Source organism: Lutra lutra, chromosome 8 (genome assembly GCF_902655055.1).
Source record: "Lutra lutra chromosome 8, mLutLut1.2, whole genome shotgun sequence".
Lineage (NCBI taxonomy): Eukaryota > Metazoa > Chordata > Mammalia > Carnivora > Mustelidae > Lutra > Lutra lutra.
In genome coordinates, this window is record NC_062285.1 from 53,161,056 (window position 1) to 53,233,144 (window position 72,089).

Sequence of the window (72,089 nt, forward strand, 5' to 3'; positions counted from 1 at the left end):
CATTTAACATTAGAAAATATATTGATATAACCCTTAACATGCATACACAAATGTATCCAACAGTATGAGAAAAAAATAATAGCATTGAAAAGAGAAATAGATGAATCCTTATCATATTAGAAACTTCAGCAACTCTATCCAAAATGGGCAGAAGTCACAGCCATATAATTGGTAAGGACATAGTTGAACTCAACATCCAGAATCAACTGTATATAATTTGACATCTGTAGACTATTTCAACCAACAACAGCTATATACCTTTTCTTCCCAAGCCCACCAAGACAGATCACATTCTGGGCCATAAAACACATTTTAAAAATTTTGAGGATTAGAATTGATACTGTATTGGGTCTCAAACCACATGATATTAAAGTAAAATCAGTGAAAAGGATGAATGAGAAAATTTAAATTATGTGTAGATTAAATAACACTTCTAAAAACACATGTGTCCAAAAAGAAATCTCAAGAGACATTTAAAACTTCTTTATTTATTATTTATTTATTTATTTAGTTTTTTTTATTATGTTCAATTAGCCAACATATAGTACATCATTAGTTTTTGACATAGTGTTTAATGATTCATTAGCTATGGAATAGCATGGAAGACCATTTAAAAAAGGGAGGGAAAACTGAATGGAAAGAAATTTAAACATTTTTTAATAAGTGAAAATGAAACAACATTTATTAAAGTTTGTGGAATGCAGTGAAAGCAATGCTTAGAGGGAAATTTATAGCATCAAATGTATCTACTACAAAACAAGAAAAATCTATAATCAGTTACCTGTTTCCACTGTAGGATATGGCAATTAAAAGGATAAAAATAAGGGAAACCTGTGAACAATTCTAATATTTGGTAACCTAAATGAAAGTGACCATTCTTTGAAAGAAACAATTTGCAAAAACTCACATAAGAATAATCCAAAAAAGGATTATATCTATTAAAAATTCACTTAATAATTAATTACCTTCTAAAACAGCATCAAGCATTCCATGTTCATAGTTTCTTTTTTTTTAAGATTTTATTTATTTATTTGACAGACAGAGATCACAAGTAGGCAGAGAGGCAGGCAGAGAGAGAGGGGGATAAGCAGGCTCCCTGCCCAGCAGAGTGCCCAATGCGGGGCTCGATCCCAGGACCCTGAGATGATCATGACCTGAGCCGAAGGCAGAGGCTTTAACCCACTGAGATACCCAGGAGCCCCATGTTCATAGTTTCTTAGAATACTATTAAGATACCACCAAAACAATTTATAGATTTAGTTCAATCTCCATCAAATCCTAATAGTATTACTTTTTTTTTTTTCAAAAATGGAAAACAACCACAAAAAAAAATGGAACAGTTGATTCTCAGATTCAAATAGAACTGCAAGGACACCTGAATATCCAAACCCATCCTGAAAAAGAAGAAAAAAGTGAGAAGACTGAAATATCCCAGTATCAAAGCACACTACAAATCCACAGTACTCAAAAGAATTGTGATATTGGCAAAAGGACAGATAGAAACATGGAATAAAATGAAGAGTCCAGAAATAAGCTTATACATCTATCACCAATTTTCCTCTAGGGTACCAAGATGAGTCAGTGGAGAAAGAATAGCCTTTTCAACAAACAGTGCTGGCATAACTAGATAATCACATGTAAAAGAATAAAATTAGACTATACAAAAATCACCTCAAATACAGTATATCTGTGTACTTAGATGTAAAAGCAGACAATCCAGGTCATTTAAAAAGGTTGGATATATGACCTTGGATTTGGATTTGGCAATGGATTTTTAGATATGGTATGAGCAACGAAGGATTAATTTGTACTGCATCAAAATTTAATCCTTTTGTTCATCTAAGGACATTGTCAAGAAGTGAAAATAAAATCTACAGAAAGAGAGAAAATATTTTCAAATTGTGTATCTTAAAAAGCTCTAGTATCCAGAATATATGAAAAAGTATTACAAATCAGCAACAGCTTCATAAAAAAAATAACCCAATTAAAAATGTGCAAGGATTTGGGGGTTTCTGGGTGGCTCAGCAGTTGAAGTGTCCGACTCTTGGTTTCAGATCAGGTCATGCTCTTATGGGTCCTGAGATCAGCCCTATGTCAGGCTCCACACTCAGTGGGGAATCTGCTTGAAGATTCCTTCCCTTTGACCCTTTCCCAACTCACACATCTGTGTGTGCAAGTGCACACATGCTCTCTCTCTCAAATAAATTAATGAGTCTTTTAAAAATGTGCAAGGAGGGGCACCTGGGTGGCTCAGTGGGTTGAGCCTCTGCCTTCGGCGCAGGTCATGGTCTCAGGGTCCTGGGATTGAGCCCCACATCAGGCTCTCTGCTCAGCAGGGAGTCTGCTTCCCCCTCTCTCTCTGCCTGCCTCTTTGCCTACTTCTGCTCTCTGTGTGTCAAATAAATAAATAATTTTTTTAAATGTGCAAGGATTTGAATTCAAATTTCTCGAATTGTCCAAGAAGCACATGCAATGATGCTCAGTATTATTAGTCATTATGGAAATGCAAATCAACACCAAGATACAACACTTCAAACCCATTAGGATGACTCTAATTTTTTAAATGTGGATGTGTAGTAATTGGAATGCTTTTGTATTATTAGTGGGAATGTAAAATTGTGTAGTCACTATGGAAAAGTTTGGCACTGTATGTGGGCTAGAGATATTTCGGTCAAGTTTGTGTTATGTTAAAAGGCAGAGTCCACTGAAATCTGACTTACAGAATAGCAAAGGCCATCATAAATAGTAATAGAGAAATATAGACTTTTTATAAGATTTTATTTATTCATTCATTCATTCATTCATTTAACAGAGAGAACAAGAGAGCACAAGGAAGGGGAGAAGTCAAGGGAGAGAGAAAAGCAGGCTCCCCTCTGAGCAGTCCCAAATATGGGACTCAATCCCAGGACCCTGGGATCATGACTTAAGCCTAAGGTAGCTATTTAGCCATCTGAGCCACCAGGCACCCCCAATATAGGCTTTTTTAGTTTCTTTCTTTGCTTTTATTTTTATATGGCTCTTTTTAAAAATATATTTATTTATTTGACAGCAGGAGGGATTACAATTAGGAAGAGAGGCAGACAGAGAGAGAGGGAAAGCAGGCTCTCCTCTGGGCAGGAAGCCCGACATGGGGCTCGATCCCAGGACCCTGAGATCATGACCTGAGCTGAAAGCAGAGGCTTAATCCACTGAGCCACCCAGGTGCCCTTTATATGGCTCTATTAATGCAATGTGTTATCCTTTTGTGAAGCTTGGATGAAAAGAAAAAAATTCAGAGAGTTTGATAGAGTTAGTGAATTTTTGAATGAAAATTTTATGAGTGAAGTTTCAGAGGATGTTACTGCTGACTAACAGAATATTAAAGGAGGTTGGGTGTCCACAGCAATGTGTTTATGAGGATATTAAGAGAGTAGGTATCTCTGTAAACTTTCCTCTTTAATTCCCATTTTTTCCCCTCTTCTCCTCCCATTTATCCCCCTTCTTCATAGAAATCAGCTGTGAGAAACCACACAGCAGTGACCCCTTTTATTCTTCTTGGACTGACCAATGATCTGCAATTACAGGTGGTCATTTTTCTCCTCTTTATTTTTGTCTTTACCTACTTGCTGAGTGTCACTGGGAATCCATCCATAATCACCCTCCCCCGATGAACTCTGATCCAAAAACACCCATATATTTTTTCTCCAAAATTTCTCATTTTTAGAAATCTCATTCACAACCAACTGCATCCCCAAATTTCTTGTCAGTATGGCAACAGGTGATAAGGAAGTAGGAAAGCTAAAGGGACTCCATTTCAGAAAGACTCCATCTCTGCTGTTTTCTGCTAAGCCCCATTTACTCATGTTCCATACATAGCCTCTGAACAAGCCAAAGAAGCTACGTTCCCACCTCAAGGGAGAAGAAAATTCAACATTCTCTGGGTTTTGTCCTAGCCCCCAAACACCTGGTAACATCCAAGAAGAGCCAGATTCCAGACACATTCCAGGACATTAGCTTCAAACAAATTTTGCTGACACCAGCATCAATACCCTTACCTTTAGTAATATACAGAATAATCCCTGTTGTTCACCTGATACTCACTTTTCCCTGGATTCCTGGAGAAATACGCACCCTAGACCATTTTCTACTATAAACCCCTAGCCCCAAAACACAACAGAAAGACTCATTTTCCTTTCCTTTCCAAGTCTCCCAGACACTCTACTATTCTGTCACTTACATTAATCAATAAACTCTGTTTCTGCTTTCTCTGGCTCACATTTGAATTCTATCCTGTGGGAAGTCAAGGACCTCTTGGCTGGTCCTGTGGGACCCTCTCCTGTCCTCGGACCCAGTCTGAATGCATCAATAAAGCCATTTCTTACAACAGTTGTACAGCACAGTTGTTTTACACTGGCGTGGATGCAGACAAACTTTTTCTTCTGGTTCCTTAAGCCAATGTTTGTCTTTGGACTAGTACTTCACGGACTTTGAGCAGACTTCTTTAAAGATCTCTGTAGTTATACTTAAGCTATTTGAATAATGAGACCTTTATTGGTGAATAAAAGGGTTCAAATAAGTTTACTCTTTTAATGATCTAAACAATAATCTTTTTTTCAGAGGGATTGAAATTCTTAATTATGAAGGTTTCAGAAGAAATGGAAAATAGAATTATAACAGTAGAGCATTAGAAAAAAAGTATCTTTAATAGTCTCAGAAGATTCTCAGAATCATTGAATGAAAATAAAAGTAATCATACTTTCAGTAATAAATTTCAGAAATAGCTTGCAAATTTGTAAGTCAAATGAGAATTCCCTGTTGCCCATGAATTGCTATAAAAAGGCCAAATACAAAATTTTTTTGTAGGTCAGATTCTAAAAAAAAATAACCAACAATTGTAGTCAGATGCATTTATATAGGGTTTATAAACAGATGAAAGTATTAACCTAATTACCCTGAAGAAAAGGAGTGAGAGAGATGAAAGATATGCTTCTATCACTTCCCTAAACCAAAAGTAAGGGTGGAATACCTACACAAAGGAAATGTATCTTATCTAGATGGAAGTTTGCTGGATCTTTGAATATGGAGATGTACACTATTGTTGCCAAAGGAATAGAGTCTGTGCATTTTTTCTTCAGGTCAGAATTAACATAATTTTGCCAAGTAGAAAACAAGCTGGAATTGAGAGATTTTGGCAAACAAACTTTATATCAGGTAATAATTTGACACTACATTGCTATGAAAAGCACTGAATTTATTTCACAACAATTTTAGAAAATAGACGGGTAACATAGGATATGCCGGTTGTATTCCAGGCATAGGAATGAAAGGGCAGGACTTTTAACTGTAAATTACGTATAAAAGGCTACCAAGGTGATTCTTCACACAACATTTCAACATTACTTAAATACCAGGTGTAAGTCCAAAATACTTGCTACCTCTACCTGTATAATACCATATTAAGTACTAGTTGAACCACATGCTTGAATTGTTCAAAATAAACAATATCTTTTACTGGGTGCTAAACAGGCGCCTAGGTGGCTTTGTCAGTTAAGCATCCATCTTGGTTTTGGCTCAGATCATGATCTCAGGGTCCTGATATCAAGGTCCACATCAGCTCTGGGCTCAGCGGGGAGTCTACTTCCCTTTCTCTCTGCCTCTCCCCCTGCTCTTGTACACACACACTTTCTCTCTAAAATCAATGAAATAAAATCTTTTAAAACATTATCCTACTTTATATATGGAAATTCTGAGACACAAAAATTTTACGTATTCTGTGAAGTATTCGACATTATAGTTGTAAGGAAACTTTACTGAAACCAGGCTGAATATCTCAAAAATCTTGTTTTAAACATTAGATATACTAATTCCTCAAATGCATGTGGTTATTTAATACCTCTGTGTTATTTGCATATATTTAGACTTAAGTCTTCTTTCCTTATGTATATTTTTAGTCTCACTATTACTTTCTCCTAAATGCCTCCCAGAACTCCAGAATAACTTAGAAACTATACAGAATGCCCCATAATATTTTAATATCCTTTTATTACAACACTAATTATACACTATATACTAATATTAGAGTTATGTGTTTGTCTCCTTTAAGTAAGACAAACTTCTTAAATATAAGGATGGAGCACTTTGCAATGTCTGATATAAGGGGGATACATAACAGATGTTTAATTAACAATTTAAGTATAGCAAATTATACTTATAAAAGGCGTATATTTTAAAAGTTGTGGTTTCTAGAAGCTAATATACAATAAAGAAATGTTATTTAAAGCTTGTGGTACAGATTTGAGAGGTGTTTTCATTAGGAATAATAAAATGTAGCGGTGGAACTTAGCTGCAAGATTCTCCAAGACAATGTCCATAGCAGATAAGTAATGAGGCAGAAAAACACAATCAGAAGAAATGCATGAGGGTGCCTAGGAGTTCAGTCAGTTGAGCATCTGCTTTTGCCTCAGGTCATGATTCCGGGTCCTGGGATCAAGCCCTTCATCAGGCTCCCTGGAAACCCGCTTCTCCCTCTCCCTTCAGCCTCCACTCTGCTTATACTATCTCTGTCTCAAATAAATAAACAAAATCTTAAAAAAAATAAATGAATGAATTTTTTTGTTTGTTTTTATAGCAAGGCTGTGATTTGTGACATTCATTACAATTGCTTTTTTGAAAAACACATCTTTTGTAACATATCCCAGAAGATTTCTTTCTGCTGGTTACTTAGGGTATAAATGAAGGGGTTTAGTAAAGGGGCAACTGAGGTATACAGCAAAGCTACGCCTTTGGATACAGGATCCCTTTCTTTGGCAGATGGTTTAATATACATAAAGATGCAGCTCCCATAAGTCATGGAGACAACAATCATATGGGAAGTACAAGTGGAAAAAGCTTTGGTCCTTTGCTGTGCCAAAGGGAATTTCATAATGGTCTTCATGATGCAAGTGTAGGAGAGAATCACTAACACCAATGTGACCACAAGAGTCAACACAGCAAAGATAAAAGACATCAATTCTAGGACACGTGTATCTGTGCAGGATATCTGCAGGATAGGAGAAGTTTCACACATAAAGTGATCAATTATTTTGGAAGCACAGAAATTGAGTTTGAGTCCCATAAGCATTGGAGGAAAGATGATTAGGAATCCGGTTAGCCAAGAGAAAAGTACAAGCCAATAGCACACTCTGCTCTTCATAATGATTGGGTAATGCAAGGGTTTACAGATGGCAACATAGCGGTCATAGGACATAGCAGCCAGAAAGTAAAACTCTATAACTCCCAGTAAAAGAATAAAAACCAATTGAGCTGCACAATTATTATATGAGATGGTTTTTTCTCTAGTCACAATGGTTATCAAGTATCTGGGAATACATAACTGTTGTGAATATGATTTCTAAAAATGAGAAATTACGGAGAAAGAAGTACATTGGTATCTTGAGGCGAGGATCTAGCAGGGTGAGGAGGATAATGATTAAGTTCCCCATCAGGCTCAATGTGTAATTAAGAAAGAGAAACATGAAAATCACAATTTGCAATTGTGGGTCATCTGTCAGTCCCAGGAGAATGAACTCTATTTCCATTGATTGGTTTTTCATTTCACTTAATATGAACCTTAACAAATATACATAAGAAAAAAGGACAAAAAATTAAACATACACATGAATATAATATATTGTAGTGTAATATAAATTTTCATATATATAAAACACACATTAACCTATGTAGAAATATATATAAACCTAAATACATATAAATATGTATAATGTATGTATAAATATGTATAAATATGTATATGTATGTATATGTATAAATATGTAAAATATGTATAAATGTGTATAAATAAATACATATAAATGTATATAAATTAATTTAATTATATAGAAATTAACCTAAATATATACAAACTAAATAAATATATATATATATACTAATTACACATCTTAACTAAACAACTTAACCTAAATATTTATATACTTACCTAATGCAAGAAAAAGGTATATATTCTCAAATTTATCTATTTGGAAAGCATTTCTCCAGTCTGAAATTTGTGATGACACATAATTACATGCTATGACAATACTAAATTGTTTTTCATCCATTAGTTCTCCTTATTATAATATTTCTCACAATTTTTTCTCTGGAAATTGAATATTTTCTTTGGCTAATAGGCATTTTTTAACCCATTCCTCCCTAATGGACTCAACTCTGCATGAATAATTTAAACAAAAGAATATGAGTTATTTTAAATGTATTTTTCTATCTTTTTTATTCCACCTGTGCAAATACACTATGTTGTTCTGTGTTTTATAACGTGTACCAGGGTGATTTGCAAAATCAGGATTTAAATTTATATTACAAATCCTGTGATAGTCAATGACTAAACAGGACTGATTTCCATTAATTCAGTAAAGTGAAATTTTTTCTGCACCCAGAGCACACAATTATTATTACAAATTTTCTTCACTGACTTTGCTATATTCAAATGGACAGTTTTTCAATATATATAAAAAATGCAACAAAGCAAAACATGACAAAAACAAACAACATATTTTAATAAAAATATTCTGTATTTTTTAAATTAACCTTTTTGAGGTTCCTACATGTGTCTACATAATTTGGGTCACTGCTTTTTATTTTACTTTCCCCATATTCTTTGCAGAATTGTTGAATACTAATAGAAATTATTGTAGGGAAGTGAAATCTGCCACCCCAAAATGTGTCTCTTTGGCATGATCATCAATTTAAGCTGATCATTTTTGAGAAAAGGAAGACTCAGAATGTTTTTCCTTTTACCTCCTTTTTTTTCCCTTTTACGACCTTTTACCTCCTCCTCAAATGACTAAAAGAATTTAGATAATGCTCCAAATTTAGATAATGCTCCCTGTTCCAAAAGAGAACCACCACCATAAACAACTACAATGTAATATGAAGTAGGTGTGATAGGGAGGAACTTAGCCAAGTCTGTTAAAATTCTTCTGTATATCCCATTGTTTCCATGTGGCCCAGCAAACATTTGTTCCTCAAACACTGACTCTTTTTTGTTTTCCTTTGAATTGTCTTCCCATTGAAGTCCCAGACCTCCACATACTTCTTTGACCAGAATGACATATAAGACTCAATTGCCTGACTGCCTATTATTCCCATATTCTCATGGAGCCACCCATATATTTGCAATTAATTTCATTTTCTCCTATTAATCTGTCTCATGTCACTTTAATTCTTAAACCAGCCAAAAGAATCTTGAATATTAGGGTAATATTTTCCCTCCCTAACATTATATTAACCCATTCTTTTTAAGTATAAGAATTCTACTTATTTCCATGACAAAATTATTAAAAGGAAATAATCAGAGTTTAAGAACAAAGTAAATGAAATTTTAAAAAACTGCATGGAATAAGCAACAGACTAGAGGAAGTCAACCAACACTGGTGACCTGAAGGACAGAGTAATGGAAAGTAATCAAGCTGAGCAGATGAAACACACACACATACACACACACAAACACACACACACACACACACACAATAAGAATAGACTAAGGGAACTCAGCGACTCCATCAAGTGTAATCACATTCACATTATAGGGATCTCAGAAGGAGAAGAGAGAAAAGGGAGAAGAAAATTCATTTGAAGAAATAGTAACTGAAAACTTCCTGAATCTGGGGTAGGAAACAGAAATCCACACTTAGGAGGCACAGAGATAACCCCAAAAAACCAACCCAAGGAGGTCCACACAAAGATACATACTAATTAAGATTGCAAAAAGTAGTGATTAAGAAAGAATTTTAAAGCAAACAAGAGAAAGGAAGACAGTAATATATGAAAGAACCCCTAAGTGGCTATGAGCTGATGATTCAGCAGAAATTTTGCAGGCCAGAAGAAAGTGGCATGATATATTCACAGGGCTAAAAGAAAACAAAAACAAAAACAAGACAAACAAACAAACAAACAGAAAAACCTACAGCTAAGAATATTCTATCCATCAAGGCTAACATTCAGAATAGAAGAGGAGATAGAGTTTCCCAGACAAAAGTTAAAGGAGTTTATGACAACTAAACCACCTGTCCAAGAAATGTTAAAGGGTACTCTTTGAGTGGAAAACAAAGACCTTAAGTAAGAGGAAAATAGTAAAAAGGGCAAAAGCAGTAGAAATAAATGTATCTGTAAAAATCAGTCAGGAACTCACAAATGAAAGAATGTAATGAAAGACACCACATTCCTAAAACATGAGAGGGAGTTAAGAATGCATTGAAACATAAGTGACTATCACTTAATATAGACTGCTATATGCAAAAGATGTTACACACAAAGCTGATGGTAAGCACAAACCAAAAACCAGTAATAGATGAGCGAGAAATAACGAGGAAGGAATCCAAGTAGGTAACTAAAGAGGGCCATCAGAACAGGAGAGAAGATAAGAAAGGAATAGAGAAGAACTACAAAAACAATCACAAAACAAGAAACAAAATGGCAAAAAGTGCACATCTATAGATAATTACAATAAATGTAAATGGATTCAACTCTCCAATCAAATACACAGGGTGATGGAATGGATTAAAAAGCAAGCCCCATCTATATGCTGCCCTTAAGAGACTCATTTCAGGCAAAAAGACACATGCACATTTAAAGTGAGAGTTTGGAGAAATTGTTTATCATGCAAATGGTTGTGAAAAGAAATCTGGGGTAGCAATACTCATACCAGAAAAAATAGACTTTAAAACAAAGACTGTAACAGGACACAAAAGACACTAGATAATTCTAAAAGGAACAATCCAACTAGAAGATATAATGATTGTAGATATTTATGCACCCAACATGGGAGCAACCAAAACAGAAAGCAGTGAGTAGGAAACATACAGGAACTAATCAAGAGTACTACAATAACAGTAGGGGACTTTCACACCCTATTTACATTATTGGATAGATCATAGTGACAGAAAGTCAACAAGAAACAGTGGCTTTGATGACACATTGGACTAGATGATTGTAACAGGTATATTCATAATATTCCATCCTAAAACAGCAGGATATACATTCTTTTCAAGTGCACATTGACTATTCTCCAGAATAGATCACAAACTTGGTGAGAAAAATAGTATCAACATATTCAAAAAGATCGAAGTCATACCATGCATCTTTTTTGTTGTAATGCTATGAAACTAGAAATCAACCACAAAAAAGTCCTGGAAAGAACATAAATAAATGAAGGTTAAATAACTTGCTACTAAACAATAAAAGGGGCAAACAAGATAGCACACAGGAAATCAAAAATTTTGGAGACAATGAGAATGAAATATAATGGTTCAAACCTCTGAGATACAGCAAAAGTGGTTTTAAAAAGGAAGTTTATACCAGCACAAGCCAACATAAAGAAGCAAGAAAAATCTCAAACAACTTGCCATTACTTCTAAAGAAACCAGAAAAAAAGAATAAGTAAAACATAAGTGCAGTGGAAGGAAGGAAATAAAGTTTAGAGCAGAAACAAACAAAACAGAAACTAAAAGAAAAAAAAATTAGAAACCAGTAGCTAGTTCTTGGAAATAATCAATTAAATTGACAAGCCCTTAGTCACACTCATCAATTAAAAAAAAAAAAAAAAAACCTGACACTACAGAAATACAAAGAATTTTAAAAGAATATTATGGAAAATTATATGCCAAGAAATTGAGCAACCTAAATGAAATGAATAAATTTCTAGAAACATACACACTATGAAAACTGAAACAGGAAGAAATAGAAAATTGGAACAGACCAATTATGAGCAATAAAATTGAATCAATAATTTAAAAAATCCCAGCAAACAAAAGCTCAGGACCAAAGGCTTCACAGGTGAATTCTACCAATTCCATATTAAATGTTTGTTTCCAAACATTTAATGAAAAGTGAAGACCTATTCTTCTCAAACTTTTCCAAGAACAGGAAGGAAAGCTTCCAAATTCGTTCTATGAGACCAGTATTCTTCCAATACCAACATCAGATATGGACACTACAAAAAAGAATATTAGAGGCCAATATCTCTGATGAACATAGATGCAAAAATCCGCAACACCATATTACCAAATCAAATCCAAAAATACATTTAAAAAGTTATTCACCATGGTCAAGTGGAATTTATTCCTGAAATGGAAGCATGTTTCAATTTTTGCAAAGCAATCAATGTCATACATCACATCAACAAGGAAAAAGATAAAAATCAAAGTCATTTCAATAGATACAGAAAAAGCACTTGACAGAGTACAATACTCATTCACAATAAAACCATCAACAAAATAGATGTAGAAGGAACATACCTCAACAAAATAAAGGCCCTATGCAAAAACCCAATACGAACATCACACTCAATGGGAAAAAACTAAGAGCTTTTCCCCAAAGGTCAAAAACATGACAAGGATATCCACTCTCACCACATTTATTCTACATAGTACTAGATGTCCTAACCACAACAATCAGACAAGAAAAAGGAATAAACGTCACATAAATTGGTGAAGAACTAAAACTCACTCTTTGTAAATGACATGACACTGTATAGAGAAATCCCCCAAAACTCCAAAACTACTAGAACTGATAAATGAATTCACTAAGATCACAGGATACGAAATCAATGTACTGAAATCTGTCATATTTCTATATACCAATATTGAAGCAACAGAAAGAGAAATTAAGAAAACAACCTCATTTACAACTACCATAAAAATAAGATACTAAGGAACAAACTTAATCAAAGAGGTAAAAGACCTGTACTCAGAAAACTATTAAAGCCTGATGAAAGAAATTGAAGTGGACACAAACAAATGGCAAGATACTCCATCCTGATGAGTTGGAAGACTAAATATTTTTAAAACCTCTATGCTACCCAAAGATTTTATTTATCTATTTGACAGACGGAGATCACAAGTAGGCAGAGAGGCAGGCAGAGAGAGAGGGGGAAACAGGCTCCCCACTAAGCAGAGAGTCCGATGTAGGGCTCGATCCCAGGACCTGAGATCTTGACCTGAGCCAAAGGCAGAGGCTTTAACCCACTGAGCCACCCAGGCGCCCCCTGGATGACTTTCTTACACCAAACAAAAATAATGGATTTTCTTACAAAGAAAAAAAAAAGAAAGAAAGAAAAGAAAAAGAAAAGAAAAGGAAAAAAGAAAAAAGTTTAGACCTAAATGTGACACCTGAAACCATAAAAAAAAAATCCTAGAAGAGAGCACAGGAAGTAATTTCTCTGACATTGGCTATAGCAACATTTTTCCTTATATGTTTCTTGAGGCAAGGAAACAAAAGCAAAAACAAAACAAACAAAACAAAACTATTGGGACTTCATCAAAATAAAAAGTTTCTGTACAGCAAAGGAAATAATCAACAAAACTAAAGACAAACTACCAAAAGGGAAAAGATATTTGCAAATGACATATCTGATAAAGGGTTAGTATTCAAGGTATACACAGAACTTACACAACTCAACGCTTAAAAAACAAACAATGCAATTAACAAATGGGCAGAAGATCTGAGTAGACATTTCTCCGAAGAACATATCTACATGGCATCAGACACATGAAAAGATGCTCAACATCACTCATCATTACAGAAATGCAAATCAGGTTGGATCTAGAATGTATAATGCTGAGCAAAATAAGTCAGTCAGAGGTGAACAAATAACACTTGATATCACTCACACGTGGAATTTAAGCAAAATCAAACAAAACAAACAAAACAAAACAGTAAACAAAAAAGAGAGAGAGAGAGAGAGACATAGCAAAAATTGACACTTAACTGTCAAAAACAAAGTGACAGTAACCTGAGTGGATGGGTGAAATTGGTGAAGGGGATTAAGATCACACTTATCTTGAAGAGCACTGTGTAATGTATACAATTGATGAATCACTGTATTGTACACCTGAAACTAATATAGCCCTCTATGTAGACTACATTGATTTAAAATTTAAAAAAAAAAAACTTAGACTCAATTTAAAGAAGAAAAAGAATAGACAAAGAAAAAAGAAAAAAAAAGAATTTTCAATCAATATTCTTGAAAGTTAAGGAAAGACCACAGAATTTTCCAAATTAAAGAAGACTAAAACATTATGGTAATTAAATTAACATGTAATTCTAAATTGTATTTTTTTTATATAAAGGAAATTTTTATTCACTGGTGGAACTTAAATAGCATTGGAGAAGTACATGTTAATAATATAGCATTATTAATGTCCTAACTCGGTTATAGCATGCTTATCTAGTGGAATATTCTTTTTTGTTATAAACACATACTATTATATTGAACAGCAGATGGACCATCAAATGGTGCAAAAAAAATCCTCATGGTTATTTGTTGGTTTTCTGTTTTATATTTTATATTGTCTCAAAATTTTAAAAATAATGAAAAATTTAAGTACTGCCCTATACCTCCAATTTGGGGCATACGCCACAAGTTAATGAAATCCTCCCAACATTGAATGAGAAAGCAAGAAAGAGGTTTCCTTTTTAAATAAACCCTCTATGTGTAGAAATGGTCATAGTGTCCTAGGGTACTGGAATATCTGAAATTCTTGTTGGGCTTAAGTATAGAGTTTAAATTATTTCTTATTCTCTTTGGGGGACTATCTGTTTTGTAGCTAAAGAAATTCACTTTGTGCTTAAAGCAACTCATAGTAGTTTTTATGTCCTTCCTTCTTTGGTTTGTTGTTGTTGTCGTTCTGTTTTTTCATATAACTGGTATTCCTCTTGACACTAATCTCCAGGGGACAATTCTTTTCCTTTCTCTTTTCTTTTTTTTTAATTTTAATTAATCCCCTGTGTCTCTTATGTGCAAAATGATAAAACTGTGCCTTTTTGTTAGTGCATGATTTGAAGCCAGAATTTCTTGTTAAAAATTTGGGTTCCTTTCATATGAGGAATTTCCCTAAATCCATTTTCATTTAGAGCATTATATTTTCATTTAAAATTTTTTATGGAAACAGTTACCTTCGTTTTAAATATAAGAAAAGAAGATGGAAAATGAATCTTACCTGACCAGGAAGAAGATTCTAATTAAATTATTTGAAATATCTGGGTCATCATTGTAATGAGTGTAAGTGAAAGTGAAAGATATTAACAGATGCATATCAAGTCCAGAACGCATATTATTTTTTAGACTCCTTCTAGAGAAAAGCTTTGGAATTAACTTTCCTCTTAAATTATTGAATTTTTTATAATGTTATAAGAGAGAGAATGTTCATCATTTATTTTTGACCCATTTCTACCATATTCCCATAGGAGGAAAATTGTACCAATGTCTCCTAGATATGGTAAGTCATTTATAGTTTGCAATAAATATCTGGATCATAAGTGAAAGCAATAATTCAAGTACAAGTCAGGTAGTATCCACTGACTTTTGAACTGTAATGTATTTTTCTATTTTTACATAGATTCAATCTTCAAAACTTCATGATCAAATGCAACTGATATGAGAACACTGATGTGTTAGAAACCAAAGAAAAATAATATTAAGTGAAATGAGACAAAGAAACAATGGGGCTGCATCATGGAAAAATAAATAATGGTATATATCATGAAATTTCAATCATAGAGAAATATATAACTCATTGTTTCTATATGTCACATATATTTAAGCATTATTTTTGAATAAACTTTGAGAATTGACATTGGTTTAATTTTTTAGGTGTTACAAGAACGTTTCAAAAAATTTTAAGCTATATCAGATGTAGAATATAAATGTAGAAAATACATTTAAAGTCAAGCTTATGTTCTATTTAGCACACTTTAACAGAACTCAGCTCATTTGGAAATGATCAGCTAAAATTTACATTATCTTTTAAGTTCAAATAGAGAAAAAGAAAAAATTTAATAGTGTTGTTAACATAGCTGTTACTTAAATGGAACAATAAGTTAGAGTCTGCCTACATTGATCTATGTTATAATTTTAAGTATTATCTGTCTTATTACATTGGATCAACCTTTTAACTCATTTACATTTTTACTATGTTTTTTTTTTTTCTGTAGCTTTTTTAAAAAAATCCTTATTTCCACTTCTGGAGTTGTTTTCCTATGTCTATTTCGTAAGACTCAAATCTGAAATGAGGAATCAGTCAAGAGAGATGGAGTACATTCTCCTAGGATTGACCGATGACCCACAACTACAAATTGTGATTTTCATATTTCTCTTTATAAACTATGTATTGAGTATGATGGGGAACTTAACCATCATTCTTCTTATGTTGCTAGATCCCTGCCTCAAGACTCCCATGTATTTTTCCTCCGAAATTTCTCATTCATGGAAGCTTCATTGACAACAGTCTGTATTCCCAGATACCTGATAAGCATCATGACTAAAAACAAAATAATTACCTATGATGGTTGTGCATCTCAGTTATTCTTTTTCCTCTTACTAGAAATTACAGAATTTTACCTACTGGCTGCCATGTCTTTTGACTGGTATGTAGCAATCTGCAAACCTCTACATTACCCCATCATTATGAACAACAAAGTGTGTTACCAACTTCTATTCAGTTTGTGGACAGTTGGCTTTCTGCTTTCATTTGCACCACTGGCTGTGGGACTAACACTGGATTTCTGTACTTCCAGAGTAATTGATCATTTCATGTGTGACATTTCCCCTGTACTGCAGCTCTCCTGCACTGACACTCATTTACTGGAATTACTTTCGTAATTTGTCTTATCTCTTATAAATCTCCTAGTCACGTTGCTGTTACTGGTTTTTTCTTACACATATATTATCAAGACCATTCTAAAACTCCCCTCTGCTCAGAAAAGAACAAAAGCTTTTTCTACTTGTTCTTCTCATATGATTGTAGTCTCCCTTACTTATGGTAGCTGTATCTTTAATTACATAAAGCCAACAGCAAAGGAAAGGGTGACTTTATCCAAAGGTGTAACTGTTGTTTACACCTCAGTTGCCCCTTTATTAAACCCTTTCATTTATGCTCTCAGAAACAAGCAAGTGAAACAAGCCTTCAAGGACACACTCCAAAAAATTTTCTTTTTTCAAAAAATGAAGAGGAAATTTAATTTTAAAAAATCTTAGATAAAAAGGTAAATAAAATTTTTGACTCACAAGTTTACTTAATCTGTCCTTCAGTTAGTTCACCTCATAATATTTTTTCACCTCACAATATTTTAACCAAACTTTTCAGTGAATTGCATCTTTTCCTTCCTACTTCTCTTTATTATCATAATTCCTTTCAGAGATCAAGGTGAGTCACCTATTAGGTTATCAACACAAATATGAAATTTCTTTTATTCTCCAGAACATGGTAATGACCTCCCAAAAAAAAAATTTTGAATTGATATATATCATAAGATTTTAATAGAATTTTACATACATCAATATAACAACATGGTCTACCACTGGGACTCTAGGAAGCACTTCAAATATAAGTCAATTGCTTTCAATAAGGAAGGAAAATGGCAGGCCTCAAGTTATAAAAAAGCACATATATTCTTTTTTTAATTAATTTTTTTATTTTTATATAAACATACAATGTATTTTTATCCCCAGGGGTACAGGTCTGTGAATCGCCAGGTTTACACACTTCACAGCACTCACCATAGCACATACCCTCCCCAATATCCATAACCCCACCCCCTCTCCTAACCCTCCTCCCCCCATCAACCCTCAGTTTGTTTTCTGAGATTGAGAGTCACTTATGGTTTGTCTCCCTCCCAATCCCATCTTGTTTCATTTATTCTTCTCCTACCCCCTTAACCCCTCATGTTGCATCTCCTCTCCCTCATATCAGGGAGATCATATGATAGTTGTCTTTCTCCGATTGACTTATTTCGCTAAGCATGATACCCTCTAGTTCCATCCACGTCGTCGCAAATGGCAAGATTTCATTTCTTTTGATGGCTGCATAGTATTCCATTGTGTATATATACCATATCTTCTTTATCCATTCATCTGTTGATGGACATCTAGGTTCTTTCCATAGTTTGGCTATTGTAGACATTGTTGCTATAAACATTCGGGTGCACATTCCCCTTCGGATCACTACGTTTGTATCTTTAGGGTAAATACCCAGCAGTGCAATTGCAGGGTCATAGGGTAGTTCTATTTTCAACATTTTGAGGAACCTCCATGCTGTTTTCCAGAGTGGTTGCACCAGCGTGCATTCCCACCCACAGTGTAGGAGGGTTCCCCTTTCTCCGCATCCTCGCCAACATCTGTTATCTCCTGACTTGTTAATTTTAGCCATTCTGACTGGTGTGAGGTGATATCTCATGGTGGTTTTGATTTGTATTTCCCTGATGCCGAGTGATATGGAGCACTTTTTCATGTGTCTGTTGGCCATCTGGATGTCTTCTTTGCAGAAATGTCTGTTCATGTCCTCTGCCCATTTCTTGATTGGATTATTTGTTCTTTGGGTGTTGAGTTTGCTAAGTTCTTTATAGATTTTGGACACTAGCCCTTTATCTGATATGTCATTTGCAAATATCTTCTCCCATTCTGTCAGTTGTATTTTGTCTTTTGCTGTGCAAAAGCTTTTGACCTTGATAAAATCCCAAAAGTTCATTTTTGCTCTTGCTTCCCTTGCCTTTGGTGATGTTCCTAGGAAGATGTTGCTGCGGCTGAGGTCGAAGAGGTTGCTGCCTGTGTTCTCCTCGAGGATTTGGAAGGATTCCTTTCTCATATTGAGATCCTTCATCCATTTTGAGTCTATTTTCGTGTGTGGTGTAAGGAAATGAACCAATTTCATTTTTCTGCATGTGGCTGTCCAATTTTCCCAACACCATTTATTGAAGAGGCTGTCTTTTTTCCATTGGACATCCTTTCCTGCTTTGTCACAGATGAGTTGACCATAGAGTTGAGGGTCTATTTCTGCGCTCTCTATTCTGTTCCATTGATCTATGTGTCTGTTTTTGTGCCAGTACCATGCTGTCTTGATGATGACAGCTTTGTAATAGAGCTTGAAGTCCGGAATTGGGATGCCACCAACTTTGGCTTTCTTTTTCAATATTCCTTTGGCTATTCGAGGTCTTTTCTGGTTCCATATGAATTTTAGGATTATTTGTTCCACTTCTTTGAAAAAAATGGATGGTACTTTGATAGGAATTGCATTAAATGTGTAGATTGCTTTAGGTAGCATAGACATTTTCACAATATTTATTCTTCCAATCCAGGAGCATGGAACATTTTTCCATTTCTTTGTGTCTTCCTCAATTTCTTTCATGAGTACTTTATAGTTTTCTGTGTATAGATTCTTAGCCTCTTTGGTTAGGTTTATTCCTAGGTATCTTATAGTTTTGGGTGCAATTGTAAATGGGATTGACTCCTTAATTTCTCTTTCTTCTGTCTTGTTGTTGGTGTAGAGAAATGCAACTGATTTCTGTGCATTGATTTTATATCCTGACACTTTACTGAATTCCTGTACAAGTTCTAGCAGTTTTGGAGTGGAGTCTTTTGGGTTTTCCACATAGAGTATCATATCATCTGCAAAGAGTGATAGTTTGACTTCTTCTTTGCCGATTTGGATGCCTTTAATTTCCTTTTGTTGTCTGATTGCTGAGGCTAGGACTTCTAGTACTATGTTGAATAGCAGTGGTGATAACGGACATCCATGCCATGTTCCTGACCTTAGCGGAAAAGCTTTCAGTTTTTCTCCATTGAGAATGATATTTGCGGTGGGTTTTTCATAGATGGCTTTGATAATATTGAGGTATGTGCCGTCTATCCCTACACTTTGAAGAGTTTTGATCAGGAAGGGATGCTGTACTTTGTCAAATGCTTTTTCAGCATCTATGGAAAGGATCATATGGTTCTTGTTCTTTCTTTTATTAATGTGTTGTATCACATTGATTGATTTGCGGATGTTGAACCAACCTTGCAGCCCTGGAATAAATCCCACTTGGTCGTGGTGAATAATCCTTTTAACGTACTGTTGAATCCTATTGGCTAGTATTTTGGCGAGAATTTTTGCATCTGTGTTCATCAAGGATATTGGTCTGTAGTTCTCTTTTTTGATGGGATCCTTTTCTGGTTTTGGGATCAAGGTGATGCTGACCTCATAGAATGAGTTTGGAAGTTTTCCTTCTATTTGTATTTTTTGGAACAGTTTCAGGAGAATAGGAATTAGTTCTTCTTTAAATGTTTGGTAGAATTCCCCCGGGAAGCCATCTGGCCCTGGACTTTTGTTTGTTTAGAGATTTTTGATGACTGTTTCAATCTCCTTTCTGCTTATGGGTCTGTTCAGGCTTTCTATTTCTTCCTGGTTCAGTTGTGATAGTTTATATGTCTCTAGGAATGCATCCATTTCTTCCAGATTGTCAAATTTGTTGGCGTAGAGTTGCTCATAGTATGTTCTTATAATTGTCTGTATTTCTTTGGTGTTCGTTGTGATCTCTCCTCTTTCATTCATGATTTTATTTATTTGGGTCCTCTCTCTTTTCTTTTTGATAATTCTGGCCAGGGTTTAATCAATCTTATTAATTCTTTCAAAGAACCAGCTCCTAGTTTCATTGATTTGTTCTATTGTTTTTTTTTTGGTTTCTATTTCATTGATTTCTGCTCTGATCTTTATGATTTCTCTTCTCCTACTGGGTTTAGGTCTTCTTTCTTGTTCTTTCTCCAGCTCCTTTAGGTGTAGGGTTAGGTTGTGTACCTGAGACCTCTCTTGTTTCTTTTCTTTTTTTTTTTTTTAAAGATTTTTCTATTTATCCATTTGACAGACAGACCACAAGTAGGCAGAGAGGCAGGCAGAGAGAAAGGAAGGGAAGCAGGCCCCCCGCTGAGCAGAGAGCCCGACGTGGGGCTCGATCCCAGGACCCCGGACCACGACCTGAGCCGAAGGCAGCGGCCTTAACCCACTGAGCCACCCAGGCGCCCCAACCTTTCTTGTTTCTTGAGATAGGCTTGTACCGCTATATATTTTCCTCTCAGGACTGCCTTTGTTGTGTCCCACAGATTCTGAACCATTGTGTTTTCATTATCATTTGTTTCCATGAATTTTTTCAATTCTTCTTTAATTTCCTGGTTGACCCATTCATTCTTTAGAAGGATGCTGTTTAGTCTCCATGTATTTGGGTTCTTTCCAAATTTCCTCTTGTGATTGAGTTCTAGCTTCAGAGCATTGTGGTCTGAAAATATGCAGGGAATGATCCCAATCTTTTGATACCGGTTGAGACCTGATTTAGGACCAAGAATGTGATCTATTCTGGAGAATGTTCCATGTGCACTAGAGAAGAATGTGTATTCTGTTGCTTTGGGATGAAATGTTCTGAATATATCTGTGATGTCCATCTGGTCCAGTGTGTCATTTAAGGCCTTGATTTCCTTGTTGATCTTTTGCTTGGATGATCTGTCCATTTCAGTGAGGGGAGTGTTAAAATCCCCTACTATTATTGTATTCTTGTCGATGTGTTTCTTTGATTTTGTTATTAATTGGTTTATATAGTTGGCTGCTCCCACGTTAGGGACATAGATATTTAAAATTGTTAGATCTTCTTGTTGGACAGTTCCTTTGAGTATGATATAGTGTCCTTCCTCATCTCTTATTGTAGTCTTTGGCTTAAAATCTAATTGATCTGATAGAAGGATTGCCACTCCTGCTTTCTTCTGATGTCCATTAGCATGGTAAATTCTTTTCCACCCCCTCACTTTAAACCTGGAGGTGTCTTCGGGTTTAAGATGAGTTTCTTGTAGGCAACATATAGATGGGTTTTGTTTTTTTATCCATTCTGATACCCTGTGTCTTTTGCTTGGGGCATTTAGCCCATTAACATTCAGGGTAAGTATTGAGAGGTATGAATTTAGTGCCATTGTATTGCCTGTAAGGTGACTGTTATTGTATATTGTCTCTGTTTCTTTCTGATCTACTACTTTGAGGGTCTCTCTTTGCTTAGAGGACCCCTTTCAATATTTCCTGTAGAGCTGGTTTGGTATTTGCAAATTCTTTCAGTTTTTGTTTGTGCTGGAAGCTTTTAATCTCTCCTTCTATTTTCAATGATAGCCTAGCTGGATATAGTATTCTTGGCTACATGTTTTTCTCGTTTAGTACTCTGAATATATCATGCCAGCTCTTTCTGGCCTGCCAGGTCTCTGTGGATAAGTCTGCTGCCAATCTAATATTTTTACCATTGTACGTTACAGACTTCTTTTCCCGGGCTGCTTTCAGGATCTTCTCTTTGTCACTAAGACTTGTCAATTTTGCTATTAGGTGATGGGGTGTGGACCTATTCTTATTGATCTTGAGGGGGCTTCACTGAACCTCCTGGATTTTGATCCTTGCTTCCTTTGCCATATTGGGGAAATTCTCTCCAATAATTCTCTCCAATATACCTTCTGCTCCCCTCTCTGTTTCCTCTTCTTCTGGAATCCCAATTATTCTAATGTTGTTTAGTCTTATGGTGTCACTTATCTCTCGAATTCTCCCCTCGTGGTCCAGTAGCTGTTTGTCCCTCTTTTGCTCAGCTTCTTTATTCTCTGTCATTTGGTCTTCTATATCGCTAATTCTTTCTTCTGCCTCATTTATCCTAGCAGTGAGAGCCTCCATTTTTGATTGCACCTCATTAATAGCTTTTTTTATTTCAACTTGGTTCGATTTTTAGTTCTTTTATTTCTCCAGAAAGGGCTTTTATATCTCCCGAGAGCGTTTCTCTAATATCTTCCATGCCTTTTTCGAGCCCGGCTAGAACCTTGAGAATTGTCACTCTGAACTCTAGATCTGACATATTACCAATGTCTGTATTGATTAGGTCCCTAGCCTTTGGTACTGCCTCTTCTTCTTTTTTTTGTGGTGAATTTTTCCGCCTTGTCATTTTGTCCAGATAAGAGTATATGAAGGAGCAAGTAAAATACTAAAAGGGTGGCAACAACCCCAGGAAATATGCTTTAGCCAAATCAGAAGAGTTTCCAAATCGTGAGGGGGAAGAAGGGGATAAAAAGGGGTTCAGAAAGAAAAAAATAAATAAATAAATAAAGCTGATAAATAAAAAATATAAAAAGGAAAAAATATATATATATATTAGATAAACTATTTAAAAAACATTAAAAAAGAAAACGTTAAAAGTTAAAAAAATTTAGCAGAAGAAGAGGAAAAAAAATTGAAAAAGAAAAAAAAATTAAATTAACTGCAAGGCTAAAGAATCATGGGAGAAAGCCATGAGTTCCGTGTTTTGCTTTCTTCTCCTCTGGAATTCCGCCACTCTCCTTGGTATTGAAACTGCACTCCTTTGTAGGTGAACTTGGTCCTGGTTGGGTTTCTCGTTGATCTTCTGGGGAAGGGGCCTGTTGTAGTGATTCTCAAGAGTCTTTGCCCCAGGCAGAGTAGCACCGCCCTTACCCAGGCCGGGCTGAGTAATCCGCTCCGGTTTGCTGGGTTTGCTTTCAGGAGCTTTTGTTCCCTGAGCGCTTTCCGTAGAGTTCTGGAAGACCGGAATGAAGATGGCGGCCTCCCAGTCTCCGGCCTGGAGGAGCCGAGAGCCCGGGGCCCCACTCCTCAGTGCGCCCTCAGAGCACAGAGCCCAATTTCTCCCGTCACCCTGGCCTCCGGCTGTGCTCCGAGCTGACCGAGCCTGCGACCAGTTCAAGGTAACCCCGAGCTGAGAGCTCACTCCTCGGCTCTGTCTCTGTAGCCGGCTTCCCCGTTCTAATACCGGTAAGCTCTGCGACACTCAGACACCCCCGATCCTTCTGTGACCCTGTGGGACCTGAGGCCACGCTGACCCCGCCTGGGCTTCACCCCGGTTAAGCCTCTGGAGCGATGTCCCTCAGCAGAACAGACTTTTTAAAGGCCCGATTTTGTACTCCGTTGCTCCGCCGCTCACCGGGAGCCGGCCCCTCCCACCACGGTCTATCTTCTAGTCACTTTGGATTCACTTCTCCACCAGTCCTACCTTTCAGATAGTGGTTGATTTTCTGTTTCTAGAATTGCTGTTCTTCTTCTCTTCAATTTCCCGTTGGATTTGTAGATGTTTGCAATCTTTAGATAAGCTATCTAGCTGATCTCCCGCTACCTGAAGTAGTCTCAGCCTGCTACTTCTCCGCCATCTTGACTCCTCCTCCGGAAGAGATTTTTAAAATGAGTTACATCGTCTTTCAACTTCCTTTCTGCCTACTCCCACGTGGACTAACTCATGTTTTTATGCTATTAAAGAAGGGAGTGTTACTGGTATGCCCTCAGATAAAAACAAAATATAAGCCTACAATGAAATCCATGAAATATAATGAGTTCCATATTGATATAATATGCCATCAGATAAATATGAGTGGAAAAAATCATCATGGTATTTAATACAGTAGCTTCTATCCATGTGGCCCTAAGGAAAAAAAAAAATAAGTTCAGGTTTGTATTCTGATTTATATTATTACTTTAAGTCAGCACTGTTAACCATCTTCTTTCCAATGGCAATTACAAGGAAATAAGTTCATGTTATTATATTCAAGGCCCTCAAAGCCTTCCATTAAGCTCTTTAAAAACTACTAGACCCTTATTAGATTTGGATTATGAGTATTCTTCTTATTCTTTGGGTTGTCATTTCACTTTTCTGGTAGTGTCTTTTGGTCACAAAATTTTAATTCTGATGAAGTCAAGTTTTTCTATTTTTTATTTGGTTGCTTGTGTTTTCAGGGGCATATATAAAAGAACCATTGCTTAATCGAAAGTTGCAAAGATGTATACCTACCATTTATTCTAAGAAATTTATAGTTTTATATCTTACATTTAGGTCTTTGGATTCTACTGGGTTAATGTTTGTATATGGTTTGAGGTAAAGATTCAAGTCACAATTTGCATGTAAATAGTTATCTCAACATGATTTGTTGAAAAGGCTATTATTTCCCCATTAAACAACACCCTTGTTAAAAATCAATTGACCATTAATGCACAGGTCTATTACTTTGAGGTAAAACTTTGTTGCTATACCAGTATCACATCCTCCTGATCACTGTACCTTTATATTAATTTTTGAAATTGGAAAGTATGACTCTTTCAATTTTGCTCCTCTTTTTCAATATTGTTTTGGCTATCAAGGTCCCTTGCAATTCCATATGAATTTTAGGATTAGATTGTTTATTGATGCAAAAAGAACAGTTGAAAATTTAATAAGGATTACATTGAATCAGATCACTTTGCGAACTGTTATCATCTTAATTAACAAGGTCAAGTGTACTATCCAATAACATGGGATGTCTTTATTAGGACTTATTTTTTTTTTAAGTTGTGGGTTTTTTGGTACAAGTGTTGCACTTTCATGGTTAAATTTACATAAAATAACTCCTGCAACTGAACAATAAAAAAGACCAACACTCAAGAAAATACAGACAAAGGGCTTGAAAAAGATATACAAACAGACAAAATATACAAACAGACAAAAAGCACTTGAAAAGATGCTTGAGAACAGTAGTCTTTAGGAAAATGTAATTCAAAACTACAATGACATACCACTTCACAGCTACTAGGACAGTTAAGTATGTGTATGTGTGTGTGACTGTGTGGGTGTGAGTACATATATGTTGGTTATATATAACACGAAAACAACAAGTGTTATTGTACATAATAACAAGAGATGTAGTACAGAATTAAGAACCCTATATGTTGCTGGTTGGAATGTAAAACATGCAGCCACTTGGAAAAGTTTGGTAGCTCATCAAGAAGGTAAACACAGAGTTACCAAATAACCCAGAAATTCTAAGAATTGAAAACATATGTTCATGCAAAAATTTCAACACACATTTTCACAGAGGATCAGGCATAAGAGCCAAAAAGCAGAAACAACACAAGTAACATGAAAGTGATGAATGGATAAACAAAATGTGGTACAGGTATATTTCACTTTATGGTGCTTTGCTTTGTTGTATTTTGCATATACTACATTTCTCACAAGTTGAACATTTGTGACAATCCTGCATCAAACAATTCTAATAGTGCCATTTTTCCAACAGCATTTGTTCCTTTCAGTATCACATTTTGGTAATTCTCACAAGATTTCAAGCTTTTTCATTATTATTATATTTATTATGGTGGAGAAAGTTTTAGTGGTATGTATAGAATACCAAACCAGCCACAATATTCCCTTAAACCAAAGCCTACCACAGAAGAAGGCCCCAATTTTCTTCAATCTTTTCTTCAATCCTGAAGTCAGGAAGAGGTGAGGAAGCTACAGGGAAAAAGAAGTCTGAAGGGAGCAGAGATTGGCTCATGAGGTTTAAGGAAAGAAGCCATCTCCATAACATTAAAGTATGCAGTGAAGCAGCAAGGACTGATGTACCTGAAGTGAGTTATCCAGAAGACCTAGCTAAGATAATTAATGAAGGTGACAATACTAAACCACACACTTTCAGTGCAGATGAAAAAAACTTATAGTTGATGAAGATGCCATCTAGGCTGTTTATAGATAGAAAAGAGGAGCTAATGAGTGACTTCAAAGCTTCAAAGTCTAGGCTGACTCTCTTGTTAAGGTTAAGGCAGCCAGTGACTCTAAATTGAAGCCAGTGCTCATTGATCATTCTGAAAGACCTAGGCCTAAGAATTATGCTAACACTACTCTGCCTGTGCTCTCTAAATGGAATAACAAACTCTGGATAACAGCACCTTTGTTTACAACATGGTTTACTAAATATTTTAAGCCACTGTTGAGACCTACTCCTCAGTAAAAGATTCCTTTCAAAATATTGCTGCTCATTGACAATGCACCTGACCATTCAAGAATTCTGATCGAGAGGTACAATATGGTTAATGTTGTTTTCATGACTGCTAACACAACAACCATTCTGAAGCCCATGGATAAAGGGGTAATTCTGACTTTCAAGTCTTATAGTTTTAGAAATACACTTCATAAGGCTAGAGATGCCATGGATACTGATTTCTCTAACGGATCCGGGCAAAATAAATGAAAACTTTTCTGGAAAGGCTTTAACACTCTAGATGCCACTAAGAACATTCAAGGTTCATAGCAAGGGGCCAAAAGAGTCAACATGAACAAGAGTTTAGAAGAAGTTGATTGCAACATGTAGTATTTATAAATATCAGTTATTTTTCTGTGTAGAAAAAATTGAACCCCGGATTTTCATCAGAATCGTTTCTATTATACCAATGAGAATGAATCTTGGAAGAAATTCAAGTATGATTTATTTTTTTCTGTGTTGTGGGGAATCTTCCCATATTTTAAACCATTTATAAATTAAAAATTACTGATTCATTCTAGTTGTGTCAATGTAATGAAATTTATTAATGTATCTTACATAAAAGCATATGCAATCATTTTAATCCCATAAATTTGGACAACAGTTGACAAAGCATATATAGAATATCTGTATCATGCTTAATAATTTCCCTGGCCTCTTCAGAGTCATTCCCTTTACTCTTCATGCCTGCTATTGGACTCAGATATACACAGATGTCTTTTGGCCACTTCAATTACTTTTACTTTTTCTGGAATTTCTTATAAAAGAAATCACAAATTGGGAAATTTAATTTCATAATTGGAGGATCACCCATTTTATTCTATGCATGCTTAAATTCTTTCCTTTTTGCTAATGCTATTTGGCAAATCTAAATTTACCATATTTGATTTAACAAATTCAGAATCTCTGGCATCCTTTTGTTACAGCCAGCCTTCCCTCCCCACCCACACATTGGTGTTCTTTTTCTCTGTGGAATCTCTCCACAAGACTCAATGATTTGTTTCAATTAGTGTCATAATCAAGTACACACTACATTCTGAAATGCCAGTCCCTAAAAGCATATATCCTCCCATAAGGTCTTTCTGAAATAAGTGTCAAAGGAAAATTAATTGGGCGTGGGGGGTTATTCCCTTATTCTTTGTTGACTTTACTCCTCAATTACCATTCTCCATGGCAATTGGAATTACAGAATTACACCAATTGTCTTTAGAGGACAAGATATATGTAAGAAGTAAGAAGGATACATGAAAAGAAATACCATTCACCATTTTGTTGCTGTTTTTGACATCTCATCCCAACTTCTTAATTAACATCTTCTACTCTCTTTTTAGACGCAGCATGTTGCAAGACAACCTACTTTTCCCCTTTGTGCTAGTATCTACTTGATCTTTTGGGCTTTATACCCAAAGACTTGCTAAAGAATAGTGCACTGTCTTAGCTCTCATCTTCATTAACCTCTCATGAATCAGTATATTTGGTTTAAGGCTATACTGCCAGTTATATATAGAATCACAAAACGGTGTAACTATAAGAAATCATAAATTTGCAAATTCTTACAGCATGGGTCCTATATCAGTCAGGATTCAGGTGAAGGTAGGATTTCTGTAAGCACTTCGGAAAGAAAGGAGATAATGGAGGAATTATAGCTTTTAAAAATAATGAAAGAGATAGTTATGGAAGGAAAAGATGAACACCAAGGAGAATGTTGAGGAAACTAATACCAAAGATCACATGTTGAAGCCTTGTGAGAATGCTTCAAGAAAGCTTAACAGGAAATCACAGTGAGTCTCAGTTTTTTCTGAGAAAGCATCTACCAATATCTTAGCAATAAAGTTGGTAGTTTTCAGACACTTCCTGAAAATCCACTATGATCTAGCCTGCACGCACCAGCCTGGCTTCAAACTCTAGAGGAATTGCCTCCAATTCCCTTCCAACTTCCAAATTTTGCGCCAAGTCCTATCACTGACAAATCATAAATTAAGACCATACAGGGAAGAGAACCCTCAGAAATAGCATCCCAGTTTCTCTACAGCACTGAGAGAACAACTAAGAATGTATTATGTGATGTTGAGTTGGCAACAGATAGCTCAATGCAAGTGCTTTGAAAACAACCAAAGTCAAGTCCTTTTATTGCCAATTATTTCTTTTTTCACTGGCTCTACCTGAAGTGCTATATCAGTATAGGGAGCAGCTTAGTAGAGATGAGATGCATGGTCTATAGGTGGCTCAGGGACCAAGAGTTTCAACTCAAGTCATGATCTCATGCATTGTGGAATTGAGCCCCATGTCAGGATCAACACTCAGTGGAGAGTCTGCTTGAAGATTCTCTCCTTCTACCCCTAACCCCACTCTGTCCAACTCTCTCTCCCTCTATAAATAAATAAATAAATAAATAAATAAATAAATAAATAAATAAATAAATGACTTTAGGGAAAAAAGAGAAACAGAGACTTTACATCTCCTTGTTCAATTTACCTCCACTATATAGAGCACTATGCCAAGATCTTGACATTATAAATGCTTAAATGCATGTTATCCACTCATGTTATTTCCAATACCTTTGGCAATCTAGTTGAAAATTACATCTCTACAGGGTAGAATAGATGAATTTCTGTTAAAGGAAGAATGAGCAGTAAAGTGATAAAAATAGTGTAATAAATTATATTATTACTAATGTAGTATAATTTTCCATGAGGCTAGCACAGGTGTAAATTTTAAGCTCTAGGGGTGCCTGGGTAGCTCAGTCACTTAGGTATCTGCCTTTGGCTCAGGTCATGAGTCTAGGTCCTGGGATCAAGCCCTGCATCAGGCTCCCTGCTCAGTGGGGAGCCTGCTTCTCCCTCTCCCTCTGCCTGCTGCTCCCCCTACTTGTGTGCTCTCTCTGTCAAATAAATAAAATCTTTAAAAAATATATATTTTAAGCTCTAGAATGTCCAAGGAGAATAAGACCACTACAGTAATTTAGAAAATGAATTATCTTAGTAAATCCTAGATCCTGAAGAACTGTTGTTCATTTATTCATTAATAAATCAATTAATTATTTTTTGTATTTATGTTTATTTGTCTTTCTTTTTAAGTCTGTATTTAAGTTCCCGTTAGTTAACATATATCTTAATATGAGTTTCAGGTGTATGACCCAGTGGCTCAACACCTTCGTACATCAACTATTGTTAATCATAAGTGCACTCCTTAATCCCCACACCTATTTCACCCATCCCCCCAACTCACTTCCCTTCTGGTAACCAGCACTTTGTTCTCTACAGTTGAGGGTCTGTTTCTTGGTTTGCTTCCCTCCATCTGTTTTCCCCCTTGCTTATTTGTTTTGTTTCTTAAATCCCACATACGAGTATAATCATATGGTATTTGTTTTTCCCTGAATGACTTATGTCATGTAACATAATATTCTCTAGTTCCATCCATGTCATTTCAAATGGAATGTTTCATTCTTTTTTTTTATGACTGAGTAATATCCCATTGTGTTTATATACCATTTCTTTATCCATTCAGCATTTGGTAGAAATTTGGACTCTTTCTAGAATTTGGCTATCACAGCTAGTGCTGCTACAAATATAGGTCCACGTAGCCCTTTGAGTTAGAATTTTTTGTCTTCTTTGGGTAAATACCTAGTAGTGCAATTGCTGGATCATAGGGCAGTTCTATTTTTAACTTTTTGAGGAACTGCCATACTGTCTTCCAGACTGGTTGCACCAATTTGCATTCGTCACAAAAGTGCAGGAGGGATCCCCATTTTCCACATCCTCATGAACACTTGTTTTTTCTTGTATTATTTATTTTAGCCACTCTGACAGGTGTGAAATGATATCTCATTGTAGTTTTGATTTGTATTTCCCTAACAATGAGTGATCTTGAGCTTCTTTTCATGTGCCTGTTAGCCATCTGGATGCTTTCTTTGGAAAAGTGTCTATTCATGTCTTCTGCCCATTATTTTATTGGATTTTTCCTTTTTGGTGTTTTGAGTTTTATAAGTTCTCTATATATCTTGGATATTAGCCCTTTATTGGTATGGCACTTACAAATATCTTCTCTCATTCCATAGATTGCCTTATAGTTTTATTGGCTGTTTCTTTTGTTGGGCAGAAACCTTTTATTTTTATGTAGTCCCAATAGTATATTTTGTCTTTTGTTTCCCTTGCCTCAGGAGATATATATAGAAAAATGTTGCTATAGCCAATGTCAAAAAGGTTACTGCCTATTCTCTCTTCCAGAAGTTTTATGGTTTCAGGTCTCACATGTAGGTCTTTAATCCATTTTGAATTTATTTTTGTGTAATGTGTGAGAAAGTGGTCCAGTTTCTTTTGTAACAGATCATAGCTACACTTGTGGTGAACATAGCATAATGTATAAACTTGTCAATTCATTATGCTTTCCATCTGATCATAATATAACAATATTACTAATGTACTAATGTAACTAATAGTTGTGTGTCAGTTATACTCAATATTAAAAAAGAACAAATAGATTAGCATTGATGAATGATTAGAAATGAATTGAGATGCCTAAGAAACCACTTCCAGCAGAGAAAACAACATATGTGAGAGAGAATGACTTCCACTCATGATTTATTTCACTTAATCTTTATAATAAACTATGAGTTAAGAGTACTAGACCTCTCATTTTATGAGTACAGAAATTGATAGAAAGGTTGAATAGATTTTGCAAGTTAAATAAATGTTGCAACTTTACAAAATCATTGGGTCTCTTTAACCTCAAAAATCTAAGAATTGTGACCTGATCCTTATGATATCTCATTATGTAAATTGTGGCTTCATTTTGTCTCTGTTTATAAAATATGGAAATAATTTCTAATATCTGTGATGGCTAGGATGCAATGAAAAGGGCTCATTCTTTATTGGTAGGAGGACAATTTTGAAGTATTTATCCAAATGTGGTACTTACATATATTTTATTCTAGTAGTTGCATATGCAAATGAATGTATAAAAATAGACTTAGAATTTTAGCTAATGATGTGAAATTAATAGCAAGCTAATTCCTTGAATCTCAGTAAATAATGAAACTACTAAATTATTAGAAGTTTCCTCTGGTAGTCTGTGAATTTGTTATAAAAGGATGAGTCCCAGCTCTGTAAGTAGACAAGGAATGATATCTAGTACATATTGTTAACTGGAAAAAAATTGCTGAATATTTCTGTTTTAAAATTGCATTACATATTACATATTAAAAATATGCTCTCTGAGTGTGTGAATATGACTGTGTTTGTGAACAAAATTTCTGATATAATAGACTGTAAATATTTAATACTGGTTAATTTGAAGATCTGAGGGCAAATGGAGGATCAGTTAGAAACATAAGTGCCATTCCATCTCTCATTTTATACTATTGATTTATAATTAATTCACTGACATTTACTTCTCATAGTATTAAGTCTATACACTTAAAATTAAAATATTAAAAACTGAGTTTCAAATACCCTTCCGATTTTTAAATTATTGCTATTCTTTCTTGGTACATTCATTCTTTTTTACGCTAGTAGAGATGTATAAATGAATAAAACCTGAGTGCTACCCTCAATGAAGAGTTGGAGCTCAGCTCTGTATTTAATGAACCCAAGAGTTGAGAATAAATTATCTCCTGTGTGAAGACCAAGTGCCATGTGCATATGAGAAAAATTAAATACAACCAAGGAGAAACTAAGTTGATTGGATATGCTGGTAGGTATACTTTTGCTTCTATCTCACTATATTGCTTAGTTTTCTGAAAGATGTACTTCATGACATCATTCTACCTCTTGGGCCCATCTCTCCTGAATCTGGCTTTTCTTTATTCTGGCCTTTCATTCATTATACAGTGATTAGAGAAGGTAAATTTGTTTCATCTTTGGATAGTATTTAATCCTCATCTTATCCAGAGAGCTTTAAAAAGGTTTACATTTTAGTCACAGAACAGTATTCCCCGGAAATTTACATAAAGAACTCTCAGAGTTACAATAGTAGCTTTTTAAAATTTAGGTCAGAACAACGTTTATGTTTATATGAAAAAATGAAAGAGATATTACATAAGAGAGGAAGGGTGAATTCCTGACAAAAAGTCTCCAGAAGTAGCTTATGAATGCATTGCCTCTCACATTTTAAGTAAACTAAGAAAATCTAGGATTATACTTCTGTCTGGAATCATTAGACATATCTGAAATTAAGTATGTTCTTATTTGTCAATAAATATATTTGTATCTTTCTCTCATTCAAAAGGCTATTTTTTGGAATACATTGCAGGAATCCCCAAATTATCACTTTAACATACTTACTATTTCTAATTTAATATTCAGTATTTCAGTTTGTTCAAAATATTCTAACAGACTCTGCCTTTTGATATGTGAATTTTGCTGAAATGTGTCACAAAAAATATGTCTTTTTTTAGGGGAAGACATATCTGATTCTCAGGAAAAAAATAAGAGACTGAAATTTTAAAAAAATAAAAAGAAAGAAAGAAAAAAAAAGAAACTGAAATTAAGGTACAATACAAGCTTTGACACTTATCACCTACTGACCAGTCTTGTTCATGCTATACAAAGAATACATGGTTTCCGACCGGTTAAGTGGTTTGGTCTTGAACCCAGATATCTGCACTCTTCCTTATGGAAATAACTATGGTAATATCATTTAATATTTTTTAAAAGAGAAATTATGGGGCACCTGGGTGGCTCAGTTGGTTAAAGCAGCTGCCTTCAGCTCAGGTCATGATCTCAGGGTCCTGGGATTGAGCCCCCATGGGGCTTCCAGCTCAGCAGAGAGCCTACTTCTCCCTTCCCTCTGCCATCTGCTCTGCCCACTGTACTCTCTCTCTGTCAAATAAAGAAATAAAATCTTTAGTAAGTAATAATAATGAAAAACAAAAAATGAAAATAAAAACGAAATTAAACCTATTCCTTTGAAAACACATACAAGTAAAGAAATTAAACTATTCACCCAAGTTTTCTAGGAGAGTGCTTTCCTACCTCTTTAACTTAGGGAAATTCTTCCATACTAATAGCAGTAATTCATATGGTTTTAAATAGAAAGAGAATATGAAATAGTATAAATATCTCTATAGGTATACAGATCACAATAATTACATGTAGGCTGAAACATCATAAAATATGACCAGGAATTCAGATGTGATCAAACTCTATTCTACACTCTCCAGCTTAAATTATTTTCCGCTTCTTTCTCCCCTCGATCTCTAACTTCTAAGGTTGCTGGAGGCAATGACTCTAGTATATCTGCCCCGTGAGATAGTAGGAGGAGTTGGAAAAGCGGGGTGTTAGCAAAAGTTGATCAATGGCTAAGGCTAAAACACTCACACGTCATTTAAAAATATAGGATCTTTCCCATTTCTGAGGATTCTCGATGTAATTAAGCTTTAACTTACAGAGTATGGGAAACTAGTAAACAATTGGAGCAAGAGCACTAAGCTTATTCTCACTGGGAAGAAACCCAAGCTCACATTCCCGAAAGTTAACAGGTGTTATTTGGAGTCAGAAAGGATGGGGAAAACTACCTGCTCTAGCCCTTCAAGCTCTGAGATATTGACTATTTTCAAACTTGCCTTAACTGAAGGTTTCACTGGTAAAAGAGAGGAAATTAATGGATCACTGCTATTTTCGGTTCACTTAAAATCTCACCTGTAGACGAAATGACATACTATTTCAGCCAAATTCTGGCTCCATATTTGGAACTTTGCTAATTTGAATCCTACAGTTTTCAGACTCCTTGTCTTCTCTTCATGGCTGATTTCATTCTTAATCATATTCCCTGTGCTCATGTCACTCCTAAACCTTAATTATTGTAGGTCTAATATTACTAACCACTTCAACTGTGATTATTTCCCCCGCTGCAACTTTCCTGTTCAGACACAAAATTCCTAGAGATAGTGGGTTTTTCCTGGTCTTCATTTTCTTTAATGTTCACTTTGGCATCAATATTACTGTACTATGTATATATCATCAGAACAATTTTGAGGATTCCTTCTGCTAGTCAGAGGACAAAGGCCTTTTCCACTTGTTCATCCCACATGATTGTCATCTCCATCTCCTATGGAAGCTGCATTTTTATATACTTTAAACTTCCAGCAAAAAACTGAGTGTTTCTGAGCAAGGGAGTTGCTGTGCTAAACACCTCAGTAGCCCCCATGCTGAACCCCTTTATTTACAGCCTAAGGAACCAGCAAGTCAATGGGCCTTTATGGACAGGGCAAGGAAGATTTTATTTTTCCAAAGCAAATGAAATGTTGTGGTGTCACAAATTAGACACATTGCAGGGCAATTTAAAATATACAAAACATGAAATTTGAGCCAGCTTTAAATCACAGTGGTCTTCCTGTTGTCCTTATTCATTCATTCATTCATTCATTCATTCATTCTTTCTTTCTTTCTAACAGTTTATGAGCACATTTAATATATTTCCCATTCAACTGAAATAATTTCATATGACTTTCTGGCTCCCATTCTTCTGAACCCATAGTTAGTTGCAACTTCTTGAACAATAATTGTTTTATTCAGAAAATTGTATTTGAGTTTTGTTTAGGAAAACAGTTATCACCTGGAATGGATGAGACACTGTATAAATATTGATGTGATATTTTTCTTACTCAATACAGACAATATAATCTTGTCATTTTCATTGATCTTTGTCAGAAACTTCCTTCAATATCTTACAGTTTCTCTAGGAAAAAAAATTCCTCAAATGCCATATGATTTATTGAAAAATGTGGATGCTTTTATTTTAAAATAAAAAAAATTGCATACTTAATAGGGTATATCCATATAATTTAACTATCGATTTTTTTTTTAAAGCATAGACCTGGGGTGCCTGGGTGGCTCAGTCGTTAAGCATCGGCCTTCAGCTCAGGTCATGATCCCAGGTCCCGTGATGGAGCCCAGCATCAGGCTCCCTATTTGGCAGGAATCCTGCTTCTCCCTCTCCCATTTCCCCTCTTTGTGTTCCCTCTTTCACTGAATCTCTCTGTGTCAAATCAATAAATAAAATATTAAGCAAACAAACAAAAAAGCATAGATCTTTAACAGTATAAAGATCCCCATATTTCCAAAACCCATAATGACTCTTGTAATATATAGCTATACAGGTAGATACATGTGTACATACATACATAAATACATACTGCAGAAAAAGTGAGGAAAAAGCTGTTTGAGATCAATAGAATACATTCACTTTCTCTAATTACATGGACTGTAAGCTCCGTTTTCTCACTACACTAGACTATAGATGTATAGCTCCTTCTCTAGTTTTAGACTAGTTTAAAACTGGGCATGTATGTAAATTATTTAATGCCTAAACAAAATCACTCATGTTTTTAGAAAATAAAAACTTCATAACAGAACAAAATTTTCCATCTCATATAAAATTAGAATTTCATCTGTAAAAATACTCTTCCATTCTACTGAATGTATTAAGTGCCTAAAGTATTTTGGATGATATGTATGTGTGGTTGTGTGTGTGTGTGTGTGTGTGTGCATGCGCGCATGTGTAGGTTAAATAAGAGTTGTGGATATTAAAATGTTTCCTAAATAATAGAAAGCACTTTTTATTAATAAAAAATATACTACAATCCTAATTAGTCATTCAATATTCATAATGATCCCTATACAATGTATTCAATTGAGAAATACAGCACAGGATTTGTTAAGAAAAAAATAAAATAAGTGATAATAAATTAAAGGGGACTCAAAATATAAGAGAAAATGTATGATTGGTTTCTCAATTTCATCCTGACTGAAGTATAATTTGTATGTGAAAGAAGGCAAATAGTTGACAACAGGGTTTTTATAGCCTCTCTCAATAGAGGCTTCCCTCTTGTAAGTCAGATGGTAACTGGTAAGTCAGATGTCAGATAAATCTGGCACATGTAATGTACTATAGGGATGGATATGAGTCTGTCAAGGACATAGTATAATTAGTTATCAATAAATAGTAGTGATTATTAATAATATGGAATTAATAATATGGAATTAATAATGGAATTATTAATAATATGGAACTGCTATGGTTGTGAATAAGTACAAATTATATTTGTAAAGTGGTGAGAACACTTAAGATTTTCCCATTTGTATTTTTAAAGGCACAATACAGTAATATTTTTTTTTCATTTTTACTTAAATTCAGTTAATTAAAATAAAATGTTTCATCAGTTTCAGAGGTAAGGTCAGTGGTTCTTCAGTCTTATATAATACCCAGTATTCATTATATCACGTGTCTTCCTTAATGTCCATTGCCTGGTTACCCCATCCCCTCACCCCTTTCCCCTAGAGTAACCCTTAGTTTGTTTCCTATGATTAAGAGTTTCTTATGGTTTGTGTGTCTCTCTCTGATTTCACTTTGTTTTATATTCTCCTCTCTTTCCCTGTGATTCTCCATTTTGTCTCTTAAATTCCACATATGAGTGAGATCATATGCTGTCTTTCTCTGATTGACTTACTTTGCTTAGAATAATACCCTCTTGTTCCATCCATGTCATTTCAAATGGCAAGATTTTATGTTTTTTTTGATGGCTAAGTAGTATTCCATAGTATAAATGCACCACATGGTCTTTATCCACTTATATCTTGATGGACATTTGGGATCTTTCCATAGTTTGGCTATTGTGGATGTTGCTGTTTTAAACATTAGGGTACAGGTGCCCCTTCGGATCACTATATTTGTATCTTTGGAGGTAAATGCTTAGTAGTGCAATTGCTGGGTTATAGGGTACCTCTATTTTTAACTTCTTGAAGAACCTCCATACTATTTTCCAGAGTGGCTACACCAGCTCACATTCCCACCAACAGTGTAAGAGGGTTCCTCTTTCTCTATCCTCCCTAACATCTGTAATTTCCTGAATGGTTAATTTTAGCCATTCTGACTGCTGTAGATGGTATCTCGTTGTGGCTTTGATTTGTATTTTCCTGATGCTGAGTGATGTGAAGCATTTTCTCATGTGTCTGTTGGCCTTTTTACAGTCTTCTTTAGGGAAATGTTGATTTGTGTCCTCTGTCCATTTCTTTATTTTATTTTATTTATTTATTTGAGAGAGAGAGAGAGAGCATGAGAGGAGAGAGAGATCAGTGGGAGAAGCAGACTCCCCGCCGAGCAGGGAGTCCGATGTGGGACTCAATCCCAGGACTCCAGGATCATGACCTGAGCCGAAGGCAGTTGCTTAACCAACTGAGCCACCCAGGCGCCCCTCCTCTGTCCATTTCTTGATTGGATTATTTGTTCTTTAGGTGTGAGTATGATTATTTCTTTATAGATTTTGGATACAAGCCCTTTATCTGATAAGACATTTGCAAAATATTTTCTCCCATTCTGTAGGTTCTCTTTCAGTTTTGTTGACTGTTTCCTTTCTTGGGCAAAAGCTTTTTATCTGGATGAAGTCCCAAGAGTTCATTTTTGCCATTGCCTTTCTTAGCCTTTGGAGATTTGTCTAGCAGGAAATTGTGGTGGCTGAGGTCACAGCAGTTGCTGACTGTGTTCTCCTTAAGGATTTTGATGAATTCTGTCTTACATCCAAGTCTTTCATGCATTTTGAGTCTCTTTGTAAATGGTGTGAGAAAATGGTCCAGTTTCATCCTCCTGCATGTGGCTGTCCAATTTTCCCAATACCATTTGTTGAAAAGACTTTTTTAACAGAAGTCTTTTTGCCACTGGATATTCTTTCCTGCTTTGTTGAAGGTTAGTTGACCATAGAGTTGAGGGTCATTTCTGAGTTCTCTATTCTCTTCCAATAGCCAATAGCATACAAAAGACAACATATGTGTCTGTTTTTGTGCCACTACCATAGCATCTGAATGATTACAGATTTGTAATATAGGTTTTCTTTTACAACATTCTTTTGGCTATTCAGGGTCTTTTCTGGTTCCATATATATATTAGGATTATTTTTTTTCCAGCTCAGTGAAAAAAGTTGATGGTATTTTGATAGAGATTGCATTGAATGTGTAGATTGCTCTAGGTAGCATAGGCATTTTAACAATATTTATTCTTCCAGTTCATGAGCATGGGGTGTTTTTCCATTTCTTTGTGTCTTCCTCAATTTCTTTCATGAGTACTCCATAGTTTTCTGAGTAAAGATCCTTTGCCTGTTGCTTAGGTTTACTCCTATGTATCTTGTGGTTCTTGGTGCAATTGTAAATGAGATCCACTCCTTAATTTCTCTTTCTTCTATCTCATTGTTAGTGTATAAAATTCAACTGTTTTCTGTGCATTTATTTTATATCCTGCCACTCTGATTTCATGCATAAGTTCTGGTAATTTGGGGGTGGAGTCTTTTGGGTTCTCCACATTGAATATCAAGCCATCTATGATGAGTGAGAGTCTGACTTTTTTGCCAGTTAGGATGTCCTTTGTTTCTTTTGCTGTCTAATTGCTGAGACTAGGACTTCTAGTACTATGTTGAACGAAAGCAGTGAGAGAGGTCATCCCTGCCATGTTCCTGACCCTAGGGAAAAGTTGTCAGTTTTCCCCCATTGAGAATGATATTTGTCTGGGCTTTCTGTATGTGTCTTCTATGATATTGAGGTATGTTCCCTCTATCCCTATACTGTGAAGAGTTTTAATCAAGAAAGCATTCCGTACTTTATCAAATACTTTTTCTGCATCTATTAAGAGGCTCATACAGTTCTTGTCCTTTCTTTTATTAATGTAGTATGTCACATTGATTGATTTGTGGATGTTGAACCACACTTGCAGCTCAGGAATAAATCTCACTTTGTTGAGGTTAATTACCCTTTTAATGCACTTTTAGGTGCTATTAGCTAGTAACTTGGTGAGAATTATTGCATCCATGTTTATCAGGGATATTGGTCTGTAATTCTCCTTTTTGGTAGGGTCTTTCTCTGATTTGGGGATCAAGGTAATCCTGGCTTCATAGAAAGAGTTTGGAAGTTTTCCTAACATTTCTATTTTTTGAACAAGAATCAGAAGAATAAGCCTTAGTATTTCTTCAAGTGTTCAGTAGAATTTCCCTGGAAAACCATCCAGTCCTGGACCTTTGTTTGTTGTGAGATTTTTGATTACTGCTTCAATTACCTTGCTGGTTATGGTTCTGTTCAGTTTCTTCCTGTTCAAGTTTTAGTAGGATATACATTTCTAGGAATGCATCTATATCTTCCACATTGCCTAATTTATTGGCATATAGTTGCTCCTAAAGTGTATAATTGTATTTCTTCAGTGTTGGTTGAGATCTCTCTCTTTCATTCATGATTTTATTTATTTCGGTCCTTTCTCCTTCTTTATGATAAGTCTGGTCAGGGGTTTATCAATCTTATTAATTTTTTCAAAGAACCAGGTGCAAGTTTTGCTGATCTATTTTACTGCTCTTTTGATTTCTACTTCATTGATTTCTGCTGTAATCTTTATTAATTTTATTCTCCTCCTGAGTTTAGGCTTTATTTTCTGTTCTTTTCCCAGCAACTTTTGGTGTAAGGTTCAATTGTCTCTTTGAGACCTTTCATGTTTCTTGAGAAAGGCTTGTATTGCTATATACTAGATTCTTGGTGTATCTGTTCGTTGCCTGTTTCTTAGAAGAAATTGCATCCCAAAATTGTAAAAAAGAAATATATATATATATATATATATATATATATATACACACACACACACACACACATATATGTATATATATATATATATATACACAAAAATAAAATTAAATATAATAAAAGGATAGAATGTAAGTGTGAAAATGAACATTAAAAGATTTTAGAAAAGAGTTGTAAGGGGTGCGTGGGTGGCTCAGTGGGTTAAGCCTCTGCCTTCAGCTCAGGTCATGATCTCAGGGTCCTGGGATCGAGCCCAGCATCGACCTCTCTGCTCAGCAGGGAGCCTGCTTCCTCCCTCTCTTTCTCTGCCTACTTGTGATCTCTGTCTGTCAAATAAATATATAAAGTCCTTAAAAAAAAAAGTTGACAAATAAGAAATTGGTTGAACAGGGAAGGAGAAAAAAATAAAATTGAAAGATAAAAGAATTGTGGGGAAAAACTATGAATTCTATATACTGTTTTCACCTAGCACTTGAGTTTTGTAATTTCCTATAATCTGTAAACCTGGTCTGAGCCAGATATTCTTGATGATATTCCTGAGATCACTGATTCTCCAGTGTATTTGCCCCAGACACACTGGCACGGCCCTTGCCAAGGGATCAGGCTAAGTAATCTGCTCTGATTGCTGCCTATGGCTTTTGTTCCCTGAAGGCTTTCCATGCCTCTTTAGAGGATATGAATGAAAATGGCAGCCTCCCAGTCTCCTTCCCCTGAGACTAAAGAAAAGGGCCCCACTCCTATGTGCCCTCAGATAAAAGTAGTCAATCACTCCCATCTCCCTGGTCTCTATCCACTCTTAGTGCCCACCCAGCCTGTGAGAGTGCATTTCTATCCCAGGCATGTAATCCCATTTAGAGTCTCCAAACCCTGCAGACTCCTGTGGTTCACACTCATGCCACTCCTTCCACAGGTGGAAAGGGGGTCTCACAATAGTTCTGCCTCTTGCTGGGCCCCTGCTTGAAGGGCGGTGGGTCAGCCATGCTGCTCTTCATGGTATATGGCAACCTGACCTGAGAGTCCATTCCTGGGCTCACTGATTGCAGCCAGCTTCCCTGCTCTGATGTCTGGGAACTCTGCCACAGCCTGGTCTTCTTGTAACTCTGGGGATCTTGAGACCACACTGTGCCACCAAGTATCCTACCCTGTTTCTACCACCTGACCACCTTTCAGACAGGGATGGCACTCAGTGGAGCAGACTTCTAAAAGTTCTGATTTTAGGCTCTCTGCTATATTGTTTTCCAGTAGCTGGCTGATGAAGTCTCCTTCCCTCCTCAGTTTATCAACCCATAGATCACCTCAGATTCACTTCTCCAGATCTCTTACCTTGCAGAAATTGGTCACTTTTCTATTTGTAGAGTTGCAGCTCTTCTTTTCTTAGATCTCCAGTTAGGTTCACATGTGTTCAGAATTCTTTGAAAGCTATCTAGCTGAATTCCTGGGGCCAGACAAAAACTAATGTCTCCTACTCATCCACCATCTTGGACTATCTACAATACAGTACTGTTAACTTTAAGCAAAATGTAGTACAGAAAACAATGTTCTTTAACAATATTCATCTTCAAAATCTTTGCTACTTATTTACCATACAGAACTGAACTCCTGCCAGTTAATAGCAATTCCCCATTGCCCACCCTGATCCCTCCCAAAGTAACCAATTTTCTACTCTCCATTTCCATGAGATAGACTAATTATAACACCTCATATAAGTGGAATTATGCAATTTTTGTTCTCCTGTGACTGACTTATTTCACTTAACCTAAACTCCTCCAGACTCATCAATGTTGTCACATATCTTTAAAAAAAGGAAAAAAAAAAAAAGGGGGAGGGATGAACAACCATACAATGATCAAAGTTTGTCCTGCTCAGCCTTTCTGATGATCCTGATCTTCTGCTTGTGATTTTACTCTTTTTATTTATCACATCCATATTACATGTCACTGGCAACCTGGCTGTCATTACTCTAAACTTCATAGACTTCCATCTATAGACGTCTGTGTGTTTCTTTAGAGGAAACTACTCTATCTTAGAAATCTCATTTACCACTCTATGTATTTGTAGATTTCTGGGGACAATCATCACCAAGGACAAAATCCTTTCTCATAACAGTTATATAGTCCAACAATTTCTCTTTATCTTCATGGAGGTGAATGAATTTCCCATTCTAACTGCTCTGTCCTCTGACCACTCTCTTGCCATCTGTAAACTCCTTCATTACATCACCGTCATAAACAGGAAACTATACTTCCTGCTTGTGCTCTATGCATGGTTGTGTGAGTTCCTGACCATTTCCCTACCCCTTAGGCTTCTGTTCCAGCTGGATAAATGTGTGTCTAATGTCACAACTTTGTCTGTGCCTATCTTTTGCTTGTACAACTATCTTCTCAGATGCATGGCTCCTAGAAGTAATTGGCTTTTCCTTTGTTTTGGTTACTTTGTTATTTACTTTGGCATTTGTGATATTGCCCAATATACATCATATCTGCTAGTGAAAGAAAAAAAATGTTTAGTTCACTAATATTTCTCACATGATTGTCATTGTCATTTCCATATATGCTAATTACTCAGCAGCGGGGGAAAAGGACTTCATTGACCAAAGAAGTAGCTATTCTCAATAACTCTGTTGGCCCCATGATGAACTCCTTCATTTGCTCTCTATGGAACCAGAAAGACACAAACCTTCAAAGGTTTGGTCCTTGAAGTACTGTCTCATACAAAGAAATCAAAAAATTCTGATTAATATGAACTAACGTTATCATGAAGATTTAACAAGAGAAAAAATTTTAAACTTCTAATCTGCTATCTTCCCACATCCATGTCACAGCTATAGGAAATGCTGAGCTCATTTGCTAAATACTCTATATATCAGGAAAGTGGCTGAGTTGTGTCCTCCTTTAAAGTATTTGTAGGTTTCATGTAAATGATTTATAATTGTGACTATAAACTGGTAGTTATGGAACATAAATCATTTGCTTAGTATTATAAATAATAAAAATATTTTATCAAAAACATTAATTCCAAAAGATTTATGCACCCTCACATTTTCTGTGGCATTATTCACAATAGTCAAGATATGGAAACAGCCTAAGTGTATGCTGAGAGATGAATAGTGAAAGAAGTGGTTGTGTGTGTGTGTGTGTGTGTGTGTGTGTAACGGAATATTACTCAGCTATAAAGAAGGGTGAGTTCTTGCCATTTACATTGATAGACACAGAGAATACTATGCCAATTGAAATATGCCAGATAGAGAAAGACAAAGGCCAGATGTTTTCACTTATATGTAGACTCTAAAAAGCAAAATGAACAAGTAAACCAGGAAACAAATCAGAAACAAACCCATCAGTGCAGAGAACAATATGGAGAACATATATTAGGACAAAATCACAAATGCCATATGGAAAGTGTTGTGGGTGATGAACACAATGGGTGAAGAGGAGTGGGAGGTACAGATTTCTAGTTATGGAATAAATAAGTCACAGGAATAAAAGGTACAGCAGAGGGAATATAGTCAATGCTATTGTAAACCTGTTGTATGGTGACAGATGGCAAGTTTACGAAGATATTGGGTCTCTTTAGCCTCAACACTTGGACACTGCGATCTGGTCTTTATGAGACTGTCTTTATTACTAAGTGAAGTGTGGCTTCATTTTGTCTTCCCGTTTATAAAATATGTAAGTGATTTCTAATATCTGTGATTGTTAGCCTGCAATGGTTTTTACTTTTGTCTGTAGGAGGGAAATTTTGAAATATTTATCAAAATTTAGACTCACATAAATATTCTACAAGTATTTGTATATATGCAAAGGAATGCATACAAATGGATTTAGCACTATAGCTGTGATGTGATATTGGTAGCAACCTGATTTCCTAAAATTTAACCAACAAAGCAACTGCTAAATTACATACAAATCTCCTCTGGTAATTTATGCAATTTACTCCTATAATTGAAAATGTAAAGCTAAAGTTTCAAAAATTCTTCTGATTTTTCAAGATATTAATATGTATCTTTGATAGGAGAAGATGGTGTGGGGAGAAGACCCTGAACACACCTTCTTCACAGACTACACCGAATTAACTTATTAGTAGTACAATTCCTCCTGAAGAACTAGGGCTGACTGAACAGCTTCTGAACAACCAAAGATAAAGACAAAGGTAAGAGCACAGAATAAACAGGAGACACAGTAACAAAGTGAGGCCCCACCCCCTTGCCTGGACCTTAAGTGGGAGGGTTAGTACTGAGGGCCTGGGAAGATTCCTCTGTCCTTGGGCACCAGTAGGAAAAGCTGCAGTTTAAAAGCACCAAAGAGGGGCGCCTGGGTGGCCCAGTGGGTTAAAGCCTCTGCCTTCGGCTCAGGTCATGATTCCAGGGTCCTGGGATCGAGCCCCGCATCGGGCTCTCTGCTCAGCGGGGAGCCTGCTTCCGTCTCTCTCTCTGCCTCCCTCTCTGCCTGCTTGTGATCTCTCTCTGTCAAATAAATAAATAAAATCTTTAAAAAATAAATAAATACATAAATAAATAAAAGCACCAAAGAGCTGCAGGGATTCTGTCTCCCCATATGCCCTAAAAGCCCAGACTGGACTAGGATCTGCATCCAGTTGCCTGAGACCTCAGTGAGCAATCCCTATCAAAATACCAATAGCATTTTTCACAAGAACAGATAATCGTAAAATGTATATGGAACCACAGAAGACCCCAAATAGCCAAAGCAAACTTGAGAAAGAATAATAAAGTTCAAGGTATCCCAATCCTAGATTTCAAGTTATACTACAAAAGTATAGTAATGAAAATAGTACAGTACTGGCACAAAAACAGACACACACATCAATAGAACAGACTACAGACCCAAGAAATAAACTTATGATCATATTGTCACTTAATCTATGAAAAGGAGTTAGAAAATGCAATGGGGAAAGAACAGTATTTTCAATAAAAAGTGCTAGTAAAACTGGAGAATTACATATAAAAGAATGAAACCTGCTACTTTCCAACCCAGTGTACTCAAATTTAAAAAAATAAAAAAAATAAAAAATAAATAAACTCAATGAATTAAAAAACTAAATGTGAGATCTGGAACCATAAATAATCCTAGGGAAAAAAAAAATCACAGGCAGTAATTTCTCTGACAGGGACTATAACAACAATTTTCTAGATAGGCAATGGTGATAAAAGTGAAAATAAACTACTGAGACTACAGCAAAACAAAAATTTTTGCACAACAAACAAAAGCATCAACAAAATAATAAGTCTACCTACTGAATAGGAGAAGATATTTGCAAACAATATATCTGATAAGGGTTAAATTCCAAAATATATAAAGAACTTATGCTACTAAACACCAAAAAATAATCAATCTGATTTTAAAATAAGCAGATGACCTGAATACACAAGACATATAGATGGCCAATAGACATTTGACAAGATGCTCAACTTCATGGATCAATAAGTAAATACAAATCAAAACCACACTGAGATGTTACCTTCCACCAGCTTAGCATGGCTACAATCAAAATGACAAAAAATAACACATGTTGGGAAGATGTGGAGAAAAAGGACCTTACATATGCTGTTTTTGTAAGAATGTAAATTATTACACCCACTGTAGAAACATTATGGAGGTTTCTCAGAAAATTAAGAATAGAAATACCTTAGGACCCAATGATTTTATTATTGGGTATTTTCCACCCCCCTTAAAACCCACCAATTTGAAAATATACACACCCATATGCTTACTGACATTATTTTACATTATTTACAATAACCAAGATATGAAGGCAACCTAAGTGTCTGACAATAGATGAATGGATAGGGAAGAGGTGGTATATCTATATCTATATCTATACACACATATATGTACACATATGTGTACATATATATATCTTGGTGTGTGTATGTATATACAATATATGTAATGGAAAAATACACAGCCATAAAAAAGGGTGAGATCCTGCCATTTGAGGCAGCATGGATAGATATAGAGGGTATTATCATAAGTGCAATAGGTCAGATTGAGAAAGACAAATACCATATGATTCTCTTCATACGTGACTTATTTTTAAAATTTTATAAACAAACAATAATCAGATTCAGATGTTTAAATATGGAGAATAAACTGATGGTTGTGAGAGGAGAGGTGGGGGGTGGTAAAAGGGGTGAAAGGGAGAGGGAGATACTGACTTTCAGTTATTGAGTGAATAAGTCATGGGAGTAAAAACACAACAGAAGGAATACAATCAATGATATTATAAAACCAGTGTAAGGGGACAGATGGTAGCTAGACTTGTAGTGAACATAACATAATGTATAAACTTGTCAAATCACTAAGTGTATACCTGAAACTAACATAACATTGTGTGTCAACTATATTCACATTTTTTTTAAAGTAATAACTTAAAAAAGAAAACGTAGGTAAATTTGTTGAGCACAGAGCAGGCATTTTTCAAGGGAACAATGGGATCCAAAATTAGTGATGTAGAGTGTGGATATAATAAGCAGGTTGGGGCTGAGAGTTGAAAGGATAAGGGATTTCTGGAGAGGCTTTTAGATCTGGCAGAGGATTTAATCCTGAATGGTTTTTGGAAGAAGATAGGCGATAGCCTAACACTGATGTCTGAAAATGTTTTGGGGTTTTTTGTTTTTAACAAATCTGGTAACTGTTCAGATATTTTTATTTCAGAGCTCTATTTTCATTTTAGGGTTAGTAATAAAAGTACACAACAAAAATAAATTGTTTATTTATTCATTCTACTTTATATAGGTGGAGATGTATAAATTAATAAAGTCTGGCTGCTACCTTCACTGAAGGGTCCACTACTATGCAGCTCAGCACTATATTTAACTATTCCTGAAGGAACAGAGAATAAATTATCTCCTGAGTCATCAACTGAGTTCCATAGGAATATGAGGAAAAATAAGTAGAGACAAAGGGAAACCAGATTGATTGGATCAGCTGGTAGGTACATTTTTGCTTTTATGTCACTATATTGTTAGCTGTCTGGATAGATGCATGTCATGGCATCATTATACTTCTTACGTTATCTCTCCTTTTCTTTTCTCCACTCTGGTCTCTCAGGGATTTATACAATGACCAGAGAAGGTAAAATTGTTTTGTCTTTGGATAGTATTCAGTCAATCTTCATCTTATCCAGGGAGCTGTGAAATATTTTACCTTCAAGTCAGAGGGCTTTATTTCCTGGAAATCTCTTAAAGAACTCACAGGCTTACAATGGTAATTCTTGAAGTTCAGGTCAGAACAATGTTTATGGTAATATGGAAAGATAAAAGCGATAAAAAGAAATTTCTTTGCTTAGAGCAGAAACTATAGAAACCTTGCATGCAACCAAGCCTGCATTTTACATGACAGAGGCAAGGGTGAACGCATGACAAAAACCTGAAATTCATTATGAATGCACTGCCTCTCACATTTTAAGTAAATTAAGAAAATGTGGGGTTATGTTTAAGACCTGTATCATTAGACATATCAAAAAAATATGCTACATTGTCAATGAATGTGCTCATTTCTCTTCCATTCCAGAGGTTATTTTGTTGAAATAAATTGCAGGGATCCCAAAGTTATGGGATTGTAACTTTGGGATTGTTACTAATTGTAAAATTCACTATTTTCAGTCATTGTTCAAAACACAGGAACAATCTCTGCCTTTTGATCTGCCAAATTTGCTAGTTATCAAACTAGTATATGTACAGTTACTAATTGTAAAATTTAATATTTTCAGTCATTGTTCAAAACACAGGAACAATCTCTGTCTTTTGATCTGCCAATTCTGTTGGTATGGTATACCAAATATGTGTCTATTCCTAAAAGAAGAGAATGTTGATTGTCAAGAAAAATTAAAAGAAAAAAAGGCACAATACAAACTTGACACTTCTGCCCTACAGACTTACCCAGTTCATCCCATAGAAAAAAAAATAATACTTGATAATACTTGATAATACTATCAAGAACTTATGGCATAGATAAAATGCTCGTTCCTAAGAATAAAGAGAGAATGTGATGGATAAAAGTCATACAGATAAACATTTTAATAATTTGTGGTTTCTAAAAGTAAATTTTACAAAGAATTTTATTGATTCAACTTGTTTAGTCTTCTGGAGAAAAGACAAGAAACATTTGTCATCACAAAATTCCTTTATGAACTCCTTTTATCCTCAGAAAAATTTGGAGAGCAAAAAGACAAAGTGAGCAAAAAAGAAAAAAGAAAAAAAAAGAAAAAGAAAAGCAGACAAGTATGTCAATTGTTAATTTAAATAAGGAACATGAAGATGACATAAATGTACCAGTTTGCTGTAAAAATTATGTTATTTGTATGGCTTCATTTATGTATTAAATAACATCTCTGGCTTCTGATTTATTTCACATAAATAAAGAATTCTACTCTCATTTATAACCAAGGCAATTCTAGTATTATATTTCTAAGATAGGAAACACATTTATTTCTTCTGGCCACATTTGAAAGAATATATATTAAAAATAACAATAATCATAACTCTTATTAAGCTCAGAAATTGTGACTGGGTCTTCAGCTTCCACCAAAATCTTAGAAGACAGCAAAGTTCAAAAATGGCATCAGAGTGAAAACTCAGAATTAGACATTTCAGTCCTAGGAGCACACAACCTTGGAAACTAGAAAACAGTGTCTCAATATCTAAATTAGACGTGATAACGATTCTTGCAGAAACATATTGCTCTTGCCTCTGGAGACATATCTAGAAAAATGTTGTTATGGACAATTTCAGAGAGATTACTATTTGTGCCCTCTTCTAGTATTTTTATGCTTTCAGGTCTCAACTTTTAGAACTCTAATCCATTTTGAGTTTAGTTTTGTGTATGTTGTAAGAGAGTGGTGTAGTTGTATTCTTCTGCATGTAGCTGACCAGTTTACAAAACCATCTGTTGAAGAGACTTTTTTTCCCCCATTGGAGTATCCAATATGAAGTATGGAACCAAGGAACCAAGTAACTCTTAACTGTAGAGAACAAACTGATGATTACCAGAGGGGAGGTTGGTGGGGGAAAGGGAGAGATAGGGGGTGGGGATTAAGGAGTGCACATGTCCTGATGAGTACTGGGTGATGTATGCAATTGTTGACTCACTATATTGTACACTGAAATGAATATAACACTGTGTGTTAACTATACTGAAATTAAACTAAAAATAAATAAATAAAAATTAAGCAATATATTGCACATGTAGACAATTTGGTAACAGGTACAGGTGTTATGTAAAGTCACTCGTGAGGGGGCTTTTAACATAGACCTGTGAATACGGTTTTCCATTTCAAGAGAGGATGTATAAAATATTTACACTTTAACAGGCTGAGTGGATATTGCAAAACTGCACACAGGAAAAAAGTTCCATTGCTTCATTTCATTGGAGCTAATAATAGGAACTCTTAAATTTTCAATTCCTTTACTGTTCACACACTCTTTCTTTCTGTTTTGTTTCTCAACAGATTTTGCTTAAAGAAAATAAAAAGCAGTGTGAGAAACCATATAATGATTACGGAGTTCATTCTCTTGGGCATCTCAGATGACCCACAGCTTCAAGTTGTAATCTTTATCTTTTTATTTATGGCTTATGTATTAAGTGTCACTGGAAACCTAACCATCATCATCCTCACCTTGATAGACTGTCATCTCAAGACTCCTATGTATTACTTCCTGCAGAATTTCTACTTCTTAGAAATCACATTCACCAGTGTCTCTATCCCCAAATTTTTGGGGGCAATCATTACGAATATCAACCATTTCCTATAAGAATTGTTTAGCTCAACTATTTTTCTTCATCTTCATGGGTGTTTCTGAACTTTTCCTTCTCACTGCCATGTCTTTTGATCATTACATTGCCATCTGCAGCCTCTTCATTACACCACCATCATGAGCAAAAATGTCTGTACCCTGTTTGTCTTTGGGTCCTGGCTAGGGGGATTTCTTACCATTTTCCCACCACGCATGCTCATCCTCTAGCTAGATTTCTGTGCTTCCAATGTAATTGATCATTTCTCTTGTGACTATTTCCCCATCTTACAACTCTCGTGCTCAGATACATGGCTTTTGGAGATGATTGGCTTTTACTTTGCTTTTGTCACTCTGATCTTCACTTTGGCCTTAGTGATTCTTTCCTACCTGTGCATCCTTAGCACCATCCTGAGAATCCCATCTTCTAGTCAGAGGAAAAAGGCTTTCTCCACATGCTCCTCTCACTTGATTGTCATTTCCATCTCTTATGGGAGCTGTATATTCATGTATGTCAAGCCTTCAGCAAAAGAAAGAGCATCACTGACCAAAGGAGTAGCTATTCTCAACACCTCAATTGCCCCCATGTTGAACCCTTTTATTTATGCCCTGAGGAATCAGCAAGTAAAACAAGCTTTCAGAAACTTGCTTCATAAAGTACTGCTTTCTAGACACAAATGAAAATATGTATTAACATGAATGGATGTCATTGCGAAGATCCCATTAAAGGGCAAATAAAATTTCAACTTCTAGAGTATCTTCTAATATCCATCTCCCAAATACTTGCTATGATGTGCTCATTTCCTTAAGCTTTCTTTTAAACCTAAAGTAACTTTGTTGTGTCTTTCTTTCAAACCCTCTATAGGTTCCATTTCCTCATTGATTTGTAAGACTAAATAAGACATCAGTGGCTATAAAACAATAATCATTTTCCTGATTGTTCCAAATAATATAAATACTTATTTTTACTGTAAAGACTTGAGTAAACACTCTTTTCATAGGTTTATTCTAAAATCTTGTGTTCCATTACTAATATCACATTTCTTTCTTTTTCTTACATTTTCTTTCTTAAAGCTATAAAAAGTATGAAATAAATTATCCAACAATCATATTTTGTGCACACAAACTGCAGTATCTGTCCAGTTCTTCATGCTCAGTTGAGTGTTTATTTTATTGCTTATAAATTATTTAAAAGTCATGCATCTTTTCCTTTCTAGCTATGCTCAAGGCATGTGTTATGTCTTTTTTATGTACTACCCTTGTTTAACTGTATTATTATTATTTAAGATTTTAGGGGCTCCTGGGTGACTCAGTTGGTTAAGTTGCTGCCTTCAGCTTAGGTCATGATCCCAGGGTCCTGGGATCAAGCCTAGCATCAGATCCTTGCTCAGCAGGAAGCCTGCTTCTCTGATTGCTGCTCCCCCATGCTTGTGTTCTCTTTGTGTCAAATATATAAATAAAAGCTTTAAAAATAATAAAAAATAAAAAATAAATATTTTATTTTTTTTATTTGAGAAAGAGAGAGAGCATGAACAGGGGAAGAAGAGGGTCTGAGGGAAAGGGATAAGCAGATACCCTGCTGAGTGGGAGTCTGATGTGGGTCTCAATTCTGGGACCCTGAGATCATCACCTGAACTGAAGTCAGACGCTTAACCAATGGAGCCACCAGGCTTCCCAAATCTGTATTATTTGTTTAAATATATAGCAGATGGAGATGTAGGCAGTCACCATTACACTTATGCCACATGAGTTTTTGATAGGAATTTCATAAATAATAATATCTTTCCTGGGGCGCCTGGATGGCTCAGTGGGTTAAAGCCTCTGTTCATGTCATGATCCCAGGGTCCTGGGATCGAGCCCCACATCTCTGCTCAGCGGGGAGCCTGCTTCCTCCTCTCTCTCTCTGCCTGCCTCTCTGCCTACTTGTGATCTCTGTCTGTCAAATAAATAAATAAAATCTTTAAAAAATAATATCTCTTCTCTAGAGAACAATTAACTAGGTATGTCCTAAATAATATCATGTTTAATCTTCACAGCTTTATGGTAACATAGACTGATTATCTCTGTTATAGGTGTGCAAAGTGATGCTTGGAAAGGTTGAGTAATTTGCCTTAGATCTTGAGGTATAACAGCCAATGTGGTAACTGCTTTGTAAAACAAAACAGAGACAAAAAGTTGTGTTTATTTCAAGCATATTTAAAACTATGGGAACCTGAAAGAATCTATAGCTTTTACTTAGGACCTGCACAATTTTATTGGTGTTTTACACTCACATTATATCATTTGGGCATGATTATATTACTATAGTCTAGTTGGGGAAGGTACTAATTCCTAATATTATTCTTGGCAAATACATTAAAATTCTAATCAAACAAAACAAGAAGCTCTTCAAGGTCCATTGCTGGTGAGCAACAGAGTGGGAAGGAAAAAATGTATGAAGTATTAGCACTCTTATAGTACCAAACCTTCTTATTGGAAGACAGATTAAACATATTAAGTAAACAATGGAACCACATATGATAATTGTCTTTCTCTGACTGACTTATTTCACTTAGCATAATACCCTTTAGTTCCATCCATGTCATGCAAATGGTAGGTATTCATCCTTTCTGAAGGCTCTTAACTCTAGGAAGCAAACTGTGGGTTACAGAAGGGAGGGGGATGGGAGGATGGGATAAATGGATGATGGGCATTAAAGCGGGCACGTGATGGATGAGCACTGGGTATTATACGCAAATAATGAATCATTGAACATTACCTCAAAACTAATGATGCACTACTATAGGTTGGCTAATTGAATTTAAATTAAAAACAAGAGTGGACTTAGTACTATGTAGTAGATTATCAGTTTTTAAACGTTGGCATGGGGGAGTAGCACATTCAGTAGAGATATGCATTAGGAACTAGATGTTTGATTGTTAATCTCTGATTAAGGGAAGCAAACTTTACCTAGTGTGGTTGTTTGCTTGTTTTTTTGTTTGTTTGTTTGTTTGTTTGTTTTTGTTTTTTCCCCTGTCTCATTGGACACTGTCCCCAAGATTCCTTTTCAAATTCAATACTAATGTATATGATTTTTTATATTCCTTAGTGTTTTATGAGTAGCCCTGCTCTAGCAATTTTGATTCACTGAAATATTTCCAGTGATCCAGCAGCCCAGAGAACATATAAAACAGTAAGTAGCTTATGCTACATAAAATCTGTGTAGAAACCATACCAGACAGTTTAAAGACAACTGCTGATATTTTTTTCCTCTTAGATTCTCCTTTGCTGCACCTCAAAGGTTTAAGCCATTGGGTTTTCATTTTCACTGTCTCCATGTATTTTTTTTTATTTCTGAGTGCTATCATTGTTGACCCATTTATTGTTGGTAACACATTATTTAACCTCCATGTATTCCTGTTCTTTCCACTTTTTTTTTCTTGTGGTTGATTTGTAGTTTCATAGTGTTGTGGTCTAGTTTCACAGCATTGTGGTATGACTTTGATCTTTTTTAATTTGTTGAGACTTCTTTTGTGGCCTAACCTGTGATCTATAACAGAGAGTAGTCATTCTTGAAAAGAATGTGTATTCTGTTGTTTTAGGCTGGAATAATCTGAATACCACTGCTAAACTCATCTGGTCTGTCCAATGTGTCATCAATGCTATTGTTTCCTTGTTGATTTTTTTCTTCATATATTTGCTCCTTTCTCACTCTCTGTACACAAAGAAATATATATTGTTCATTTATCATGCAAATGGTTGTGAAAAGAAAGCTGGGGTAATAATACTTATATCAGATAAAATAGACTTTAATATCAATACTCTAAAAAGAGGCAAATGATGCTAATTAATTATAGCAGGAACAATCCAACAAGAAAATATAACAATTGTAGTATTTATGTACCCAATATGGGAGCACCAAATACACAAAGCAGTTAATAACAAACATCAAGGAACAAATCAATAATAATACAATAATAGTAGGTGACTTTCACACCCTATTACATGAATGGATAAATCATATGGACAGAAACAATCTCAATTACAATTACACCAAAAATAATAAAATACTTAAGGAAAAAAAACCTCACCAAGGAGATGAAAGACCTGTACTCTAAAAACTGTAAAACACTGATGAAAGGAATGGAAGATGATACAACCATATGGCAAGGTATTCCATGCTCATGGGCTGGTAGAACAAATATTGTTAAAATGTTTATACTACCCAAAGCAATCTAAACATTTACTGCAATCCCTATCAAAATGCTAAGAGCATGTTTCACAAAACTACAACAAGCAGCTCTAAAATTTGTTTTAGATAGGGGTGCCACCAAAATCACAAACCCAAATAACCAAAGCAAGTTGAAAAAGAACAAAATTGGAGTTATCACAATTCTGGACTTCAAGTTATATTACAAAGCTATAGTAATCAAAACAGTATGGTATTGGCAGGAAAGTAGACACAGATCAATGGAACAGAATAAAAAGTTCAGAAATAAACCCATGGTACAATTACTCTTTGACAAAGAAGGCAAAAATAAGCAGTGGGAAGACAGTCTTTTTCACCAATGGAGTTGGAAAAACTGGAAAGCTACATGCAAAAGAAAGAAACTGGACCACTTTCTTATATCAAACACAAAAATAAATTCAAAAGGAAACTTTGTGCATTATTAGTGGAAATACAAATTGATGTAGCCACTGTTGAAGACAATATGAGGCTTCCTAAAACCTTAAAATAAAACTACTCTATGATCCATTAATTCCACGACTGAGCATTTACCCAAAGAATATAAAAATAGTAATTAAAATATTTGTGCACTCTGCCTTTGAACATTATTTACAATGGCCAAAATATAGAAGCAGCTCAAGTGTGCATGTACAGAAGGGGATCAAGATTACACTTACCTTAAAGAGCACTGCATCATGTACAGAATTAATGAATCACTCCATTGTACACCTGAAACTAATATAAAACTGTAGGTAGACTATACTGGATTCAAAATTTTTAAAAATATACGTAGAGTTAATTTAAAGAAGAAAAAAAGAGAAAAAATTTCAATCAATATACTTGAAGTTAAGGAAAGACTACAGAATTTTCCAAATTAAAGGAAACTAAAACATTATGGTAATTAAATTAACATATAAGTCTAAATTGTATTATTTTCTATTAAAAAAAAAACTTTTAGTCACTGGTGAAACTTAAATAACATTGGAGAAGTATGTTAATAATCTATGAATGTTAATGCCCTGACATTAATGGCTATAACATGCTTATCTAGTAGAATATTCTTTTTTGTTATAAACACATACTATTATATCAAATAGCAGATGGATCAACAAATGATCCGGGAATAAATGATCTTCATGGTTATTTGTTGGTTTTCTTCTTTATATTTTATATCAAAATTTTAAAAATAGCAAAATATTAAGTATTGCCCTACACCTCCAATTTGGGGCATAGTTACTTCACTAGTTAATGAAATCCTACTATTGACTGGGGAAGCAAGTGAACAGTTTCCATTTGGGCTAACCCCTCTTAATGTGTAGAAATGGTCACACTGTCTCAGGGTACTGGAATATCTGAAATTCTTGTTGGCATTAAGTTTAGGGTTTAAATTACTTCTAGTTCTCTTTTGGGAGAATATGTTTTGTAGTTAAAGAAATTCAGTTTTGTGCTTAAGGCAATTCACAGTAGTTTTTATTTCCTTCCTTTTTTGTTTGTTTTGGTTGTTGTCTTATTTTTCACATAACTGATATTCCTGATATAAGTCTCCAGGGGGCATTTCTTCTCCTTCTCCTTCTCCTTCTCCTTCTCCTTCTCCTTCTCCTTCTCCTTCTCCTTCTTCTTCTTTCTTCTTCTCCTTCTTCTTCTTCTTCTTCTTCTTCTTCTTCTTCTTCTTCTTCTTCTTCCTCTTCTTCTTCTTCTTCTTCCTCTTCTTCTTCCTCCTCCTCCTCTTCTTCTTCTTCTTCTTCTTCTTCTTCTTCTTCTTCTTCTTCTTCTTCTTCTTCTTCTTCTTCTTCTTCTTCTTCTTCTTTCTTCTTCTTCTCCTCTCTTCCTCTTCCTCTTTCTTCTTCTTCTTCCTCTTCCTCTTCCTCTTCTTCTTCCTCTTTCTTCTTCTTCTTCTTCTTCTTCTTCTTCTTCTTCTTCTTCTTCTTCTTCTTCTTCCTCTTCCTCTTCCTCTTCCTCTTCCTCTTTCTTCTTCTTCTCCTTCTCCTTCTTTCTTCTTCTTCTTCTTCTTCTTCTTCTTCTTCTTCTTCTTCTTCTTCTTCTTCTTCTTCTCTTCTTTCTTCTTCTTCTTAAAATTAATCCCCTGTGTATCTTATGAGCAAAGTAATAAAACTGTTCCTTTTGTTAGCGCATAATTTGAAGCAAGAATTCTTTGTTACAAAATTTGGGTTCCTTTTGTATGAGGGATTTCCCCAAATCACTTTTCATTTAGAGCATTATATTTTCACTTAGTATTTTTATAGAGACATTTACCTTCATCTTAATATATAAGAAAAAAGACAAAAAATCAATCTCATCCAGCCTGAAAGAGGATTCTAATTATTTGTAATATCTGGGTTGTGTCATTTTAATGACCATCAGTGAGAGTGAAAGTTATTAACAGATTAATATAATTTCCAGAATGCATATATGTTATTAGAATCTTTCTGCAGAAATGATTTGGAATTAACTTTCCTTTTAAACTATTGAATTTTTTGTAATATTATTAGAGATGGAATATTTGTCATTTACTTTTGACCACTGTTTCTACCATAATCCCATAAGGGGAAAATTATATCAATGTATTCTAGATATGGTAAGTCACTTATAATTTGCAGTCAATATCTAGATCATAAATGAAAGCATTGCTACAAGTAAAAGTCCGGTAATATCCATTGACTTTTGAACTGTCATTTACTTTTCTATTTTTATGTAGATGTAACAGTCAAAACCTCATGATTAAATGCAACTGCTGAGAAGACTGATGTATTTGAAATGAATGAAAAATAATAATTAAGTGAAATGAGATAAAGGAACAATGGGGAAGTACTGCATTGGGACAAAATAATGGTATATATCTGAATATTTCAATCATAGAAATAGTATGTAACTGTCATTACTTCCATATTTCACAAATTTTTAAGTGTTTTGATGAGCTAAGAATTTTTGAAGAGAAAATTACATATAGATATTGGTATTAATTTTCTGGATATTATGAGAAATTTTTCAATGATTTTTAAGCTATACATAGAAAATACATTTAAGGTCAAGCTTTTGTTCTATTTAGACATGAAAGAGAATTTACCTCATTCGGAAATAATCAGCTAAAATTTAAATGATCTTTCAAGTTCAAATAGGGAAAAAGAAAAAGTTTAGTACTGTTCTTATCATAACTGTCACTTAAACGCAACAATCAGTTAGACTGACCAAGGCTAATACAGTTTTAAGTATCATCTATCCTGTTAAATTGGATCAATTTTTTAAACTTCTTTACATTTCTTACTACGTTTTTTCTTTTTTCCTGACAGTAGCTTTTGTAAAAATCTTCTTTTTTCCAATTCTGAAGTTGTCTTCTTTCTCTATTTAATAGTACTCAGGTCTGAAATGAGGAATCAGTCAAGAGAGATGGAATTCATTCTCCTAGGATTGACTGATGACCCACAATTGCAAATTGTGATTTTTATATTTTTCCTTCTAAACTATGTGTTCAGTGTGGTGGGGAACTTAACCATTATCCTTCTTACCTTGCTAGATTCCTGCCTCAAGACTCCCATGTATTTTTTCCTCCGAAATTTCTCCTTCTTGGAAGCTTCATTGACAACAGTCTGTATTCCCAGATACCTGATAAGCATCATGACTAAAAACAAAATAATTTCCTACAATAGTTGTGCATCTCAGTTATTCTTTTTCCTCTTACTAGAAATTACAGAATTTTACCTACTGGCTGCCATGTCTTTTGACCGGTATGTAGCAATCTGCAAACCTCTACATTACCCCATCATTATGAACAACAAAGTGTGTTACCAACTTCTATTCAGTTCATGGACAGTTGGCTTTCTGCTTTTGTTTCCACCATTGGCCTCAGGACTGACACTGGATTTTTGTGCTTCCAAAGTGATTGATCATTTCATGTGTGACTCTTCCCCTGTGCTGCAGCTTTCCTGCACTGACATTCATTTACTGGAATTACTTTCATTTGTCTTATCTCTTATAAATCTCCTAGTCACGTTGCTGTTACTGGTTCTTTCTTACACATATATTATCAAGACCATTCTAAAAATCCCCTCTTCTGCTCAGAAAAGAACAAAGGCTTTTTCTACTTGTTCTTCTCATATGATTGTAGTCTCCCTTACTTATGGTAGCTGTATCTTTAATTACATAAAGCCAACAGCAAAGGAAAGGGTGACTTTATCCAAAGGTGTAAGTGTTATTTATACCTCAGTTGCCCCTTTATTAAACCCTTTCATTTATGCTCTCAGAAACCAGCAAGTGAAACAAGCCTTCAAGGACACACTCCAAAAGATTTTCTCTTTTTTCAAAAAATGAAGAAGAAATTTAATTTTAAAACCTTGAAGAAGAAAGTAAATAAACATTTTGACTCATCTAATACGTTTACTTATTCTGTCCTTCAATTAGTTCACCTCATAATATTTTTTACCTCACAACATTTTAACCAAACATTTCAGCACAGTGCATCTTTTCCTTCCTACTTCTCTTTATGATTAGATGCATTCCTTTCTGTGCTATAGTAGAGTATTACCTTGAGTTATCAATACAAATGTGAAATTTCTTTTATTCTACAAACATGGTACTGACTTCCTCAAGAAATGATTTTAAATAGATATTCATCATTAGAATTTTAAAGAATAATACAGACATCAATATAACAGTATACACTACTGGAACTCTAGGAAGTTCTTAAAATGTGACTCACCTGTTTCAACACGGAAAGAAAAAAAGGCAGGCTTCAAGTCATAAAAATCTCGTATGTTCTAAAATGTAGCAGGACGTAATCTGGTAGGTTTAGAGACCAGAAAATGTGAAATGACTAAGGATCACACATATGATATGTTTATCACACACACAAGTCAATGATCTCACTCTTAAAATGTCTTTTCATTTGATCTGGAGTACAATATAGAAACATGGATAGTAGGTGATTCTAATGCAGGTGGCACCTTTGAGAGTTTTCTTTTTTAATATAAAAACCTACGCAAGCAGATTTTTACCTTATAAAAACACTATGTTAAATGTGTTGAGGATGGGTTTTTGGATATTGGCATCTAGGAGGCAAGTTGGAAGGCTTATATTTTAAACTAAATGGGTTATTTGAGAGTTGAAATGTAATAATGCCAATGAATCTGAAGGTCCAGGAAATGGTTCCAGAGATATTTAGGAAAAAAAAAAAAAAAAGAGGAATGGTTGGACATTTGGTCATATGGGATCATTGAAAAAATATTTGAAAAATCATTTGGGTCTCCTTTCACTTTCTCTTCTGCCCATTCCTGCACGTACTCACTCATACTTAAAATGCTTTTGAAGAATTGAGTATTAATGGTATCCTGTCAGATAAAAAAATAATAATAAAAATGGACGTGCAAAGAAATCCATGAATTATAATGCGTTCTGTATTGGATATAATGTGCCATCAGAGAAATATGAGTGAAAAAAAAAATACTTAATACTGTTATCCTATCCATGTGGCCCTGAGAAGAAAACCATTTAAGCTCAGGTTTGTGTTCTGATTTGTTTTACTATTTTAAGCCAACACTGTTTTTTTTTTTATTTTAAAGATTTTATTTATTTGAGAGCGAGAGAGTGAGAGAGCTGCAGAAGGAAAAGGGTGAGAAGGCTCCTGTGTGGTTCGATCCCTGAGCCAAAGGCAGGCACTTAACCGCTGAGCCACCCAGACACCCCTTAAGCCAACATTGTTAACCATCTTCCTTTCTAAGGCAATTACAAGGGAATAAGTTCATGTTATTATATTCAAGGCCCTCAAAGCTTTCCAATAAGCACTTTAAAAATTATTTGACCCTTATTAGATTTGGTTTTTATTTTTCTCATTCTTTGGGTTGTCATTTCAGTTTCTTGATAGTGTCCTTAGTTTATAAAATGTTTAATTTTGATGAAGTAAATTTTTTAATTTATTTTTTATTTCCTTGCTTGTGCTTCTGGTGTCATATTTAAAACATCATTGCTTAATCCAAAGTTGCAAGGGTGTATACCTGCTGTTTATTCTAAGAACTTTATAGTTTTATATCTTACTTTTAGGCCTTTGGTTTCTATTGAGTTAATGTTTGTGTATGGTTTGAGGTAGAGATTAAAGTCAACTTTTGCATGAAAATAGTTACCACAACATGATTTGTTGAAAAAGCTATTATTTCCCCTTTGAATAATCTTGGCACTCTAGTTAAAAATCAATTGACCATAAATGTATGGGTCTATAATAGTCTCTCAGTTCTATTCCTTTGAGCTATTGCACAATTGCTATGTCTTTATCATACTGTCTTTCTTGATCAATGTAGCTTTATATGAAATTTGAAGTTGGAAAGTATGACTATTTCGACTTTGTTCCTCTTTTTCAATGTTGTCTTGGCTATTCAGGGCCACTTGCAATTCCCTATGAATTTTAGGATTAGATTGCTTATTTATGCAAAAAGAGCACTTGAAAACTTAATAAGGATTATATTGAATCTGTGGGTCAGTTTAGAAACTGTTACCCTTTTAATTAACAATGTCAGGTCTCCTATCAAGTAATATGAGTTTTTTTTTTATTTATTTAGGACATCTTTAATTTTTGTTTTAAGTTATGTTATTTTCTTGGATAGAATGTGGCACTTCCATGGTTAAATTTACATAAAATAACTCCTACAATTGAACAATAAAAAAACAAACACTCAACAAAATATAGACAAAGGACTTAAAGAAGATATACACATGGATAAAAGTACATTAAAAATATTTCTCTTGTACCACTTAGCCAGGTTGTGAATACAAGGAAATTAAAGTGCTACTTCAGTGAAAGACATGAGTGATAAGAAAGTGAACATCCTTATTGCTGATAGGGAGAAACTTTTATTGATCTGGATAGATCAAATCAAGCACAATATTCCTTAAGCCAAAGCCTAATCTAGAGAAAGGCCCTGATTCTTTTCAATTATATGAAGACTGTGAGAGGTGAAGAAGCTACAGAAAAAAAAAAATCTGAAGCAAGCACACATCACGAGGTTTAAGGAAAGAAGCCATCTACATAACGCAAAGTACAGGTAAGCAGGATTGATATAGTAGCTGAAGTGAGTTATCCAGAAGATCTAGCTAAAGTAATTAATGAAGGTGACTACACTAAACCATACACTCAGTGCAAATGAAAAAGACTTATAGTGGATGAAGATGCATCTAGGACTTATAGATAAAGAGTAGCTAATGCTTTGCTTCAAAACCTAGGTTTTGAAATCTTCAAAATCTAGGCTGACACTCTTGTTAAGGCTATTGCAGATTGTGGTTCTAAATTGAAGCCAATGTTCATTGACCATTCTGAAAGTTCTAGGCCTCTTAAAAATTATGCTTAATGTATTCTGCCTGTGATTTAGAAATGGAATAACAAGGCCTGAATGACACTACCTCTGTTTATAAACAAACATGGTTTATGAATATTTTAAGTTCACTGTTGAGACCTACATTTCAGTAAAAGATTCCTTTCAAAATATTGTTGTTCATTGACAAGCACCTGACCATTCCAGAGCTCTAATGGAGATGTACAACACAATTAATATTGTTTTCATGACTGTTAACACCACCATTTAGCAGTATGTGGATTAAGGGGTAATTCTGGCTTTCAAGTCTTATAATCTTAGAAATACATTTCATAAAGCCAGAGATGCTATGGAAACTGATTTCTCTGATGGATCTGGGCAAAGTAAATTGAAAGTTTTCTTGTAAGATTTACCACTCTAGATGTCACTAAGAACATTTTTTGATTCATAGGAAGGAGTCAAAAAGGGTCAATATGAACAGGAGTTTGGAAGAAGTTGATGACAATATATAATATTTATAAATTTTATCAGTTGTTCTGTGTAGAAATAATTGAAGTTCAGACATTGGTCAAAATCACTTATACAAATGTTAGTGAATCTTTCATTCAGAATAGGAGGAGAGATAAAGAGTTTTCCAGGCAAAAACTAAAGACATTCTTAAACACTTACCAGTCTTGCAAGAAACTTTAAGAGAAATTCTTTGAATGGAGAAAAAAAAATACCTAAAGCAACAAAGACTAGAAAGGACTTAAAAACATCACCAGGAATACCAGTTTTACAGGTTACACAATGGTTCTAAATTCATATCTCTCAATAATCACTCTGAATGTAAATGGACTAAATGCTCCAATCAAAAGACATAGGGTATAAGAATGGATTAAAAAAAATCCATATTTATGCTTTCTATGACAGACTCATTTTAGACCTTAAGACACCTGCAAATTGAAAGTGAGGGGATGGAAAACCACATATGACGCAAATGGATGTCAGGAGATAGCTGGAGTAACCATGCTTATATCAAACAAACTAGATCTTAAAATAAAACCATAATAATAGATGAAAAAGAGAATTATATCCAAATTAAGGGGTCTAACCATCAAAAAGATCTCACAATTGTAAATATTTATGCTCCCAGCTTGGAGGAACCTGAATATATAAATCAATTAATAACAAACATAAAGAACCTCATTGATGATAATACAAAAATAATAAGGGACTTTAATACCCCACTTAAAATAAGAGATGGATCATGTAAGCAACAAATCAACATGGAAACAATGGCTTTGAATGACACACTGGACAAGATGGACTTAACAGATATATTCAGAAAATTTCATCTTAAAGCAGCAGAGTACACACTCTTCTTCAATGCACATAGAACATTCTCCAGAATACAATACGTACTGGCTGACAAATCAGCCCTCAACAAGAGCAAAAAGAATGAGATCATACCATGCATATTTTCAGACCATAGCACTATGAAACTGGAAGTCAACCACAAGAAAAAATTCAAGAAGAACTCAATTACATGGAAATTAAAGAACATCCTACCAAAAAATGAATGGGTTAACCAGGAAATTAAAGATGAATTAACAAAATACACAGGGGAAACCTGAGTGGTTCAGTCAGTTGAGCATTCAACTCTTGATTTTGGCTCAGGTCATGATCTCAGGATCCTGGGATCAAAACCCAAGTCAGGTTCCACACTCAGCAGGGAGTCTGCTTGAGGATTCCTTCCCTCTCACTCTACCTGAGCCCCCTTGAAATAAACAAATGAATCTTAAAAAAAAATACATGGAAGCAAATGAAATTAAAGGTATGAAAGCCCAAAACCTTTAGGATGTATTAAAATCAGTTCTTAGAGGGAAGTGTATTGCAGTATATGCTTACCTTGAGAAGCAAGAAAAGTCTCAAATATATGACGTAACCTTACACCTAAAGGAGCTAAAAAAGGAAGAGCAAATAATGCCTAACAGTAGCAGAATGGAGATAAAGATTAGAGCAGAAATAAATGGTATAAAGACAAATAAATGAAACTAAGAGCTGGTTCTTGGAAAGAATTGATAAAATTGATAAACTGCTAGCCAGACTTACCAAAAAGAAAAGAGAAAGGATCCAAATAGATAAAATCATGAATAATAAAAGAGAGTTCACAAGCAATACCACAGAACAAACAATTATAAGAGAAAACTATGAAAAATTATATGTCAACAAACTGGGTATCTTGGAAGAAATGGACAAATTCATGAAAGTGGCTGAGTTGTGTTTTCCTTTAAAACTGTCAGTTCCATGTTAGTGACTTATAATAGTGAATATAAAACCAGTAGTTCTGGAACACAAATCACTTTGCTTACCATTGTAAAAAATAAAAATATTTTATCAAAAACACTAATTCCAAAAGATATATGCACACCCCTACATTTTTTGCAGCATTATTTGTAACATCCAAGGTATGGAAGCAATCCAAATGTATGTTGATAGATTAATAAAGAAGAGGATATATATATATATATATATATATATGTATATATGTATACACACACACACACACACACACAATGGAATACTACTTGGTTATAGAAAGGGTGAGATCTTGCCATTTACAACTTTGATGAACATAGAGGATATTATGCCAAGTGAAATATACCAGATATAGAAAGGCAAATACCATATGCTTTCATTTATAGTAGAATCAAAAAAGCAAAATGAACAGGTAAACCAGCAAACAAAGCAGAAATAGACCCATCAATACAGAGAACTAATTGATGGTTGCCAGATGGGAGCTGTTGGGGGAATGGGCAAAATGGGTGAAGAGGATTGGGAAGTACAGACTTCTACTTATGGAATAAAAAGAGGAATAAAGGGTACAGCAGAGGGGATGTAGTCAATGCTATTGTAATCCTTCTGTGTGGTGACAGATGGTATTTACTCTCACAGTGAACATAGCACAATGTATGTATAGACTTGCTGAATTGCAATGTTGTACACCTGAATCTAATGTAACATTGTGTGCCAGCAATATTCAACAAAAACAAACAAACAAACAAAGTGTTATGGATGAATGAGTAGAAATGAATTGAATTGCCAAAGGGAAAAGACCATATGTGACTATGAACACCCTAAAAGAGAAGAAAAAGTATGATTATTAAAACAAATAAGGAAAGAAAACCACAGGTATTCTGGAATGGAAAGGGTGAGGGTAGATGGGGTGAAGTGAAATTGCAGAAAAGGGTCAAATACTACTGTGCTTTGGCCTTGCTAAAATTAGACACTTATATTGAGGATACTAAGAAACCTTTTTTCTTTTTCCTGAAAAACAAGAAATATTAATTTCTCAGACCCATGTTCTCTGAGCTAAAAACATTACTTGCAGGGGATACCATGGCTTTGGTGCTCTAAGTGACTCACTGTCTAAACTCTCATGTTGTCTCTAGCCTAATGATATTAGAGAAGTTGATTATTTATTTAAAAGAAACAAAAACAGATTCATATCTTATATAAGAACAAATTCTGGGTGGATTAAAGAAGCAAATGGGAAGAGCAAAACCATAGAAATAGTAAACATGAATGACTATTTACATGATTTTGAAGTAGGTGTAAAAAAGTACTCTAAAAAGAATAGGTCACCATGAACTCATGATACAATTTTTTGAGTGGAAGCACCTCATAAATAAGTTAAGGAGAGGTTCTGAAAACTTGATTCAACAAAAGAAATTCAGCATGAGTTTATATCCAAATACATAAATATCTCCAACTAGTAAATGAGAAGACATAACCCCCCAAAGTGAACAAGAGTTATGAATAAGCAATTCATAGATGAGAAATACAATTATTAAAATGTTGAATCTCTCTAAATATTATGCAAACTGAAATAAGTGTGTCAGAGAAAGAAAAATACCATATAATTTTATTCATATGTGAAATTTAAGGGAAAAAATGAGCAGAGGGAAAAAAAAAAAGAGGGAGAGAGAAACAAACCAAGGAACAGACTCTTATAATACGGAACAAACATGGTTACCAGAGGAGAGGTGTATGGGTAGGGGGACAAGGTGCATAGGTGATGTGGATTAAGGAGTGCACTTGTGATGAGCTCTGGGTTTTGTACAGAAGTTTGAATCACTATAGTGTACACCTGAAACTAATACCACACTGTGTGTTAACTAACTGGAATCGAAATAAAAACTTTTTTAGAAAGATAAAAGTGTTGTAAACTTAAGTATAGAGTAAATGGGAATATTGCTGTGCTTAACTAATTGAAACTCCACTGTTCATAATCTTTCTTTCAAGCAACATCTTCTTTTATTAAGCTGTAAGTGTATGTAAACTTAAGTGTAGAAGCATATGGAGATTGCCTTATGCTTAAGTCATTGAAATGACACTGTTTGATCCACCTGTCAAGTAAAATCTTCTTTTGTTAAAATATATGTATTTCTAAATATATGTATTGGAGCATATGGAATAGCCCTGTGCTTAACTCAACAAGATAAAGGATTTTTTTTTAAAAGGTGATTTTATTTATTTACTTACAGACAGAGATCACAAGTAGGCAGAGAGGCAGGCAGAGAGAGAGGAGGAAGCAGGCTCACGGCTGAGCAGAGAGCCCGATGCGGGGCTCGATCCCAGGACCCTGAGATCATGACCTGAGCCGAAGGCAGAGGCTTTAACCCACTGAGCCACCCAGGTGCCGCAAGATAAAGGATTTTTAATGAGACGTTTAGATCTGGCAGAGGATTTAATCCTGAATGGTTTTTGAAAGAAAGTGGGCAACAGGTCTAAGGTGGTATCTCAATGTGGTTTTGATTTGAAACTCCCTGATGGCTAGTGATGATGAACATTTTTTCATGCATCTGTTAGCCATTTGACACCAGTTAGAATGGCCAAAATTAACAAGATAGGAAACAACATGTGTTGGAGAGGATGTGGAGAAAAGGGAACCCTCTTACACTGTTGGTGGGAATGCAAGTTGGTTCAGCCACTTTGGAAAACAGCGTGGAGATTCCTTAAGAAATTAAAAATAGAGCTTCTCTATGACCCTGCATTTGTGCTACTTGGTATTTACCCCACAGATACTGATGTAGTGAAAAGAAGGGCCATCTGTACCCCAGTGTTCATAGCAGCTATAGCCACAGTCTCTTGTGGAAAGAACCAAAATGCCCTTCAATGGATGAATGGATAAAGAAGATGTGGTCCATATATACTATGGAGTATTATGCCTCCATTAGAAAGGATGAATACTCAACTTTTGTTATCAACATGGAAAGGACTGGAAGAGATTTTGCCGAGTGAAATAAGTCAAGCAGAGAGAGTCAATTATCATATGATTTCACCTATTTGTGGAGCATAAGGAATAACACGGAGGACATGGGGAGATAGAGAGAAGGGAGTTGGGGTAAATTGGAGGGGAAGAAGAACCATGAGAGATCGTGGACTCTTAGGAAATAGCTGAGGGTTTTGTAGGGGCGGGGGTGGGAGGTTGGGTGAGCCTGGTGGTGGGTATTGTGGAGGGCATGTATTGCATGGAGCACTGGGTGTGGTGCATAAACAATGAGTTCTGGAACACTGAAAAGAAATTTTAAAAATAAATAAAAAATTTTTAAAAAGAAAGAAAAAGAAAAGTTACCACAAGAAAAAGAAAGAAAGAAAGAAAGAAAGAAAGAAAGAAAGCTAACACTGAAGTTTGAAAATGTTTTTTGTTTTTTGTTTTTTTGGGGCAATAAATTTGGTAACTGTTTGGGACATTTTCATTTCAAAGATCTGTTTTCACTTTAAAGATAATACTAAATATTGGGGCGCCTGGGTGGCTCAGTGGGTTAAGGCCTCTGCCTTAGGCTCGGGTCATGGTCCCAGGGTCCTGGGATTGAGCCCCGCATCGGGCTCTCTGCTCAGCGGGGAGCCTGCTTCCCTCTCTCTCTCTGCCTCCCTCTCTGCTGCTTGTGATCTCTGTCAAATAAGTAAATAAAATCTTTAAAAAAAAGATAATACTAAATATACACAACAAAAATGAATTGTTCATTTATTCACTCTATTTTATAATGATGGAGATGTATAAATTTAAAAAGCCTGGGCGCTACCTTTGGTGGAGGGTCCACTACTGAGCAGCTCAGTCCTGTATTTAACCAGTCCCAAAGGAACTGAGAATAAACTATCTCCTGAGTGTAGACTGAGCTCCATGGGCATATCAGGAAAAATAAGTACAGACAAAGGGAAACCGTGTTGATTGGGTTGCTGGTAAATACACTTCTGCTTTTACTTCACTATATTGTTAGCTGTCTGGAAAGATACCTGTCATGGCATCACTATGCTTCTTGAGTTTATCTCTCTTTGCACTTTTTCCTTTCTTTACTCTGGTCTCTCAGGGATTTATACCATGACCAGAGAAGGTAAAATTGTTTTGTCTGAATAGTATTCAATCTTCGTCTTATTCAGGGAGCTGTGAAGTGTTTTACCTTCCAGTCATAGGGTTTTACCCCTGGGAACTCTCTTAGAATTCACAGATTTACAATAGTACTTCTTGGAGTTTAATTCAGAACAATGTTTATGGTAATATGGAAAGATAAAAGTGATGAAAAGAAATTCCTTTGCTTAGAGCAGAGGCTATAGAAAGCTTGTGTGCAATCAAGCCTGCATTTTCTCAGTGTGAGAGAATTTTACATGACAGAGGCAAGGGTAAACTAATGACAAAAACCTCCTGAAGTAGATTATGAGTGCACTGCCTCTCATATTTTAAGTAAATTAAGAAAATCTGGGGTTATATTTATGACTTGAGTCATTAAAATAGCAAAAAGAAAGTATGTTTCGTATTGTCAATGAATGTGTTTATCTCTCCCCCATTACAAAGGTTATTTTGCTGAAATAAATTACAGAGGTCTCCAAGTTATCACATCAGTATATTTAGGATCACTAATTTTATAATTTAACATTTCAGTCATTGTTTAGATACACTAATAATCTCTGCCTTTTGATCTGCCACTTTTGCTGGTGTCTAATAACAAATATGTGTTTATTCCTAAATGAAAAGAATGCTGATCAGAAAAATATAGAAGAAAAAAATAGTCACAATGCAAGTTTGACACTTAGCCCCTACTTACTTGCCAAGTTCACCCCACAGGAAGAGAATAATACAGCAAATATTATTAAGAACTTAGAGCATAGACAAAATGCTGTTGCTAAGAATGAAGAAAGAACATGATGGATAAATGTCATATAGATTACATTTTAACAATTTGTGGTTTTTACCCAGTTTTTACACAATTTTAGAGAGAATTTTTATTGATTCTATGTTTTAGTATTATAGAAAGAAGATATTGAGATATTTTTGTCATCAAAAACCTCCCTTATTATAGGGCACCTAGATGGCTCAGATGGTTAAACATCTGTTTTCAGCTCTGGTCATGATCCCAGAGTCCTGAGATCTAGCCCTGTGTGGGGCTTTCAGCTCATCAGGGAGTCAGCTTCTCCCTCTCCCTACTTCCCCTGCTCTCTCTCTCTCTCTCTCTCTCTGTCTGTCTCTTTCTCTCAAGTAAATAAAATCTTTAAAAAAATCTCCTTCATGAATTCCTTCTTGTCCTCAGGGAAATTTGAGAGTAAAAAGGCAAGATGAACATAGAAAAAGAAAAGAAAAAAACAAAAAAAAATAGGCAATTGTTATTTCAAATAAGAAGTATAAAAATGATATAAATGGACCAGCATGCTGTACAAATTATATATTGATATAGATCTATCTATGTGAATATTAGTATCTCTGGCTTCTGTTTTCTTTCCCACAAAACAAGAACTTTGCATTTATTTACAACCAAGGCAATTCTAGTCTTATATTTCTAAGACAGGAAACACATTTATTTCTTTTGGCCACATTTAAAAGAATATATATTAAGAATAGCAATAATCATAGCTCTTATTAAGCTCAGGAATAGTGACTGGGTCATCAGCTTCCAACAAAATCTAGGAAGAAAATGAAGTCTGTAAATGGCATCAAACTTAAAACTCAGAATTAGGCATTTCAGCCCTAAGAGCACACAATCCTGGAAACTGGAGAATAGTGTCTGAATATCTAAATTATAGATATGATAACGATTGTTGCAGAAATATATTTCCTTTGCCTCTGGAGACATATCTAGAAAAATGTTTCTTTGGCCAGTTTCAGAGAGATTACTGCCTGTGCTCTCTTCTAGGATTTTTGTGCTTTCAGGTCTCACATATAGATCTTTAATCTATTTTGAGTTTAATTTTGTGTGTGGTGTAATTTCATTCTTCTGCAAATAGCTGACAGTTTTCCCAACATCAGTTTTTGAAGAGACAAAAATATATATATATATGTAGCTACCTCAGTAAAACCAAAATAGTAGAATTAAAATAAATATTTACTTATGGATTTTGAACCATAGATCATAATCTAGGATTTCAATCTAGGATTTTCAAAAACTTTCTATGTCATGAACAGAGTGTTATAATATTAAATATAATAAAAACATCTTCATACATCTATATCATATTTCATTTTTAATAAAAATATAGGTATATTAGGCCATTTTTAATTTCTTTTTAATCTTAATTATGGGTCTCAATTTGAATATGTTTGAAAATTATTATCTAAATACTCTGTATAGTTCATTAATGGACTAGATCTTAAAAGATATTTGAATCATGAATGATTTCAGGAATAACAGATAAACCATTGATTTCATTTTTCCATGATCCTTTATATGTATACCTTTTATATTTTGAGAAAATAAATCTAATGATCCAGGAACATTATCTAATTTTAGAAATTAAAAAATGCACAGAAAAGAATACAAGATACATATATTGAGACAATTTAATAAGATTAAAACCTAAGGCTCTCAAAGTGTTTGTTGTTGTTGTTGTTTTCCAACCCTGCTATGAGTCAACCTGAATGACTTTGCTTTAAACATACTTCCAAGTTAAGCCATTATTTTATCATTAAGCCATCCTAAGACGCTTTAGTGTCACCATCCCTCAGAACAAAGTACTGCTTAAAATATAACCTATGATAAATTATGCTAGTTACCAAGCATGCCTTAAGAAAAACATGTACTGACAATAGGCCTCTGGGAGAGAGGACGATATCCATCCTTGAAGCCCAGAAGCTGGGATGCATGGCTCATTCAGGTCAGATCAAGGCCTGCTTCATGGAAGCCTAGCAGTTGGGAATGCCTGGCCCCTCGGGCAGAATGCCACCTGTTTCATTTTTCTGTTATATCCCCTGCCCCAGAGAGCATCAGCAGTTAGTCAGACAATCCTTTCATCTGGGCTTGCTCACTGTAGGTCATGTACTATGTAACCAGACATATTTTGCCTTTCTTCTTACATATTTACAAGATTCATGATCAATGTGTAATCTACTTTGGCTTCTTTGTTGGTTGTTACCCACTTTCTAATAAATATGAGACTGAGGAGTTGTTTGGGGTGACAGTCTTTTCTACTGTCATCCCCCGCTCCCATTCTCTTGCAACTGACTTGTTTGTGCCCCATTCTTCTCCTGTGCGCCATCGGGAAGCCGCACTTTAGTTATATAACTACTAGTAGTTATTTACCATAGAAGGTATTAATATTATTATTCATTATGCACAGTAGAAGAGCTAGGTCAATGAAGCTAAAATCAGTTTGAGAGATATATAGCTAAAAAGATTAGTGAAAATGTAAGCTCAGGAAGCATTAGTATTCATTACTACTCCAATGAGTAATCTCAATATCTTCTAAACCTATGTTTTAAGCCTAATCTCTGGACACTCCTGAGATGTGGTTTACATTTTGAGCACTCTGAATACAAAGTAGGAGTACTAACAGTACTATTTTACCCCTGCTTGTAATCATCCTTACCTAAAGTTCCTGTAATTGTCTGTTTTTTAATATCTTCTTGGCTTAAAATTCTAAGGTTGTGCCAGATTTACCAGTTGGTTTGCCCATGAATTTAGTAGATTTAAATTAATTTTTCCAAAATAAATTAGAATACTATGGATTTCTCTATCTGATTATGGTCTTAGTCTTAATTGTGATCATTTATCAATTTAGTCTTCCAGAATATAAATAAAATTCCCATGACCAAAAGGTTTTTATTTGTTATTCAAAAGAATCCATGAAAACTCCCATGCTTTGTCTCAAGAAACATCTCAACTTTTGGCCAATTAAAAAATAGTATAAAATCCTTTCTCCATGTTGCATCTCCAATTGACTTATTTCGCTAAGCATGATACCCTCTAGTTCCATCCACATTGTCGCAAATTGCAAGATTTCATTTCCTCTGATGGCTGCATAGTATTCCATTATGTATATATACCACATCTTCTTTATCCATTCATCTGTTGATGGACATCTAGGTTCTTTCCATAGTTTGGCTATTGTAGACATTGCTGCTATAAACATTTGGGTGCACGTGCCCCTTCGGATCACTACGATTCAGACTTGTACCCCTGGGGATAAAAATATATTATATGTTTATAAAAAATAAAAAAAAATCCTTTCTCCACTAAAAATGTTTATCATTGTTGTACTATGAATATGACATCCATATTATTAAGTTTAACATTATTTTAGGTTAAGTGATTATGGCATTAACCTGTGATTAGAGTCTCTAAAAGGTACAGATAATTCTCCTATAATAATAAGTTCTTTGCAGAAATTTTTTTCTTTTTTTTCTAAATATCTCAAAGGAATTTCCTAATTATGGACTCTATTT

At 35.0% G+C, this 72,089-nt stretch overlaps 1 protein-coding gene and 3 pseudogenes across 1 annotated transcript; 3 read left to right on the forward strand and 1 right to left on the reverse strand.

The window, feature by feature from the left end:
- Positions 1-6,631: 6,631 nt before the first annotated feature.
- Positions 6,632-7,607, reverse strand: LOC125107321 (olfactory receptor 6C6-like; annotated as a pseudogene).
- An 8,430-nt stretch (positions 7,608-16,037) lies between these two features.
- On the forward strand, positions 16,038-16,948 carry LOC125107442 (olfactory receptor 6C6-like; annotated as a pseudogene).
- A 26,617-nt stretch (positions 16,949-43,565) lies between these two features.
- Positions 43,566-50,575, forward strand: LOC125106885 (olfactory receptor 6C3-like; annotated as a pseudogene).
- Positions 50,576-57,458: 6,883 nt separating this feature from the next.
- Positions 57,459-58,406, forward strand: LOC125107298 (olfactory receptor 6C6-like). The gene has a single exon (XM_047742248.1). It carries the CDS (start codon positions 57,465-57,467, stop codon positions 58,404-58,406), a length of 942 nt encoding a protein of 313 aa, XP_047598204.1. The 5' UTR covers positions 57,459-57,464.
- Positions 58,407-72,089: the final 13,683 nt, after the last annotated feature.

Excerpts from the sequence above, each read along its gene's own strand:
- LOC125107298 (XM_047742248.1), top strand. The coding sequence starts at position 57,465 with ATGAGGAATCAGTCAAGAGAGATGGAATTCATTCTCCTAGGATTGACT.